The following is a 71,449-nucleotide window of genomic DNA, read 5'->3' as shown; positions in this document are numbered from 1 at the left end:
CAGGAAGCAACAGTTAGAAGTGGACATGGAACAACAGACTGGTTCCAAATAGGAAAAGGAGTACTCAAGGCTGTATATTGTCACCCTGCTTATTTAACTTATATGCAGAGTACATCATGAGAAATGCTGGGCTGGAGGAAGCACAAGCTGGAATCAAGATTGCCAGGAGAAATATCAGTAGCCTCAGATATGCACATGACACCACCCTTATGGCAGAAAGTGAAGAAGAACTAAAAGAGCCTCTTAATGAAAGTGAAAGAAGAGAGTGAAAAAGTTGGCTGGGATGGGATGGGGAGAGAGGTGGGAGGGGGGTTCAGCATGGGGAACACATGTAAACCCATGGCTGATTCATGTCAATGTATGGCAAAAACCACTACAATATTGTAAAGTAATTATCCCCCAACTAAAATAAATAAATTTATTAAAAAGAAAAAAAGAAATTGAATCGTCATCTCTAGAAAATAATGATATATTAGAATTTTAATGTATCCTTTAACAGTTGAAAGCTGTGATATGTTTATTTATCCTGCCACTTTTTTAAAAGCAAAATTGAAATGAGGCAGCATACAGAAATAAAAATCCTAAGTTGGTAATTTTTTATACAATAAAAGCCTATTTTGGTTTGAAAAAAAAATAAAAATTAGAAATTTGCTTTCAAAAATATTAAGTGATCTGCTCTGGATTCCACAGCTAGAGAAGTTACCTAGATCATGCATAAGAGGCCAAATGGCAACTGATGGTAAACTGTATTTGTGCTTTTGCTCTGCAAGCTGCACTAGATTTTTATGAGAAATAAACAAATATAAGGCAAAAAAAAAAAAAGTTGGTTTAAAGCTCAACGTTCAGAAAACTAATATCATGGCATCTGGTCCCATCACATCATGGGAAATAGATGGGGAAACAGTGGAAACAGTGTCAGACTTTATTTTTTGGGGCTCCAAAATCACTGCTGATGGTGATTGCAGCCATGAAATTAAAAGACACTTACTCCTTGGAAGGAAGGTTATGACCAACCTAGATAGCATATTTAAAAGCAGAGACATTACTTTGCCAACAAAAGTCCATCTAGTCAAGGCTATGGTTTTTCCAGTGGTCATGTATGGATGTGAGAGTTGGACGGTGAAGAAAGCTGAGTGCCGAAGAATTGATGCTTTTGAACTGTGGTGTTGGAGAAGACTCTTGAGAGTCCCTTGGACTGCAAGGAGATCCAGTCAATCCATCCTAAAGGAGATCAGTCCTGAGTGTTCATTGGAAGGACTGATATTGAAGCTGAAACTCCAATACTTTGGCCACCTCATGCGAAGAGTTGCCTCATTGGAAAAGACCCTAATGCTGGGAAGGATTGGGGGCAGGAGGAGAAGGGGACGACAGAGGATGAGATGGTTGGATGGCATCACTGACTCGATGGACATGGGTTTGGGTAAACTCCAGGAGTTGGTGATGGACAGGGATGCCTGGTGTGCTGCAGTTCATGGGGTCGCAAAGAGTCGGACATGACTGAGCGACTGAACTGAACTGAACTGAACTGACATGAGTCAGCCATGGGTTTACATGTGTCTCCCATCCTGAACCCCCTCCCCACCTCCCTCCCCATCCCATCCCTCAGGGTCATCCCAGTGCACCAGCCCTGAGCACCCTGTCTCATGCATCGAACCTGGACTGGGGATCTATTTCACATATGATAATATACATGTTTCAATGCTATTCTCTCAAATCATTCCACCCTCACCTTTTTTGGTAATTTTTGTCCTCTCCTACCTTATTTAAAATGCAGTTGCATAAGGAAGTAATTATAAAACAGTGTTGAAGGAAATTCCCTGATGGACCAGTGGTTGGAACTCCAAGCTTCCCTTGCAGGGAGCACAGGTTCAGTCCTTGATGGGGGAACTAAGACCTTGCATGTTGTGTGGGGCAGCCAACAAATAAATGGTAAAAAACATAATTCTCAATTTTAAAAAAACAGTGTTGGTGGACTAAACATGTAAAGAAGCAATTTCTATGATGATAATAGCTCAAAGGAATGGAGAAGGAATGGAAATACATTGGACAAAGTTTCTGTATAGCTTTGAAATTAGGTTAGTATTAATATGAAATAGATTGCTTTAATATCTTAATTGTAATCCTTAGATCTACCACTAAGAAAATAACTTGAAAGATGTATAGCGAAAGAAATAATGAAGTAATTTAAATGGTACACTAGAAAATATTCATTTATTACAAAAGAAGGAAGCAATGGTGCAAAAGCAGAAGTACAAAAAGATATAAGACATAGAGTAAACAAATAGCAAAATGACAGAAGTTAGCCCCTCTTTATCAGTAATTAAACATAAATGAAATAAACTTTCCAATTAAAATAGATTGACAGGACAGATAAAAACAAGCATAATTCAACTATATACTGTCTACAAGAGACACATCTTATATTTAAAGACCCAAACAGTTTAAACGTGAAAGGATGGGAATATACACACAAATAGTATATGCAAAAAGATACACAGACAGTAATCAAAAGAAGCCTGGAATAGCTATATTAATAGCAGACAAAATAGGCTTTAAGGCAAAAATTGTAATTAGAATCAAAGAGGAACATTTTATAATGATAAAAGTGTTGATTCAGCAGGAAGAGATAACATGCACTTAATAAAACATCTTCTAAACACATGACAGTAAAACTGGTATAATTTAAGGGAGAAACAGACAATGAAACAATAATAGTTGGATACTTTAATATCCCACGTTTGACAATGGGTAGAAAAACACCCTGATCTAGTAAGAAGATCAACAAAGATATAGAAGACATGACCAACACTAACAATCAAGTCAGTCTAACCAAAATGTACAGAACAGCATACTTAATAGCAGTGGAATAGATGGGGAAACAGTGGAAACAGTGTCAGACTTTATTTTTTTGGGCTCCAGAATCACTGCTGATGGTGACTGCAGCCATGAAATTAAAAGACGCTTACTCCTTGGAAGGAAGGTTATGGCCAACCTAGATAGCATATTTAAAAGCAGAGACATTACTTTGCCAACAAAAGTCCGTCTAGTCCAGGCTATGGTTTTTCCAGTGGTCATGTATGGATGTGAGAGTTGGACGGTGAAGAAAGCTGAGCGCTGAAGAATTGATGCTTTTGAACTGTGGTGTTGGAGAAGACTCTTGAGAGTCCCTTGGACTGCAAGGAGATCCAATCAGTCCATCCTAAAAGAGATCAATCCTCGGTGTTCATTGGAAGGTCTGATGTTGAAGCTGAAACTCCAATACTTTGGCCACCTCATGCGAAGGGTTGATTCATTGGAAAAGACCCTAATGCTGGGTAGGATTGGGGGCGGGAGGAGAAGGGGACGACAGAGGATGAGATGGTTGGATGGCATCACCGACTCGATGAACATGGGTTTGGGTAGACTCCAGGAGTTGGTGATGGACAGAGAGGCCTGGTGTGCTACAAATCATGGGGTCGCAAAGAGTCGGACACGACTGAGCAACTCAACTGAACTGAACTGAACATACTTTTTAAAGTGCATATGGAATATTGCCCACAATAGACTTATGCTAGGTCACAAAATAAGTATTAACAAACTTAAAAGGAGTTAAATCTTACAAAAGCTGATTCATGACCAAAATGGAGCTAAATTAGAAATCAACAAAAGAAGAAAATTAGGGAAATTGACATTACTTGGTAATTAAAGAAAACACTAAAAATCTCATGGGTCAAAGAAGAAATTCCAAGGGAAGTAGAAAGTACTCTGATCTAAATTAGAATAAAAATACAAGTATCAAAATTTAGGGGATGCAGCTAAAGTAGTGGTTAAAGGAAATTTCTACCTTTAAATGTCTATAATTTAAAAAGAAAAAAAATCTCAAATCAATAACCTAACCTTTCACCTTAAAAAGCTAGAAAATGAAGAGCAAACTAAACCCAAAGCAAGCCAAAGAAGGATATAATGAAGATTAAAATGACTGCACTACCCAAAGCAATCTAGAGATTCAGTACAATCCCTATCAAATTACCAATGGCATTTTTCACAGAACTAGAAAAAAAAATGTTTTTAATTTTTATGGAAACATAAGACTCCAAATAGCCACAGCAATCTTGAGAAAGAAAAACAGAGCTAAAAGAATCAGGCTTCCTGATCTCAGACTATACTACAAAGCTACAGTCATAAAAATAGTATAGTACAGCACAAAAACAGAACTATAGATCAACGAAACAGGGACAGAAAGCACAGAAACAAACCCATGCACCTATGGTCAATTCATTTATGAAAAAGGAGGAAAACTACACAATGGAGAAAACACAGTTTCTTCAATAAACAGTGCTGGTAAAACTAGACAGCTAAATGTAAAAGAATGAAATTAGAAACTCCCTAACATCATAGACAAAAATAAACTTAAAATGGATTAAAGAACTAAATGTAAGTCTGAATACTATACAACTTTAGAGGAAAACATAGGCAGAACACAAATTGACATAAATCAGAACAATATCTTTTTTGATCTGTCACCTAGAGTAATGGACATGAAAACAAAAATAAACAAATGGGACCTAATTAAACTCAAAAGCTTTTGCACAGCAAAGGAAACCATAAACAAAAAGATAACCCACAGAATGGGAGAAAATATTTGCAAATCAAGCGAACAACAAGGGATTAATCTCCAAAATATACAAAGAACCCATTCAGCTCAATAATAGAAATAATAATAACCCAAACAAAAAATGGGCAGAAGATCAAAACAGACATTTCCCCAAAGAAGACATACAGATGGCCAAAAGGCACTTGAAAAAATGTTCAACATCACTAATTACTAGAGAAATACAAATCAAAACTACAATGAGCTTTCACATTTCACTGGTCAAAATGGCCATCATCAAAAAGTCTACAGATGATAAATGCTAAGAAAGGGTGTGGAGAGTTGCAGGCTATATTGCACGTGTATTTCCCATAATTTAGTCTGTTACAATCTGATGTATGTATGTAAAGAATATGTATGAACTTTAATGGGCTCCTGGCTTCGGAAAACCACTAGACCATTCAGGTATGACCTAAACCAAATCCCTTACGATTATACAGTGGAAGTGAGAAATGGATTTAAGGGACGAGACCTGATAGATAGATAGAGTGGCTGATGAACTATGGACGGAGGTCCGTGACACTGTACAGGAGACAGGGATCAAGACCATCTCCAAGAAAAAGAAACACAAAAAAGAAAAATGGATCTCTGAGGAGGCCTTACAAATAGCTGTGAAAAGAAGAGAAGTGAAAAGCAAAGGAGAAAAGGAAAGATATTCCCATTTGAATGCAGAGTTCCAAAGAATAGCAAGGAGAGATAAGAAAACCTTCCTCAGTGATCAGTGCAAAGAAATAGAGGAAAATAATAGAATGGGAAAGACTAGAGATCTCTTCAAGAAAATTAGAGATACCAAGGGAACATTTCCTGCAAAGATGGGCTCAATAGAGGACAGAAATGGTATGGACCTAACAGAAGCACAAGATATTAAGGAAACGTGGCAAGAATACACAGAAGAACTGTACAAAAAAGATCTTCATGACCCAGATAACCATGATGGTGTGATCACTCACCTAGAGCCAGACATCCTGGAATGTAAAGTCAAGTGGGCCTTAGAAAGCATCACTACGAACAAAGCTAGTGGAGGTGATGGAATTCCAGTTGAGCTATTTTAAATCCTGAAAAATGATGCTGTCAAAGTGCTGCACTCAATATGCCAGCAAATCTGGAAAACTCAGCAGTGGCCACAGGACTGGAAAAGGTCAGTTTTCACTCCAATCCCTAAGAAAGGCAATGCCAGAGAATGCTCAAACTACTGCACAATTGCACTCATCTCACACGCTAGTTAAGTAATGCTCAAAATTCTCCAAGCCAAGCTTCAGCAATACGTGAACGGTGAATTTACAGATGTTCAAGCTGGTTTTAGAAAAGGCAGAGGAACCAGAGATCAAATTGCCAACATCCGCTGGATCATTGAAAAAGCAAGAGAGTTCCAGAAAAACATCTATTTCTGCTTTATTGACTATGCCAAAGCCTTTGACTGTGTGGATCACAATAAACTGTGGAAAATTCTGATAGAGATGGGAATACCAGACCACCTGACCTGCCTCTTCAGAAATCTGTATGCAAGTCAGGAAGCAACAGTTAGAACCGGACATGGAACAACAGACTGGTTCCAAATAGGAAAAGGAGTACGTCAAGCCTGTATATTGTCACCCTGCTCATTTAACATTTATGCAGAGTACATCATGAGAAATGCTGGGCTGGAGGAAGCACAAGCTGGAATCAAGATCGCCAGGAGAAATATCAATAACCTCAGATATGCAGATGACACCACCCTTATGGCAGAAAGTGAAGAAGAACTAAAGAGCCTCTTGATGAGAGTGAAAGAGGAGAGTGAAAAAGTTGGCTTAAAGCTCAACATTCAGAAAACTAAGATCATGGCATCCAGTCCCATCGCTTCATGGCAAATAGATGGGGAATCAGTGGAAACAGTAACAGAATTTATTTTCTTAGGCTCCAAAATCACTGCAGATGGTGATTGCAGCCATGATATTAAAAGACGCTTACTCCTTGGAAGGAAAGTTATGACCAACCGAGACAGCATATTAAAAAGCAGAGACATTACTTTGCCAACAAATGTCCATCTAGTCAAGGCTATGGTTTTTCCAGTAGTCATGTATGGATGGGAGTGTTGGACTATAAAGAAAGCTAAGCACAGAATTGATGCTTTTGAACTGTGTTGTTGGAGAAGACTCTTGAGAGTCCCTTGGACTGCAAGGAGATCCAGCCAGTCCATCCTAAAGGAGATCAGTCCTCAGTGTTCATTGGAAGGACTGATGCTGAAGCTGAAACTCCAATACTTTGGCCAGAGCTGACTCATTTGAAAAGACCCTGGTCCTGGGAAAGATTGAAGGCAGGAGGAGAAGGGGATGACAGAGGATGAGATGGTTGAATGGCATCACTAACTCAATGGACATGAGTTTGTGTAAGCTCCGGGAGTTGGTGATGGACACAGAAGGCCTGGCGTGCCACAGTCCATGGGGTCGCAAAGAGTCGGACACGACTGAGTGACTGAACTGAAATGAGCTGCCTAAGGTTACTTGACAACACAGCTGTGCATCATTAGCTCATGCGCTGGAGCTGGAGAAGCCCCTGAAGTTAGTTTGTATCCACTGTGTGCCTAGGGTGCATATGCAGGAGTTGGAAAAGTCTCTGTAGTTATTTTTGTAGCAACCTATGAGTTCTCCTGGGTGTGCCTGGGGTGGAGTTTAGAGATCAGCTTGCATCCTTTTCTGCTAGGACACCCTCCTGTTGTTGCTGTTCAATCACTAAGTGGTGCCTAGCCTCCCTGTGACCCCAGGGACAGCAGCATTCCAGGCTTCCCTGTCCTTCACTATCTCCTAGAATTTGCTCAAACTCATGTCCATTGAGTCAGTGATGCCATCCAATCATCTCATCCTCTGTTGCCCTCTTCTTCTCCTGCTCTCAGTCTTTCCCAGCATCAGGGTCTTTTCCAGTAAGTCAGCTCTTCACATCAGGTGACCAAAGTACTGGAACTTCAGCTTCAGCATCAGTCCTTCCAATGAATATTCAGGGTTGATTTCGTTTAGGGTTGACTAGTTTGACCTCCTTGCAGTCCAAGTGACTCTCAAGAGTCTTCTCCAGCACCACAATTTGAAAGCATCAGTTCTTCGCACTCACCCTTCTTTATGGTCCAGCTATCACATCCATACATGACTACTGGAAAAACCATAGCTTTGACTATATGGACTTTTGTCAGCAAAGTGTGGTCCCTGCTTTTTAGAATGCTGTCTAGGTTTGCCATAGTTTTTCTTCCAAGCCATCTTTTAATTTCATGGCTGCAGTCACTTTCTGCAGTGATGATTCTGGAGCCCATGAAAATAAAATCTGTCACTGTTTCCACTTTCTCTCCATCTATTTGCCATGAAATGATGGGACCAGATGCCATGATCTTAGTTTTTTCAATGTCAAGCTTTAAGCCAGCCTTTTCACTCTCCTCTTTCACCCTCATCAAGAGGCTCTTTAGTTTCTCCTTGCTTTCTGCTTTAGTGTGGTATCATCTGTATATCTGAGGTTGTTGATACTTCTCCTGATAATCTTGATTCCAACTTGTGATTCATCCAGCCCAGCATTTTGCATGATATACTCTGCATAGAAATTAAAGAAGCAAGGTGACAATATATAGCTTTGACATTCTCCTTTCCCAATTTGGAACTAGTCTGTTGTTCCATGTCCAGTTCTAAATGTTGCTTCTTGACCTGCATACAGGTTTTTCAGGAGGCAGGTAAGGTGGTCTGGTAATCCCATCTCTTTAAGAATTTTCCACAGTTTGTTGCAATCCACACAGTCAAAGGCTTTAGCATAGTCAATGAAGTAGAAGTAGATTTTTTTTTAGAATTCCCTTGCTTTTTCTATGATCCTACAGATGTTGGCAATTTGATCTCTGGTTCCTCTGCTTTTTCTAAATTCAGCTTGTACATCTGCAAGTCCTCAGTTCAGTCCTCAAGCCTAGCTTGAAGGATTTTGAGCATTACCTTGCTAGTGTGTTAAATGAGCACAATTGTACAATGTAGTTTGAACATTCTTTGGCATTGCCCTTCTTTGGGCTTGGAATGAAAACTCACCCCTCATTGTTCATGGCTAACTTGCTACTTAGCAAATTTAAGGAATCATCTCAGTTAAAAAAAAAAAAAAGACAAATACCATATGATCATCTGAATAGATTCAGAACAGGCATTTGACAAAATAAAACACCCTTTCATGATGAAAACATTCAACAAGCTAGGAACGGAAGAGAATTTTCTTAACTTGGTAAAGGATACTACATCATACTTAATTGTGAAAGCTTGAAAGCTTTCCCCTAAGATCAGGAAAGAGATAAGAATACTTGTTCTCATCACTTTTGTTCAACATTGTACTGGATGTTCTAGGAAATCAGGCAAGAAGAAAAAACAAAAGATATCCAGACTGGAAATTAGAAGTACAACTGTATCTATTTGCACATAATATAATCTTGTGTATAGAATATCCTAAGGAATACACAAAAGAAAACAAAAGGCAAGGCCATAACATCAATACAGGAAATTAACTGCATTTCTGTGCACAAGCCACAATCGAAAAATCAAATTAAGAATGTAATTTTATTTATAATAGCATCAAAATAATAAAATTCTTAGAAATAACTTTACCAAAGCACAAGACTTGTATACTAATAGTTACAAAACATTATGGAGGGAAGTTAAAAGAAGATTTAAATAAATGGACAGGCATCCCATGTTCTTGGACTGGGAGACTCAATATTGTTAAGACAGTAATTCTCCCCAAATTGATTTATATACTCATATAGTCCCTGACAAAATTACAGCACAGTTTTGCAGAAATTGATGAGAGCTCAAAGTTTATTTGGAAATGTGAGGAATCTAGAATATCTAAAACAATATTGAAAAAAATTTTAAAAAGTTGGAGAACCCTCACTTTCCAATTTCAAAAGTTACCATAAAGCTGTAGTTATCAACAAAGTTAGTGTGGAACTGGCTTAAGGATAGACACAATGATCAATGGAATAAAATTAACTGTCCAGAAACAAATCCTAATATTTAAAGTAAACTGATTTTTGACAAAGGTATCAAGGCAATTCACTGAGGGAAAGAATGTTCAACAATTGGTTCTGGGATGATTGCACATGTGCATGTAAAAAGATTATCTTGGTCCCTTATCTCAGGCCGTACACAAAAATTTGCTCTAAATTTATCAGACTTAAATGTAAGAGCTAAAAACATATGGTGCTTTTAGAAGAAAATATAAGAGGATCTATGGGACCTTAAGTTAAAGCCAAGATTTCTTAGACATAACACCAAAACTATGTTCCGTAAAAGAAAAAATATAATGAATTGGGACTCCTCAATTCAAATAATTTTGTACTTCAAAAGGCACCATTAAGAAAATGAAAAAGCAAACAAATCTGGGAGAAAATATTTATGAAATATATATCTGATAAAAGACTTGTATCCAGATACACAAAGAAGTCTTACAAGTTAATAAGAAGACAAATAATCCAGTTTTTTAAATGGACTCTTCACCTAGGAAGATTTATAAATGGCTGATAAGCACACAGAAAGATACTTAATATCATCAGTCATTAGGAAAATACAAATTAAAACCACAGTGAAATGCCATTTTGTGCTCACTAGAATGAGTGTAAGACAGACAATACCAAATGTTGGTGAAAATATGGAGAAACAGGAACAGTCATTGGATGTTGATGGAGATATAAAATGGAATAGCCACTTTGGAAACAGTTTGGCAGTTCATCAAAATGTTAGACATAAAATCACCATACAACCCAGCAATTCCACTTCTAGGTAGAATTCAAGAGAAATAGAAACATGTGTCCACACAGAGACTTCCATGGAAATGTTCCCAGCAGCATTATTCATAATTGCCAAAAAGTGGAAGCAATCTAAATGCCCAGCAACTGACAAACGGATAGATAAATATGGTATATCCATACAATGGAATGTGCGTGCATGCTCAGTTGCTTCAGTTGTGTCCGATTATTCGCGACCTTATGGACTGTAGCCCATCAGGCTCCTCAGTCTATGGGATTCTCCAGGCAAGAATACTGAAGTGGGTTGTCATGTCCTCCTCCAGGGGATCTTCCCGACCCAGGGATCGAACCCATGTCTCTTGAGTTTCCTGCATTGGCAGGCAGATTCTTTACCACTGTGCCACCTGGGAAGTGTTTAGTGCTTAGCATGTAGCAATTCATTTAATTCTCATAACAGCCCTATGCAGTAAGTAATATTATTTATCCCTTTTTTATAAATTAGGAAACTGAGGCACAGAGAGATTAAGTGACGTGCCAAAGAGCACACAGCCAGTAATTAGTAGAGTTGGGGATCCAAACCATCAGTCTGGCTCCACAATCTGTGGTCTTAACCATGGCCTCCATTTGTTGGAGAGAAATGAAAGAATATAAGATATACTTGTACACGGCGGGCAATATATGGAAGGAATCAGAAGGAACTTTTATCAGTAATTCCCTCTGGGAAGTGGAAATGAGGGTGGGCAGAAAAGGGGGACAAATTTATTACTTTATACCACTTTAAACTCTGACATTTTTATACCTTTTATAATTTATGTACAGTATTCAGTTTGTGGATAAGAAACATCTATTTTTAAATCAAAACACTGGATATCTTTGATTTGTCAGATTTTTACATTTTTCGTGTTCCCTAAGCTTTTTGATATTTTCTGAATTCTTCCGGGTACATCTCCAAGCCAAGTTCTTGAATAATTACCATGGCATGCTTTCTGATAGGTTTCCTTCTGCCAGTATCAGAGGCCAGGATGGGGTTAAGGCCAAGAAGGGTCGGGGTGGGGGCTGAAAAAGACCATGAAAGAAGGGCTTGTGTTGCTTGCTCCCCTGCTTGGGTCAGACTGTGATTGGGCTAGATTCAAGGCTGCAGAGAGCTGTGGTGTGCAGCTCTGAACTGCCTAGATGCCCTGAGGCACACCATGGGGGCTATGTCTCTTGGAAGTTGTTGCAGTCCAGCAGGGGGATAGATTATCTGTGTGCATATGCAAACCAGCCCATCAGTCCATTTAGAGAAAGCACAGTTTGAATTTCTGCCTGCAGAACGAGACTGATTCTGGCTCCAGCATGTGTGTGACGGTGTATCAGAGGTTTGGGTTTTGGACGGGGGTGGGGAGTGCAGGGGAGTTCCATTTAATGTTTAAAGATAGTTGAAAAAGAATATGTTATGAAAGCAGCTGAATATTGTGAAGTATCTTTACTAACGTAGGAAATATTAGCTTATGAACTTTAGGAAGCCTTTGCCTGAGTAACAAGAGGCTTAAAAGAAAATGTTAATGTTTAGACTGCAATTAACTCTTCATAGTCATTTCTTTGGTTCAATTACGTTGTGGAGGCAGAGAGTAACAATAGATGTATTTGTTTTTAATATGTACTTATTGTATGCTAACGCTCTACAAGAGCATGTTGTGAGAAAATAGGATACTCATTTTCATGAAATCTTTTTAAAGATTACGTATTCAGTAAAAACTGATTAAAAGATATTTAGAGGAGAGTTGTGTTTTTCTTTCTCCTGTTCTCTGGCCATGGACCAGCACCACATAAGCCCCAGAGCTTTTCTGTTATTACCATGCAGCAAAAATCACTGAAAGAAACATGGGCTTCAGGGTCTGATAGATTTAAGTTCAAATCCGAGATCTGCCACTCACAAGCTGTATGACCTTGCACAGGTTATTTAACCTAATTTTCAGCTTTTTTGTGGCTTTTATGAAAAAATGGGGATAGTTCTAACTTCCTGCACAGGGTAGTTGATTGAAGCACCTTACACATGTTGGGCAATTAGTAAGTACTCAGTAAACATTAATTTTCATAACTTTGCCAGGAAAGGAGAAAGAAGAAACTGAGTAGAAAATTTTTTTTCAAAGGGTCTAACCTTTGTTTAGTCCAACTAAATTGTGTCCGACTCTTCTGTGATCCCATCAATTGTAGCCCCCCAGGCTCCTCTGTCCATGGGATTTCCCAGGCAAGAATACTGGAGTGGGTTGCCACTTCCTTCTCCAGGGGGAATCTTCCCAACCTAGGGATAGAACCCATGTCTCCTGAATGGGCAGGTGGATTCTTTACCACTGAGCCACCAAGACTCTGATGCTGGGAAAGATTGAAGGCAAAAGAAGAAGGCAGCAAAGAATTAGATGGTTAGAGAGCATCACCAACTCCAAGGACATGAGTTTGAACAAACTCCAAGAGATAGTGAGGACAGAGGAGCCTGGTGTGCTGCAGTCCATGGGGTTGCAAAGAGTCCAACTGAACAACAACACCTTCTCTTTGATGCCATTTTCCTGCTAAGGAAGGTCATGACATGCATTTGGAGTGAAAATGTATGGATGCCATCCCTCATCTCTCAAAATCTACTGTACCCCAGGTGTGTTACCCTGTGTCCAAACCTTTCCAGTGATGATTCTGAGTAGTTGTATTACCTACTTAGACACTGTGTACACTTATTTGTGGATTGTCTATACTCAGGGAAGTATCATGCCAGTTTGATTTGCTTTGAGGATATTGCTATTGGGATTGTCTTTCCCCAGCAATGGTGGTGAAAAACTCGTTGGAAGAGAGAAATCTTTACAAGTCACTACTTTAATTTTTTAATAAAAACTTTGAGGTCATGGTAATGAGAGCACCACCAGATCAAGTATGACAGTCTTACCCAAAGAACTCATGTTCATCTGATGAATGCACGTAGCAGAGCCAATGATACCCTCTCAGAGCAACTGGACCATCTTCCTTGCTTCCCATAAACTGTTGTTCCTGGTGAAGGAACCAGCTCAGTCAACATCAAATGTGCCTACTACCCACAGACTACATGTTATAGGAGGGTTTTGTTTTTTTTTTTAATCTTTAAGTGTTCAGAATGCTACAGTTTGGGGTGCTGGGGACAGAGAGGGATGCAAGCAAGTCACAATTACCAACACACAACTGAAGTGCCATCTACATTCAGTTCCTCCAAGGTTAGCACAACCTAAGAGCAGAAAGCCAAATGCAAGCCTCAGGGGGGCAGCCACACTTGAAAAGTAGGAGGAAATTAAAACAGCAAAGTAAACTAGAAAGAGCAGTAAAAGGGAAGAAAAGCAGGATATTACAAGGTCAAAACAAAAACCAAGAATCTTCAGTGGCATCGCATGTAGCAAGGACTTCAAAAGAGAAGCAGCAAAAAGTGATTTGACAGGGAGGAAGTTAGCGGAGAGGTTTCCAAGGTTAAGCGGTTTCTGACTGGGCAGGGGGTTTCTATTAGATAAACAGTGGCCTATAAGGAATGAGATATTTAGATCAATGACTTATTTAACACAGAACATTAAGAATCTCTCATTCATTTCATTAGCATTTGCAGTGCTCTTACAAGTGCCCAAGTCTACTAAGCTCCCTAGGATAGGGATACCTAATAGAAAAGTCATAATTAAACCATAATGGTTTTTCTCTCACAAGAAATCTGAAGTTTTAGACCCATGACTTAAAAAGTCTCATTTCCCCAAAACTTTTTCAGTTGATGTATTCTTTTCTGATATATTAGCCTTTTGTTTTCCTTTTTGAATTAAAAAAGTTTGGTTGCCCACATCACAGGCAAAGGTGTCAATCTTGAAGGGCAGCAAATTTTAAAAATAATAAATATCAATGTATCTTATGTATGCTGTGAGGAATAGTAGTTACAGCTTGTATTAGACTTTTTCCTACAAATATAAACAAAAACCCATACAGAACAGTCCAAAGAAATCAAAGTTTTCTCAACTTCACACACACAAAAATGTGTACATTGCTTAGCTTCTAATAATTTAATCAGTTTGGCTGGCCAGCATCACTGTTAAAGTACCAACTTGGATTCTGATGGGAGGTTAAAAGCATAGCCTCGAAGAATCCTGTGTGAGCTGAGGAGAAACAGAAATGGCATTTATACCTTGTATTAGGGACTTATTTTCCATAAAAGTTTGATGCCTACAACATAAACCCAACCCCTCACAGGAATAGGCCAAAGCTGCCAAGCTTTCCACACTTTCAGAAAAGTGTGCTTCCCAAAGTGGAGTTCAGAGCTGCCTTGCAGTGGGCAACCTGGTGCCTGGAAGTGAGACAACCCACAGGATACCTTTGGCACACTGCAAAGGTGGAGGTGGACTTTATAGTCCATGTACACATGCACACCTCAGCTAGAAGGGACTTTTGTTAACTGGCCATCCAAAATAAACCCATCTTAAAAACAAACACATCAACCAACCTTAAGGGCAAGGCAGGGTGTTTTTTCTACTTTCCACATGTGCTGGCTTTTTTTTTTAATAATGAGGAAAAATGTCTATAAAATACTAAAGAAAACTTCAAAAGGTTCTCCTAGGCCACCCTAGTGAAAAATAGCTATTTGAAAATTGCTCTGATTATCCTTTAAATAAGTTTGATTATCCTTTAAATCCTTCTTTAGCTTCACTAATTTCAATAACTGATTCACTGCATTTGGAAAACTACTATTTTTTTTCAATTGTTTTATCCCTATACCTTATGTCGAGGCACCCATCGAATGTTTTAATGGAGAACACCCTTTCTCTGCAGTAACTCCAAGTACCTTCAAATAGGTACCACCAAATTCATTATTAACTTTAGTGGTTTTTATCCACTTTCCTTGTACTGTGATTGACTCCCCCTTACCATTAAATTTGGGCTTCCCTTGTAGCTCAGTCGGTAAAGAATCTGCCTGCAGTGCAGGAGACCCGGGTTTGATCCCTGGGTTGGGAAGATCCCCTGGAGAAGGAAATGGCAAGCCACTCCAGTATCCTTGCCTGGAAAATCTCATGGACAGAGGAGCCTGGTGGTCTGCAGTCCATGGGGTCGCAAAGAGTTGGGCACAACTGAGCAACTAACACTTAATTACTTAACATTAAATTCAAGGATTGTGAATGTGTGGCAATCAGAGATAAGCTTGCTTCTTCTAATGGATAAAGAGGGCTTTCCTGGTGGCTCAGATGGTAAAGAATCTGCTTGGCAATACAAGAGACCTGAGTTCGATCCCTGGGTGAGGAAGATCCACTGGAGAAAGCAATGGCAACCCACTCCAGTATTCTTGCCTGGAGAATTCCATGGACAGAGAGAGGAGCCTCGAGGGCTACAGTCAGGGGAATTAGAGTCAGACACGACTAAGCAACTAACATACACACAGTGGATAAAAAAACTCAAAACCAACTCCAACTTTAATGATTAATTTCCTTATTACCCTGAAGGTACAGGTTATCTCTCTCCCTATCCAACTTCTTAAACTATACAATAAAAATGTCTAATCTCTAGGAGAATGATAAGCATTATGCTCTTTCATAGCAAGGAATGTGTTTCTTTCACAGGGACTAGTTTTTGTAAACAGGGACTTTTTAAAAATGAGTGTCAAGATCTCAGGTTTACATTTCATATCCAGAACTATATTCACCAAGTAGAAATGTGGGGCTTAGCTTTCTCAGTGGAAAACCACCATCCCAGAAGATTTTCCAAAAGTTAAACACAATGATTTTAGAGGAAAACGCTATTTATTGTGTAAAAGATTTATATTTATTAATCAAAGGCACAAACTATTAAAAGTTAACCTTAATATCAACAATTAAGTCATATCAACCTGGTAAGGAAATACCAGCTAAAGCTAATGAAAATCTGTTGCTTTAAATTCCCAAAGAGAATACAATAACTCTGGCATCAATAAGTAAGAATTAGAACCTTTCAAACAATAAGGGAAACATGTTAGTATAAATACCTTAATTCAGAGGCAGAGAAATGTAAAGTGTTAAGGTGTTGCGACCTGGTGTATCACAGAGCATGTGTAGTCCTTTTATAGTCTTGAGTGCCTTAGAAGTCAGAGACCATTACCACCAATTGGCAACTCTGATGATGGGTGTTATCCAACTACTGGCTGGAATTAAATTACGCAGTGTGACTAATGATGACATTTTAATTTCTTGAAGCAAAGTATACAATCATACCAGATAACCCTGGCTGGGAAAAGGGCAAGTTTGAAAGGGTCAGTTTTCGATCTTACTACATGAACAGCAAACTCAGTGTCTTTCAAAAGCCCCATACCAAGACAAAAAAGTCAAGAGGAACAGTTTTGCTTCAGTTACAATTTATTAAGCTCTTCCAGTGTTTCAGAGTGATATGGGGATTTCAATGCTGTAACATGAATGGGACAAAAGGTGGACTTCGAACATATCAAACAACTGTCTTGATCGAATCCGACTATTGTAGTTTTTCAATCTATCTGTAAGAAATGTAGGTATTCCAGCCAGGCGATCTTATAATTCACAAGGTTGGGGATAGGGATGTTAATATCCTAAATTAAAGGAAAAACAGTTAATTTCCTTGTAACCCAAACTTCAGTATCTGTATTCATTTGCACACATTTTAATCTAGTCTGCTAATGAAGATCTTCACGTGTTCCCAGTGAGTGGCTCAAATCAAATGTGAAGGGAACCCTAGGGATTAATTCAGCCAGCTATAGTTCTCACATTTTATCATTCAAATTCTGAAGTTATTGAAACACACGTTTCTTAAAAATCTGGTTAAACTAGATGAGTTCATGGCTCTAGTAATAGTCCACCAGAAGACTGCAGTAAATGAGAATTGGGTAAAAGACCAGGGGAAAATGCTGGTATTGATCAAGAGCCAGAGTGTACTTGCCAGGGACCCTTACAAGTAAGGTCACTATTAAGATTCTTCATTTCTCTTCATTAGGTCCAAATCTGTTAGAAAGGGGACCACTGAGGATCTTTAGGCTGACATGTAGGTAAACCCAGAGAGGCCCATCTGTCCTTTTATGGCCATGATTTTTTTTGTGAGACTAGTGCTTATGCATGGCTGTGCTGTGTCAAGTCACTTCAGTCGTGTCCCACTGCTAACACAACACTGATAACATTTGAATGCACTGCTGGACATGATCTTCTTTGCAAACTCAGTCCCATCCATCACATGTATAGGCTGGAGTAAACACTGACAGTGCTGAGGATCAAAATGAACATACCTTAAAGGTGGAGAGTAATAGGCCCGTGTTATGTTGGTTACACTATCTCATACTGGTTATTTGTAATGGCCCGAGAGAGGCAGTAGGCTAGAAAGATCCCAATCAGCTGGAAATAAAATATAAGCAAAACTAAACATACACATACACACAAAGCTTAAAGACCTCAAGATACAGGTATATGCTCCTTTCACTTCCAATTCACTACTTATTTCCTTAAGTTTTTTCTGTAATAAGCTTATACGTGATGTCTTAACTACGACTGTGATCTGGAATTTCACAACCATTCCTGACATAAATCACTCAGAAAATCTTGAGGTCTGGGAAAACTTTTCTTATTCTTCCTCTCAGCTATCAGAGCAAAAAGGATATGGCTTAGAATAAGCATCTCATCAAGTAAAATCTCCATCTATGAAGCAGTACTGTGATAATGAAAATGCTGTCCAGCATGGTGGCCACTAGCCACATGTGGTTTTCAAGCACTTCAAATGGGAGCCTGAGGAGCTAAAATTTTAATTTCATAATTATAACTTTTGAAAGGTGGCTATTTTATTAGAGAGTGCAGATTCAGAAAGACCTAAGAGGGTAGGTCTCACAGAACTCTGGAGTTGTGGAAAACAGCATGGGAAAACAGGATCCAAGACAACCAAAAACTGGAATGGAAAGGGCAAAACTACTATGTGTCTACTGTGTTGATCAATTGAGTTTTGTGAAAACGTGACTTCTCTAAAAATGTCCTTGCTATACAGGGCCCAGAGGCAAAACCTCAAAGCCTTCAAAGTGGAAATCTTGTAACGTACACCTACAAGAGTGACGAGGAACATTTCCTAACTACAAGGACTTACCTGGAAGCACGCAACCCCAAAAGAAATTCCGGCAACAACTCCCATTTCTGACTCTATAATGGTCATCACCATTATAAAACAACCCTAATGGAAGAGAAATTAAAAAAAAAAAAAAACAGTAAGTACAGCCCAAGCAATACTTTGATCACACATCTCTGCAAAAGATGATCTTTGTTCTTTTATTACAATTTATTCTTTCATAACAAATCCTATCTCCTTTGAGGGACATGAGATTCACTTTTTGGATTATGCATTTAAGTGTCACTTAAATCACAAGTCACAAATTTTCTGAGCTTCAGTTTCCTGCGCTATTGCAGATTATGTGTATTGTGAGTGAAAATTAAATTCTTTTTTTACTCCTTACTTCATTGTTTACTTTATCTGCATCTCTCTGAGGAGAACAATCTTCAAATTTACAGCAGCTTTCGGGAAATCCTTTTTCTAAGTAATAATTAGTATCCTTCCAATCTCTATAGTTGGTGACACCACAACAATGCAACTGAAAAAAAAATCCAACAAAAGCATTTAGAGTTCATATTACAACTATGCAGTCAAACAATTACACCAGCATCTAAGATTATACTCAGTGATCTCTATCCTATGACACCGGCATTAAAATTCATGAGATAAACATTTTGGAACTGGTCCGACTTTCACTGCTAAAGTGCAAGTGGACAACATCTGATAGGCAGGGCCCTATCCTCTTCTCTGAGGGAATAGGGAATGTGTTCCCCTCTTGAGAAACCACCAGCTATGACCACTTACCGTGCTTTGGATCTTGTCTACTGCATCACTTCTATAATCTCCAGTAGCGTTATATTGCTTTAAAGCTTTCTCATAATTATTCTTAAAGCTGTTCTTAATCTACAGCAAAGAAACACAAGGCTGATAAACAAAGATTCTACAATGTTCTTTTGATCTCCAGTCAAATAAGAAATTGCAGCAACATATAATTAACTTCTATGGTCCACTTCTATCTTCTAAGCAATATGGTTTTGCTAAGCGGACTTGTAAGCAAAACATTCCAGTAAAAGATGATAACTATGAGAAGTTCAAAGTACAATGGGAACCTATATTTATTCAAGTGGCAGCTTTGTACTGCTGTATCTCCCACCCTCACTACCACTTTGTTAAACACTCTCCTTGATGAGGCCTCAGTACTCACTGAATGATTTCCTAACCCCAGATTTAATAGAGTGGAATTCCAATTTCTAATTTGATTTTAAGGTTTTGACGAGTGGAGAAGATATCAATTTTGTGTTACCAGTTTTGTGCTTTTGAACTAGTGAAAGCTGTCTTTTAACTCTATTACTTAAATTTATCCAGTTTTATCTCTTAAGAGGATAAATTTTCACATATTCAGGTTCCCAAAGGCAGGCTTACCTCATGTCTGAAAACAAATCCTACGATAGCAGCGACCAGTTCAACCAAAAAAATGAGAGTCAGAAACATTGCATACTGTGGGATAAAAAGAAAGTCCAAGTCAGCATAAATAAGATACATCAAAGCTGCAAAGGGAGTCAATGTTCAGCACATTGTTGCTGAAAAGGGCAGGGAAAACATAACAGAAGTGGGAATTGGCAGCTATACTGTTACTTGCTAAGTTTTCATAAGGAAGAGGAAAAATCAGAAAGGGGCCATGCCTAGTTCCAAGAAACAAAGCCTACAACATATAAGCCTTTTCAAAAACCAACAACCAATTTTAAGAAAACAAGGACTCACCAGTTTCAGCATCCATGCAGAAGCTCGGCAGGTAGCAAAACAGCCAAAGGTGCCCAAAAGAATAATGACGGTGCCAGTGCCAATGAGTACAAAGGGGACATTGGTGGCCTTCTCATTTAAAAGGGAAAAGTAATTCTCTAGGCTCACCTTGCCCCAAATGCCAACGGCAAGAAGGATAACACCAGTGATCTATGTGGGAAATCAGAGAATCGAGAGTTACACACTGTATTACAGTAGCATCTTCAAACCACAAACCACTAGATGTTTAAGAAACAATAGGTGTGAGAATTGACGTAGCACTCTGCGGCCACAAAACTGTGGCTGGGATATGGCAGACAAGGGGGGGACTGTACAGGGGGTTAGGAAGGGGAGCGGCACACAAGAACAGGTCTTGATAAACCCACACGCTGGATCGCTGTAGCCAGGACAAAACCAGGGGGCAGCTAGGCATCTTGACAAAATTCTTAAACTTGATTTGTTTTTTTGCCCTAGGATTCAAAACTTCCTTAACCCATTTACTCCCGCCTTAGGAAGAAAACCTTCCCGCAGGTTGGGGGGTGGGGGCGGGGAGTGTTTCTAAGCGTTCCAGAAACAGAGGTGCACAGCGTACAAAGGAATGGTACACAAAGCAAGCCTAAGGATAGACTGGCGGGAGTGGAGCCATTACCATACTTACCTGCGAAATACTCCCCTCTTATGAAGCAGTGAAAAGAAAGAGACTATTATGCAAGTGAGCCCTCAGCCGGGCCGGGCAAGCCTTGCTTCTCAAGGGACACTCTGCTTGCTTTGGGGGCGGGGGGGGGTCACTCCATTCCAGGCGCCCCACATCGAATTCGAACGCTAGGCACGTCTGGGTCCTGGTTCAGCCTCTCGGCTGCCGTCGCCCGAGACCCCGACCCAAGCGGGCGAGATGCCCGAACCCGAGGTGAAGTCCCAGCGCCGAGGTCCCAGCAGCGACCGCCGCCCCAACCCCACTCGCGCCTCCCTTCCCACCTCGGATCCGAGCTCCCTTGGCTCAGGGTCACACACCCCCCCCTCCCTGATTCCAGCCTGGGATCCCCTCCCGTCCCCGGACTCTCCGTCTCTCACCCAGAAGATGAATGTGTAGATCAACAGGACGCTCTTGAAACAAGTGATGACCGGTTTGGTCTGCAGCCTTCGAGACGGGGACGCCATGACTAGCTCGAGACCCTGCCCCGCTGCGCCAGGCGATCGGAACAGAGCTAGCGAGACGCTGAGCCCCCGAGTCTTCCCGGAAACTGCCGAAAAGTTACGAGCGCCCGCAACTGAGAAGAGCCGGAAACACTGTACAGTTTTCTAGAGGGTAAAGTCTGGGAGGCTGTCTGGAAAGTGACAAGAATTTCCGAGCGCCCCCTGCCGAAGGTTGCCAAAAACGCTACACAAAAGGTTCCAGTGTCAGAAATTTCTTAGATCTTCAGAGTGGAGCTTGCTTCATTTTTTCGCTTGTGGAATCTTTCCCGCTCCCCACCCCTCTTCATGCCCTTATAACTGCATCATATTGTTTCTAACACCAGCAGCGCTCTGAGATACGGCCTCGCCCGCCCCTAATGCCCTAAAAGGAAAAAAAAAAAAAAGGATGGAAAGAGGTTAAAAGTGACCTAAGAGTATTTTATTACGTAGCAAAATACTCTCAAGACAAAAGAGCATTTTATTACGTAGCAAAATACTCTCAAGACACGGACATATATTTCCAAAGAGAAACAAAAGCAGTTCGCAAAGCGATCCATCCAGTCACATGTTTTTAGACAAAAACCGAAAGGAAAAGTGCAATTTACCTGAGTGGTTGAATTACGCAGTTTTTTTTTTTTTTTGTCCCTTGTTTTTTGTTTTTCGATTTTTGAACACTGTTTTATGAGGTGGGGAAGGGGCACAAGAATAATAAATAACCACTTGTTGAAAGAATTCCAAAGGTAGATAGGAAATGTAATGAATTTTAGAATTTCTCTACAAGAATTTGCCAAAAATTCTTGCCTTTATCCCTCTCCCTCCGTATCATCTAAATTACTGGAGATTGAGGAAAAGTGCTTTAAAGTAATTAATCCTGAAATGTAAGTTCAGCTATTAGCTACAAACTTTCAAAAGGGAAGGTGCTACAGAGAATACCCGGTAAATGTGACTCTCTTTTAAATGTTAAAACTGAAAGGCACTGTATATTCCAACCCTCTGGATTTTCAGATCAAGAACAGCTGATCATAAAGAGGCTGAAATCATGGGTCACACAACTAATAGCAAAGGCAAAACTAGAGATAACTGTACTTTTCAATCCTCTATTACATAAGCTGTATGTGGTATTTGGTGCCTACTCATCCCAAAGAAATTCTACCAGTTGCTTAGATCTTCCTAGAACTTGAGACCATGTGTTCCTAAGGACTTAAACTGCTTCCAGGATGTGAATGAATCACCAGAAAGTTTCCTGTCCCTTATGTCCACAGACAGACGTGAGTCAAACTCTAGGGTAATGTGGAATTTTAAAACATGCACAACAGGCCTCTTCACAGTCTCCTAAAATACTAGAGACCTCAGGATAGGTAGGGATTTTTTTTTCATCTGTTAAGGTCTGGTTTCTTAACTAAAGTATAAGCTCTTTGAGGGAAGATACTGTCAAGAGTGTGCGTGTGTGTGTGTGTGTGTGTGTGTGTGTGGTTTCTAGGGGGATGGGATTAGAAAACAGTATCAGTTTCCTATCCAACCAATTACATCATCAGTGACACAAGCTTAACATCACAAATGGGCATTCATTGTATTGCCGTGGCAATAAGCCCTGTACTGGTGAAGAAGAGGTGACTGCCTAAACTTTTTTGCTCTAAATCTTGCTTTAAACATATACCACAGAACCAGAAAACAGGAAAGTTCCATTAACTTGGTCACACAGAGCTTCCTTGTGCTTCAAATATTGACCTAGGACCAGCTCCTATAGCATCATGCCAGATGTCCGAGGTCCAAGAGAGCAACTGTTGGAGAATTATTGCACTACCATGCTTTATACTAAAGCTGAAAAGCCTAACACATAAATACATGGAGAGAACGGGTAAATGACACATCTATACACTTTGTAAACACTAAGGTCATCAGGAAATAAGGCAGACGTCAACTTTTAAAACACCACATATGCCACAGCCACAGGAAATGAGGTTGAGGGGGCTCTCAGTATATGCAAAGCGGTCTTCTTAAACTAAAGAGCACACATCTGAGGGGTTCTCATATTAAAACAAAAAAGTATCAAGGGAAGTCTTGCTAAATTCTTGCCATCTTACATAGAAGTTTCCTCTGAAGCTTAGATTTGTACCATGTCCTGAAAGGGATTTTCATTGTGAGCCTGAGAGCAAATAAATATTTCTGTGGCCAAGGAAAAAACGAAATAGCAAAGCAAAAGCCGCATCTTATTTCCAAGAATGTGTTGATTTTCCTCCCCTCCCTTCCTCTGCTACTCACAACGCTGCTTTGTTTGAATAACAGTCAGTGCCAAATTAAACCGAAACCTGACATGGAATTTAATATTCCTATGGCCACAACACCTTGAACAGTGCCTCCCACCCTGCTAACCCCACTCCCACCATTGCCATGCCACCAAGCCCAGAAATTCAGTTTAGTTCAGATTTAGGCCTGGGTCTGGGTTGAAACCCAGACAAAGAGGCATCTAATCCTATCTAGGCAAGGTAAGAAGTAAGCCTCTAGGTTATAAGATGAATTTATTCCTTAAAGTATTAATAATAAATGCAGTACTGAGTACTGACTATGTACCAACCACTGCTGCTAAGCAACCAACAAGCGTTACCTCATCCTTACATCACAAAAGTCCTTATTGTGAGGTCACGACTACCATTGCTCATGTTTTACAGATGAGGAGACAGGTTCAAAGAGGCTAAGTAACTTGCCTAGGACTAAACCCTGGCAACTTCCATTTCTCTCATCAGAAATGGAGCTCACTCTGTGATGAGACATGGCTGCTATTGTACATTTAACCACAAACAAGGGCTCTTTGGAGCCCCTGAAGCACAAGAACCTCAATGGTTTCCCCAATTTTGCCTTGTACATGTGGATTTTGTTGAATTTTACTTTTGCCTTCACTCAATTAGCCCAACCACCTAGGAGGTAACCCTGCCCATCCCAGAGTGGTAAAGAGAGTTCAATAGCTTTTTTGGTTCAACCTCTTAATTTCTCCCTCTTTTCTGATCACAAAAACATGTTTGATGTTGAAAATGTAGGGGAAAAAAGAAAGATACTTTCCTTAAATATTGTTACTGCTTGTTTTACATTCAACATTCAGTATAGATTTGGTCCCTTCTCTATTAACTCCCTGTAACCTTTAAGATTAAAGTGTTTTTCTTTGACATTTAAACGATGCCTCCTCTAGCACATCAGCTTATTTCCTATAGCTTTTCCAAAGTGAATTTTCTGTTCCATAATAAGCCAGTAAGATTATCTCCCCAATAAATAAGATCTGTTCCCTACTTCCCAATCTCTAAACTCAAAATTCCTGCCCCACAACTTAAGGTTCAGCTCAAACCCAACCCAGTGAGGGCAACCTCCCCCAACTCTCAAGCCTGGCCAACACACATACCTCTTTCTTTAACATCAGTCCTTATACTCTGATCATTCACATAACTCATACCCTTAGTCAATTACTACAGTACCTGCTTTCAGTATCTGCTGCTTCTCTACTTACCTATCTTACGTCTAGTTGTCTACATATTCAGAAACTATTCGAAGAGCCAGTTTGGCTGGGCTCCTGCACCCACTTTTATACTCTCCAGGACCCTAGGTCACAATGCTCAATTGATGAGGTCATTTGGTGCTCGGCCAATCCCTGTTCAGCTCATTGGTCATAGCTGGCCTCTGAGGCTAACCACTTAGTAGTCACTCAAGGTTTGATTAATTAAATGAAATTAAAAACTAAATGTCTAAGCCATCCCAGTATCACACTGACATAAAATGGAAAAATTAAGTTGAGCGGTTAGATAACATCTTGTGACATTACTTCGCTCAGTTGTGTCTGACTCTTTGTGACCCCATAGACTATACAGTCCATGGAATTCTCTAGGCCAGAATACTGAGGTGGGTAGCCTTTCCCTTTGCCAGGGGATCTTCCCAACCCAGGATTGAACCCAGGTCTCCAGCACTGTGGGCGGATTCTTTACCAGCTGAGCCACAAGGGAAGCCCGCTGCTTGTCTTAGGAACCAGTAAAAAGACACTCAATATTTCACACAGAATACATCTTACTCTTATTCACATAATTATCTTATTTTCATTTTCTAATACCTTTTCTAGAATCCCTCCAATTACCTTTGGCTAAGCACATATTGTAAAATTTAAAACCAACTTCTACTTATTAAAGTCTCATATTTTACATTATAGTCATCAGATAAACATCATTTAAACAGATAATTTAGACATCATAATTTCAACAGATAATTCACAGGTATCGTTTTAAAAACTAGCTTCCTAAATAGGAATATCTTTTTTATTCCTCTTGTCTTTTGTGTATTCTTATTATTCCTTCTCTGAAATTGTCTTTTTCATTCACCTTTTTCCCATCTACTCCTTTCAACTTCTGTATGAATCCTCTCTTCCTTTTCCAGCCTTTATTTTGCCTTTTTCAAAAAGACTCATAATATACAATTTGGGACACATGGAAATGAGAAATACTCCTAAATGGTATTAAAATTTACATTTACATGTCAATTTGTCTTAGTCCCCTTTCTAAGAGAATGATTTCAAATGTAGGCTTGTTGAGCTTTGCTGAGATCTCAACTAGTCAGTTTCCATATCTAATATTTCTTAATATCTTTTTGACTCTGAGGTGCTTCTTATTAAAAGTTTTGATACTAAACTTTAAGAACTTTAAAAAAAATTATATTTGTATGTATGAATGTTGCCAGTCTGTCTTTGTCTTGTCTTCCCAACCAAATCATAGGAAAAAGTGTTTTATTTAACTTTATATCCCCACAGTGTCTAATATAGTGCTACCCACACATAGTAGTGCTGAAGAAATGTTGTTTTTTTTAATTAACCCCACCTGTTTGTTGTAAGGTATTCATGTTACCCATCCCAGTGCTTCATAGGATTGCTGCCCCTCTTGTCTCACTTATCCCCTTACTTGGATCTCCCTATGATTTCCATAATCTTCTTCTTCATTTTCTTCTTTAGTCTCTTTCTGCCACCCCTCTGCCCTGCTCCTTCCAGCCCTGAGTGGGACACAAGGCCTATGCAGCATCCTCATCTTAGCATGTTCTGGGCTCTGTATTTGGTGCTGGGGGAATGAAGAAGACTAAGCCATGGTCCCACTCACAGTCTAGTAGGGGACAGAGATGAGTCTGAGTTGAACAGACTAGTTAGAGTAGGGAACAGAGATTATCATAGATCAATAGTGGCAATAAGTGTGATAAATTCTATGATTGAGACATGAGACATGTACAAAGTGATATGGTAGAAAAGGAAGGTGAAGTAAACCAGCTCTGGCTAGGATGGGCTGAGGGAAGCGTTTCAACAGTAAAGATGGATGTGGTCTCAACAGGCCAGGAAAGAAGGTAAAGGGTTACAGAGTGGAGTAAACATATCTGTCCCAAGCCACCACGGTGTGAAAGGAAGAGCAAGTTTAGTGTGTCCAGAATGAGGAGTCACGGAGTGAATGCTTAAACCAGGCTGAGGACTTAAGGGGATTTGCTTGTGTGGGGTACCGTGTGTCCTGCTAAGAGTTGGGACTATATTCTTTGCCACAAGGGAGTCAGCGAAGGGATTTTTAGAACGAAAACAACCCTGGTAGAATTTATTCCTCTGCTCACTCACTCTCTCTCTCTCCTGTCTCCCAGTCTCTCTCTCTTGCTCTTTCTCTCACGCTCTCTGTCACACACACATTTATTTAATAGATTCACTATTTTCTAACACATAAGTTTAATGTAAATGCCTATATCTGATTTCAAGGGCCCACAGTTTGGCCCTACAGTATTTATTCAACTTTATTTCCTACCGCTCCTCTGAGCCCTCATATCAGTTAGCCCATCCCCCGCTGTGACATAACAATGAGCTCTTGTTTATGTCATTTCCATTGCCTGAGAGCAGACCATGGCCCATGGCCCATGTCTTCCCACAGAGTCCTCACAGTGTATTCCATGGCTTTTGGAAATTTATAGGGCCTTGTACAATTTTCTAATTGTGTCCTCCTTCTCTCCCCTAATAAACACAAACCCTGTGGGAGCTGCAGAGTAAGCTTCATAAGATCAAGAATCACACAATTTTTACTCACCACTGTCCCTTGGTTCTTAGCTTACAGTGGAAGCCCAATGAAGATTGGTCATCTCAACATACAAAATTGTAATTAACATTTTTGTTAAATGTCTGTTTCCTCCGATCCATAAGGGCAAAGATGTCTCTCGAGCACCTCGAACAGTGTGTGGCACATAATAGATGCTCAACAAATATTTGCTGAATTAATTATGGATTAGGATGTCAGGGATTTTGTCCTCCATCCTTAACTCAGTAAATGCTTGATAAATTTATTGAATGAATGAGGCCAAGACCAAGTCTTTGGTTACTTTATACAATGATCACGCTCTAAACGCTCAGTACGTAGTCATGATCAGTGGATGAAAAATGAAACAGGCTTGTTATTGAACTTTGTATTATTGTAAGTACAATTCTTCCCTTCATAACTGAGAAGGGGTTGCCAATTTGCTTACGTACACAAGGAATAAATTCTTTCTATAGCATCTAAAACGATTTCTTCCAGGACCACTGCATTTTTGAAGTTGGAAATGCAACTCTGAGGGGAGGGAAAGTATCAGGAGCAGATATGTCCCATGGTAGAACAGTCTCATTATCAGACACTAAAATGAAGAAAGCTTGCTTGGTGAGGAGAAACACGGCCCTCCATCAGAGATCTGTGAGAAACAGCTTAGCAATGGCTCTAACCTTGCCACGCTCAGAGAGATCATTTCAATTCGCTTCAACAACCTCCCCCTAAAGCCTCTGTAAGCATGCTTTCTCTCTGCTCTTATTACAGGAAATCAGTTTGATCCTGAAGGCTGGAAGCACATGGTATATTTTGTCAACAACATAATCTTATCAGAAACTGAAGTCCATTGGAATTAGGTCATCAGAGAGAAGTTCAAAGTGGGTCTGACCCTGTGCCTATGGATGGCAGGGCAACTCGGGGATGGTGAGTACTAAGGAATTACAGAGGAAATCTCCAGGGAATTTCAAAATCAGCTCCACTCTTCCCCTCTCCTAAGAGTTTGTGGAATTCCTTTTCATTCAATCCTGATGTCATTAAAAAAAAAAAAGTGTTCTTCACTGCGCCACATCTCTGGAGGCCCTCTAGCCAGCCTGTTAGTCATTACTATACTCATGGGCTTGAGGCCAGCGCCACTCACGCTCTCCTCTGCTCAGCAGCAGACGGGTTGAGCTCCTCTTATCCTTGCATTCCTTCTCCTCCATCTCTCTAAAATCTTTCTCTGAGGGAGGAACAGCTATAGCTTTGGGGTTAATATAGCTTTAAGGAAACTTTTGGCAGATGCCAATGTCCTAACATCTGGGCAGTGTTAACAGAATCCTGGAGGCCCGGACAGACCAGGAGCCACTCATTCTAGGAATGTTCAAAAGTAGTTTTTCCGACTGATGAGAGGAGCAGAGAGGAAGGAGAAAGAGAAGAAGAGAGAGTGCAAAAACCCCGTACATCAGGTAAGACCTGCTGCTTCACCCCTCCACTCCATACCACACTACCCCGTCTCTCAACCCGAGGGAGTAACGAGACCCAGGACTTAGGCAACATGGCTCGGGGATGGGGTTGGAGGGGAAGAAGTTCTTTTATGAAATTGGATCATATGCTGCTCTCCATTTGAGCTGTGACCTGGCTGCAGACACAGGTTCACACTCCTTTCCCTGCCCACAGCAGAGGGATGGCCGACCCCAGTGAGTGAGTCAAATTTTCAGGTTGAGATTGGTGAGAAAGGTGGGTAGGGAAGGGGTCACAGACTCGGAGCACTGGATCTGCAAAGGAAAGCCCCTGCTCCCAAACCAAGGAACTGGATAGAGGCTGCATGTGGGAGAGGGGGTTGATGACTAGTGCATCTCTCTTTAATCTCCTCTCTCTCATCCTTTCATTCCCTCTTTCTGCTTTCACCTCTTGTCCTCAGCTCTGGCAGATTATCTTTTCTTGCTGAGATTCCTTCCCACATCTTTCCACTTTCCTTGCCTCCCCTGCTTCCTCTCACTTGTTCTGTAACATCCTGCTTCCTTGCCACTCTCTAGACAGAATCTGAAGCCAGGTAGCAATGAATTGGAAAATGAATTTCTGCCATTCTTGGACTTCTCATATCCCTTAGGGATGCTGGTCAGAATCTGCCATCTTTTTGTTCCTCCATTTCTGGGACTGACCCCTCCCCTGAGCATGGTGTTTCACTGAAAGCCTCTGGATGAATGGGTGCTTGCTGAGAAGTCCAGTGGCCAGTTTACAGCAATGGGCAGCAAGTTTTAATACTGTCATTTATGAAGTATTTGCCTACTGGGAACCACAAAACTCTCATCCCATTAGAGTCCCATTAGAGAGTCCCTCACTCATTAGAGTGAGGACAGGATGGGAAGTGAGAGGACAGTGGGAGCTTGCCTACCTTCTCCTCACGTACCTCAGTATGTTCTTTCCAACCTCACTGACTTCCTGCTGGCTCAGCAGGATAAGACTAGAAGGTTAGGCTGGACTTGAAAGCCAGAAGCCACTACCAAACCACTAAGCCTCAAAATCCAAAGCTAAGAACTGAGCCAGGGTATAGTCACTGCCTGAGAGACTGGAGAAAGGAGACATCCAGTCCTGTTCAAGATGGAATTGCTAATAATAGTATCTAATATATATGGATTGCTTCCCTATGTGTCAGGCAATAATCCATTCTATAATGTAGATTCTATTATTATGCCCATTTTATAGATAAGGAAACTGAGGCTAACAGAAGGTAAGGAATTTGTCCAAAGCCCCAGAACTACTAGGGACAGAATTGGATACATATCCAGGTCTATGTAACTCCAGAGTTCAAGTTCTTAGTCTGTATATGCTAACACTTTCTCAGATTCGTGGTTAGGAAGCACTAGTTCAGTGGATGAAACCATCACCTGGGACCTTTAGATTGCGGGTTTCTCTCTTAGTTCTATACGACTTAATGTTGGCCTTTTCCTGGACCTGATATCTCAGTGTCCCTCTCTGTAACTTAGGCCATGGAACACTGGCATCAGATATCACCAGGATCAATTGAGAATTGGTTGTTTTCTGTCCTCTTCCTCCTGAGAGGAAAAGACCAGAATTCACAAATAGAGTCTTAGTATCCTAAAAGCGGGAGATCCTTACAAAGGGGACAATATAACAGGCATTTGTTAATTTAAAAATCTCTTCTTCCTTGTAGATCCTGCATTTCTGCTTCCTCTCACTTTTGGAAGTTCATTGATGTCTGATTTCTGAAAGTCATCCTCCTTTGCCCTGGTGCTTCTGGCCACATACCTCTATTCTTATCTCCCTAACCCCCCTTCCCATCCCTCCCCACTGCCTTTTCAAGGATGGCCATTCAACTAACTCGAAGAGGAGCTCTCTCTCTGCTGCTCTTCCTCACTCCAGCAGTGATGCCAACGTGGTATGCAGGTATGTCATAGGAGCTGTAGCCCATTATTTCCAGGAAGGGCAGGGCTTAGACCAAGTCTTAGGAGGAGGGAAGGGTTAGACTGAAATAGGAGGCACTTAGATACAGAGAAGAACTAGCCTCAATAAAAAAAAGATGGTTGAACATTGAGGCAGGCTACGGAGGGAGGCTTTTGAGGCAAACTAATAAGAGATTTTTGAAAACAGGCTGCACCAGCATAAAAATGAGTTTGGTCAATATATCCTTGTAGCTTATTTGCACAGCACAGGGAATATAGCAAATATTTTATAATCACTAAAAATGGAGTATAATCTTTAAAAATTGTGAACCACTATATTGTGCACTAGTAATTTACGCAATACTATATACATGAACTATACTATACATGCTGCAGTCCATGGGGTCGCAAAGAGTTGGACACAACTGAGTGAACAACAACAGCCACATACTTGAACTATACTTCGTAAATATAAACAAATATTAAAAATGTGGCTGTTAACATGGCTTTTGAGGCCATTATCTTATCTGCTTCTCCATTTCCTCTCTCTTTCTCTCTCCCCTCCCCGACATTATTTATATGATGAGGTTTTCATAGCTCCTTTCTGATAAAGATTGCTAATGACAATTCAGGCCACATTCTCTTGAACAGGAATCCCTCAGTTTCTTCTGGCTTGTTTCTTACTTTGGAAAGGATGGGGATTTCTAGATCCCTGAATGTTTCAGTCTTTGTCTCTGGGGAGACATAGGGAGCTCAAGAGAACTCACTCAGCGAGTAGGGAAAGGAAGGGGAGGAATGAAGGAAGGATAATGAGGTGCCAGACAGGAGTTTTTGATGGGGCCCAGCTGGCATTCCAAGTGCTAATAATATTCTGTGGTCAGCACTGTCTGCCTTCATGGGGGCTGGAGGGAGCAGGGGAAGGAGACAGGCCCAACGAATAGAGTTAGAAAAACATCCAGAGATGAGTAAATAACAAACTGCTTCCATCACAGCTGCAGTCACTGTAGCTAAAATTTTCCACATGCCCTTAGCTCCTGGTGGAGGCCTCTGGCAGAAGCTCTGTTTGGAACAGCTGCATCAAACTTTCAAACAAATATGCGAACTTCTTCCCCTGTTCGGCTTAACTTGGCTTTGTAGGGGGTGAAGCATAAGGGCTGACACTGAGATGAAGATGTTCAAATCAAGCCCTTGGCAGAGCACACACTGTTTGGGGTTAAAGGAGCCCAAGTCTCCAGAATATAATATGTGCCACTATCCTCCCCAAACTCTCCCTAGCTTCAGTTCAAGTACATGAGACCAAATTCCAGCCAAAGACCATGAGTGTAGGTTAGAAAAGTGAAGCCTGATTCTGAATCACTATAAGAAACCCAAGAGCACACCGAGGTCTTTACCTTCCCCAGGGTGGAAGCCTGAGCTTTTGGAGTCTTGAGGACAATGCAGTTTTTTAAGACTTGGATTCATATGAAAGTCTCAAAAGGCCATTTGCAAAGGTGGCCATTCCCCACTTCCTACAAGAGTCACCATGCTCATCACTCCTTCTCGGGAGCCCAGGCTGGTGAAGTCTCTGACAGTCCTGCCAACCCATTCATTCTGTCCTGTTCTTTTCTTAGAAGACTATGTGATCAGAGATACTTGGGGATTTCCCAATAATCTTTCCCTACATCACTAGCTCAACTGTCTGAGTTTGCTCTGTTCATGTGTTCATTTCTTCACTCAGTAGGTATTTAGTGACCACTCTATGCATTCAGGACTGTTTTGTTCATGGCTATAACCTTGTCCTCCAGTGGGAGTAGTACAAGGAAAGCAGCCATGTATGCATTCTGGGTTAATCACAAATAGGATTCAGGAATAATCAGCAGGGTGTAGTAAGGGTTAAAAATGTAAATCAAGCCAGCAGTGGGTTGAAAGTGTGTATTGGCATATCTGTGCAGTTCAGGAAGTCAAACAGCATTTCTTATCATAATCCAAGCGTTAGTGTGGATCTTAAAATAGTCATCAACTATCAGTCACATTTCCAACCACAGCTTTGTAAAGGGTAGTGCTTTAGAGGATTTGTTCTATGGATGTTGGAGGAACCCAGTAACAGACCACACGATAACCACCAATCAGCCTAAAGGGACCAAGGAATGCTGCCAAATGCTTCTCCCCACCAGGGCTGAAGAGGGACAGACAGATAGAACAAGGTGGGGAGAGGGGCCCTCTAGTTTCATATATCACATCTCAGTATCTTAATATTTTCCAAAAATTATCCAAAGACAGGCAAAGATGAGAAATGGAAAGGCTTAAAGTGGTAAGGTGGCCCTAACTTATTCCTGTCACAAAGCAGACTTGGCACTGGGCCAGCCAGCTTTGTACCCTGGTGAAGACTGTAATTATCTGACTGAGTCTTCACCTCAGCTTTTCCACATCCCTTGTAATTCTGGAATGATATGAAATGTTTGGTGGCCTTCGATCCCACACACACAGAGTTAAAAAAGCTGAATTGCAATAAAGAGTTTGGATTTTTATTTCTGTTGGATGTTGTCCAAAGCTCTCCCCTACAACCATTTTTAGTGGAGTGTCTAAGTTTGGCATCAAGGGGATCAAACCACTCTGGGCTGGAACGCCCACTCTGCTCCTTACTAGCTGGGAAACCTCGAGCTAGTTCCTGAACTCCTCTGAGCCTGTTACCTCATCTGTATTTGAAAGCAATAAGGGTGTCTACCTCACTGAGATGTCAGGGTGATCTAATGAGATGACACATATAATGGGCTAAACCCAGAGTAGGTGCTGAGTGATGTTAAGAGTCATTGTTGTTATTGTGGTGGTCGTTATCCAGCCATAGGCCTTGGACACTCTTGTCTGCTCTTCTGGTAAACAGAGGCTTGCTCCCATGCTGGGAATTTTTTCATAAGCGAGCTCTGGAACAAGAGTATGGGGACCAAATCCTTTAGAAAATCACACACATCTGGCCTCCTGTTTATAGGCATTGTAAGGCTTTGATACTAAACTGAAACAGCTGACAGGAATTCTGTCCACCCCTCCACCTCCCTCCACCACAAAGAAACTACCCAGGTGGGAAAAGAGGGAGCAAGGGAGAGGAAGCCTAAGGAGAAATAAAGGGAAGAAAGCAAGGAGAGAACCGAAAAGGGAAACCAGAAAAAAATAAAGGGAAGGAGAAAATATGAACTCTTTCCTCTGGAATGAGGGCAAACCAATGAGGACATGATTTCATAAGACAAACTTTCAATTTGATTCATTCCCTTGTTCATCAAGTTGGACTGGTTTCCCAACACCCACCCCTCACCCCCAGTCTGGGCCCGTGGGGAATGGAGGAGCCTCATCATCTACCCTCTGCTCCGCCCATTTGTGCAGGGGGCCCCGTGTCTCTGCCCAGAGAGGAGACAGGCTGAGCTTGTGGTCAGAGTGTTTACACAGGCCAAAAGGCTCCAGCGCTAAAACCCAGCCTTGTCCCAGAAGGACACCCTCTCCTGGAAATGAAGAATTGTCTCTGACTCCAGCACGGCTGGCTGTTCTATTACTGTGTGTGCTTTAGGCACACAGTGAGGCTGGAAAGAGAGCTTCCGGAAACTTCCCTACAGAAAAGACCAAGTTGTATTCCAATTAGTTCGTATGCATGACCCATTTCCTGCCGTCTGGTGGAACACACTGTTTAGTCTCCCAGACAGCCGCAGACTGGCCTCCACAGGGACTGGACCACTTAACGGGATGGGGGTGGACTCAGGATGTTCTCTAGTTCAGCACCTCCCTACTAAGGCTCCTGGTGATTACAGCGACTGAATATTTCTGCAAACCAGGGCGAACTGCTCAGGCAGTGAGACTCCTACCCCCTTGCCTCTTGAGCCCTCCCTCTTTGCCCTGGCATGCCACCCCTAGCCACGGAAACCAATTGAAATTGAAATTTTAAGATTTCCTATCACCATAAGGCTCTCTGTGTTTTTTTTAAAAAAGATTCCTGCATAGAATTATCCTTAATACACAGTTGATCAAAAAAACAAAAGTGAAAGTCGCTCAGTCATGTTCAACTCTTTGCAAACCCATGGACTGTATAGCAAAAGGCTGGTGCCCTGTGGGCTGGTGGGAGCTTGAGGAATTGTTTCCCTCTGATGACTGTAAGAAGGCCCATCACTAGTGGAAAGACTCTTGCTCAGGTTCTATTTTTTTTTTTTCCTCCTAACTGGGACAACAGTCCATTCTCAGAACTCAGTCATCAGTGTCTCACCAAGAGTCCTGTGTTGCATCAAGGAAATGGGTCATTTCTAGTCCAAATGGTCAGGATGGGTGGATGGTCAAGAAGTGTGATTTTTTTTTGAATGGAGTCTTCTAGTGCTACCAGTAGCCACCTGACCCCCTGGACTATAGCCCACCAGGCTCCTCCATCCATGAGATTCTCCACACAAGAATACTGGAGTGGGTTGCCATTCCCTTCTCCAGTGGATCTTCCCAATCCAGGGATCAAACCAGGGTCTTCTGCACTGCAAGCAGATTTTTTACTGCTTGAGCCACCAGGGAAGCCCAGTAAGCTGCCCACCGCTCCCCCATCATGAGCTCACCCTCTATGTACCTGAGGTGTGGAGGTTTGCCCACAGTAGTTGTGCTGCTTCACAGCATAGGATTTTTCCCACTAAATAGCCACCTCACTCTCCACCCATGGAGTGCCATGTCCTCAGAAAGGGACCAAGCTGGAAAGGGGAAAAGTTTGGAAAGGACTTGCATCAGAGACCAATATGTCATCTTGATATTTTCTTCATTCTAGGCTCAGGCTACTACCCAGATGAAAGCTACAATGAAGTCTATACTGAAGAGGTCCCACAGACTCCAGTCCTAGACTACCAAGGTAATCCTCACTATTTCTCAGGCTTAGGAAAGGCCTTTTCTGTCCTAATGCCTAGGCCCTATCTGATGCATCCTCACCCAGCTTAGCTCATTTGTGTCAAAGGTGCAGTTCAGGGAATCAAGGGCTGTGGTTTCCAGCCATGAATCTTGTTACTGACTTGCTGTGTGATCCAACCTCTCTAGCATTAAGTTTGCCCATCTATCACTAAGTATGGACTGAGTACCTGCTGCTGCTGCTGCTGCTAAGTCGCTTCAGTTGTGTCCGATTCTGTGCGACCCCATAGATGGCAGCCCACCAGGCTCCTCCGTCTCTGGGATTCTCCAGGCAAGAGTACTGGAGTGGGGTGCCATTGCGTTCTCCAGGACTGAGTACTTACTGTATGCCTAATTCTGTGTAAGGAAAGCCTTGGGTGCTACAAAGGTAAGGTTTTGTCCCCCTCGAGAAGCTTACATTCTCCTAGGGGATATGAGTGAGGGGGCAATAAAATTAGCAGGTAGGGCTAGGAAGCATGAAACTCTGTGCTAACAGTAAACACAATAGGAGTTAAGAAAAAGAAGTCAGGGGAGGGGTCGTGAAAGATGATGTTTAGACTAGGCCTTGAATGATGGGTAGATTGCAAGAAGTAGAACTGGGACAGGAGGGCATTCAGCAAAGCAGAGGGCCACAGGTAGAGAGAGAAGAACAAACGTGTAAGAGGAAGGCGCTGGGAAGAATCCAGCCTAACTGGAGGAGATGGGATATGGAGGGAGTTGTAGGAAGTAAAGTTGAATATAAACAGTGAGACCAAATTAGGAAAGGCACCACGATCTAGGTGGTGGTGGTTTAGTCACTAAGTCATGTCAGACTCTTTTGTGACCCCCATGGACTGTAGCCCTCCAGGCTCCTCTTTCCATGTAATTCTTCAGGCAAGAATACTGAAGTGTGTTGCCATTTCCTTCTCAGGGGATCTTCCTGATCCAGGGATCGAACCCATGTCTCCTGCATTGTCAGGCAGATTCTTTACCACTAAGCCACCTGGGAAACCCACCATGATCTAGGGACCCTTCTAAAGAGAGGCTGAATAGTGATTCCTGCTTTAGAAGGAAAGTTAGACCACATGATTTCTATTATCCTTTCCATTTCTAAGATTCTTAGTTTCTGTGCTTTGCAAGCCACGTTGAAGAGTTTAGCTGTTGTGATAAGAGTTATACGGAGTCGTCATATGTTTTTGCATAGGGGAGCAGCACGGTAAATAGTAATTTCAGAATATCAATCTCATTATTGTGGGCAGAAAGTAGGAGTTCAGAAGGGGTAGAGCCTGGGTCAGGGAGATTCTCCAAGAATCAGTAACAGTGATGTTGGTTAGAGATGATTGATGCTAGTGGAAAAGAAATGAAGAGCAAGGATGAACCCCAGAGATGTTTTAAAGAAAGAGATGACAAGACCTAGTACAGATTTGATGTACCAAGAGGTTAAGAAACAAAGGGCTCTCTGAAAGCATCCAGTCTGCACCTGGGAGAACTGTAAGACCCCTCTCAGAGAGACAAAGTTGGAAAAGAAAAAAGTCGTTTGTACCCTATAGGCAGTGGGGAGAAGAAAGATGGAACTTCGTGGGTCAGAGTCATTAACTTAGATGGATGAGCTATCTGAGGGAGCAGGGGGCCAACATCAGAGCCTTAGAAGTCATCTGCAGATGTGAGCAGGAGAAGAGGAACCAACAAGGGAAAAAGAGATCATTAGTGGTCATCCATGTAGGAGGACATCAGGGTAGCATCTAGTATATTACAAAAGCCACAGGAGAAGAGAATTTTAAGAGAGGGGAAGGAATGAGAGATCTGTGTCAAATATTGGAAAGAAACAAATTGAGGGTATTAAAACAATATATTTGGCAAGAAGAAGGTAAATGATAACGTTTGAGAAAACAGTTTCAATAAAGAAATGATGAGAGGTTGGAGTTCCTTTCCACTCCTTTCTAGCTACCTTCTTTCTACCTATCTTCTCACTCTGCCAAATGGTCTAGACCCACTGCCTCTCTGTCTCAGCACCTGCCAACCCCCAAACTCCCTACAGTCTCTTGCCTTCTCACCCACAGATCTCCCTGCTGAGACAACAGGCCTTAAAGGTCAATCACAATCCTCTCCCAAAGCTCAAATCATATGGCCCCTTTTTGAGCTCAGCCTTCCCATCTCTCAGCAACAGTGAACACATCTATCTCTTCTCACCCCACCTCCATCCTTGGGCACCATGACATTTCACTATTATGATCATGGCTGAGGCCAAGAAAGGAGATGGGCTCTCTAGTGGTGACAGGAGGGAGAGTGAGGCATTGATCTGAACTTCAAGTGATCATGATCTGTCTCCTGAGCTCCCAGACTACACCTCTAATTGCTGCTAAACACTTCCATTTGGAGATATCTAAAACTAAATTCTTTCATCTTCCCTGAAAAAAGGCTTGACATCTGGCCTTCACACTTTTGATAATGGTACCATCATTCTCTTCAAAATACCTTAACGTGACCTTTAACAGCCACCATCACCTTTAATAGCCTCCCTTTCTTCATCACCTCTCACCAATCATTCACCAAGAATTGTCATTTCTTTATTAATTCAAGTGATTAAAACTTTTATCACCTCACACATGGATAATGACAACTGCCTCCTAATTAGATTCTGTGATGCATGTTTCTCCCTTCCCCAAACCTACTGACCCACTGTGATCATTTTTAATAGAATTTGGTCTCAGTCTAGATAGTCTGACAACACATTATCCCTTCTCCACACGTGAAATCTATGAGTAGCCAGATTAATAGAGCTCTACTCTGTTTCCTGACTGTTTTGGTCCACACTGAGCTTTCCCTCATTTATTCATTCTTTCATTCATTTATTCAGCGACTATTTATTGAGTACCTACCATATACCTCTTCTGATATAAATTTTTATTATCTGGATCACTCATTTGGCATTTGTTATATACTGCCTCTTTGGTTTATTTTTTATTACCCTCAACCAAATAGTTCTCTATTTGACAGAAGGTGCCACGTATGACACTCCCATAGAGCTATGTTAAAAGTAGATGCTCAAGAAATGTGTACTGGCTGGTTGGAATTCTGGGAGCAAAAGCCAGATTGTAGTAGACTGTAAATGGGAGACGTAGATAGGAAAAAACAACAGATGCAGAAGGTACTTTCAAGGGGTCCAACAGCCCTGTGATTAATATTAATCTGCTTCATTGGTTATTTTTAAATGTGTATAAAGCCATTTAGAAAAAGATAAGCCACATGGTGGCCTTTGGTCTTGGGGGTCAAGTGTCTCATGGCTATCTTTGGGACTTAGTCTCAGGACATAAAATTAATTTAGTAAGGTTATCTATGTTGAGGGGGGAAGGGCTGCCAGGAAGGTACAACCTGAAGTCCCAGCGTTCCTTTTAAGGTCTTGTGATCTCATAATCAACAGCTCTGCCACTGCGGTGCTTAAAAGACTTTCTGTAGCTTGGGGCAGGCATCTCTACATGGCAGCTCTGTGTTGTTCCTTGAAATGGGATGAACCAGTGGTTCAAGGCCAGACACCGACACAGGGAATATCATTCCCATTCCCAGGGCTAGATATGTTTTACACATGCATCTTCATTTGATTCTCAAAACAGTCCTTATGAAACTGGTTTATTAGTCCCACTTTACAGATCAGGAAACAGCTCAGGGAAGTTCAATTTAGAGCATCACAGAGCTCAGGAGTGGCGGGGCAGGAATTCAAGTGCAGGAATGTCTGACTTCAAAGCCATGCTCATCCTATCTCTTTCATCGGAAATGTAGCCCATTGTGGGTTTTTTGTTTAGTTTTTTAAAAGGATGTTAAAAAAAATAAAAGTTAACCAATAAAAAGCACATCATTATTTTAGAGCAAACTGCCCACATACTTTGGTACCATTTTCACTAATCTTGAACTTACTCTCATTCTCTTAAACTGACTCCTAGCTTGGAGTCAGAAACGCTCCTCTGAGATATGTCCCAATCCTCTGGGCTACCACTTGCTCCCAGATTGCTACATCACTGGGCAAACTGGTAACTGCCTGTGTTATCTGATGATAATCATGAAGAAGGTGCTTTCAATCGTGTTGTCAGCACACTATTTTCTTTATAATCTCTAGAAAGAGATAGGTGAATTGCAGAGGCCACAGGCCTGAATTCAGACCCCAGCTCCTCTACCTTCCAGTAATTTTGACCCCGGACAGACACATATTATGTGCCAGTCACTGTGCTATGTATTTTATAAATATTATTTAATTTAAATACTTTTCATGCTTGCTCTCCAGTTGTTGACACGACCTCTAAAACACATTATTAAGTTTATTTTAAAAAGCGCTGGTGGGAACAGTGGACATACTCTATGTGATAAAGAGGAAGAGAAAATCAGACTTACTTTATATGTGTAAAGAAACTATTAACAGTAGTTCCCGATGGGGGACTAAGCAGGGATAGGTGGGGGAGCAGGGGTGGAAGGGATAATTTAACTGTATAACTTTTTATACTTTTGGGATTTTGAACCACGTGGTTATATTACCTATTCAAAAATGTAAATGTATACTTCAAAAGAGCAGAGCTTCACATGCTGCAATGACAGATACTGTGGTTAGAAAAAAATGGGTTTTACAGCCAGACAAATCTTGGGTTCACACCCCAGCTCTGCCCCGTACTTGCTTCGGGTTTTGGGCAAGTTACTTCCTCATCTGTAAAATAGCAATAAACACCCATGCACCTTTTCAGGGCTGTTGGGAGAACTATGTGAGATGATGGATGGGAAAATGAAAATATAAAGCATTGTGCCTAGCACACTGTAGCTACTCCATAATGACTAACACTTTTCCTACCACTTTCTTAGTTTCAGTTTTCCATCAGCATTCTTTGGGTACATTTGTTCAGCCAGTTTGAATCTCCATGACTGTACTGTCACGTCTCCTGTGTTCATCTCATCCACATTAATGGCATGAAGGGCATTGTTACATGCCTCACTTACTTCCACATAATGTACCCACCATTTCCCCTGTTCTACCAGTCTGGTGACCACACCCAAAAAGGAAATGAGGTTAGCCTTGAATTACTTGTTCTCAAGGTCACTTGGAGATCACGTTTCTCTTCCTTACCGCTCATAAGCCTGTGTTTAATTCTAAAACATTTTGCTATCAGTGCTATCAGTCTCACCAAGCAGCATACTTGAAATTTACCAACAGAGTACATCTTAAGTGTTCTCACTACCAAAAAAAATGGTAACTATGTGAGGTGATGGATGTGTTTATGAACTTGACTGAAGTAATCATTTAACAATGTATACATACATTAAAACATCACATTCTTCACCTTCGTGCATGCATGCTCAGTTGTGTCCAACTCTTTGCAACCCCACTGACTGTAACCCGCCAGGACCCTCTGTTCATGGGATTCTGCAGGCAAGAATACTGGAGTGGGTTGCCATTTCCTACTCCAGGAGATCTTCCTGACCCAGGAATCAAACCTGGGTCTCCTGTATTTGCAGGCAGATTCTTTACCACTGAGCCACCTGGGAAGCCCATTGCTCACCTTAACTATTTACAATTTATGTGTCAATTATACCTCAATAAATCTGGGGAAAATGAGAATCGGGATAGTGAATTTGCTCTTTCCAGCCTTCCAACATGTTCATTTTTTTTTTCTTTTGGTAAACTGTCATGCTTTATAGTTCTTTATTTTTGTCTTCCAGTCTTATTAAAATATAATTGACATACAACACTGTAAAAGTTTAAGGCATACAGCACAAGTTTAGTGAGCATCCATCATCTCATATAAATATATCATTAAAGAAATAGGAAAAAATGTTTTCCTTGTAATGAAAACTCTTAGAATTTACTCTTTTAACAACTTTCATATATGACACACAGCAGTGTCGATTATATTCATCATGTTGTACATTACATCCCTAGTACGTAATTATCTTATAACTAAGAGTTTGTACTTTTGACCACCTTCATCCAACCCCCTTCCCCACTTCCCCTGTCTCTGGTAAACCATAAATCTAACATGTTCTCTTTATGCCAGTATTCCTTCAGGACAGCAAATCTGAGCTTATTTATAAAAGCTAGACCCTCTATTACTGTCTCAGCATTTACCCTGAGGTTTATATTTCCCTTTACTATGCTTTCTTATTCTACCCATTCCAATTTTATGTGCATTTTTCTTGACAGAATATGGGTGAACAATAGAACAGGAGTGATTGTTGAGGTCCCAGCCTCAAATGTAAAGTCTTAATCATATGTGTTGTGACTGTATAAACAACAGCCCTGCAACTGTAGTGCTTAAGAAACTTTCTGTCATTTGGAGATGGTTTCTCCAGATGGCAGGTGTGTGTCACAGCCACAGGCTCAAAAATAGCACTGGAAGCTACAAGCCTGTTGTGGCTTAAAGGCTAGTTTTCTCACTGTCATCTCTTTTCATTCTCCAGCTGCCCTCAAACAGAGGCTCTAACTTTCTTTGTTCCTTTGGCTCCTCGTGACCTTTTTTCAAAGCCCCCTCTTTTTGTCTCTTAGGATTTCGGGACCAAATGAGCTCATATGGGGCTTTAGCTTTCCCAACCCCAGGCTAAGAAAGCTCTGTCATCCCATGTACCCATCCTTGGGCAGGTGGCCGTCTGCTTGTTTATATGTTCCCCTTTCAAATCTGAACCCACTGAAGAGTCATTATTTGTGTAGCCAATGAGGCGTTTTTATGATGCTTTTATGATCTAATGACCCTATTACCTTTTGTGCTCAGTATTGAACTGGGATCAGACTTTCCTTCCTAAACAGCCTACTTTGATATGCATTCCCTCCCTCCCTCTCTCTGGCTTACATCTTTGTGTTATTTTTAAACAATTATTATAAGTGTGCATCCTGTAAAATTCACTTTTTTGCTGTACAGTTCTATGAATTTTGACAAATGCATGGAGTCAGGTCACCAATACCACAGTACCAAAAATTTGCCAAGGGCTGCCCCTTTGAGGGTATCCCCACCTCTACCCCTGATCTCTGGCAACCCCTGATCTTTTCCAGTATTTCTGCCTTATCCAGAATGTCACATGCATGGAATCATACAGTCTGCTGTCTTTTGATTCTGACTTCTTTCATTTCACAAACTGCACTGGAGATTTGTCCAACGTGTTGGATGTATCAGTACTGCTAAACCACACCTAGTTTAAACATTCACCTTTGGAAGGATATTTGAGCTGTTTCCAAGATTTGACAATTATGAATAGAGATATTTTAAACATTTGTGTACAGGATTCTGTATGAACACGTATTTTTATTTCACTTTCAGTTCAGTCAGTTCAGTCACTCAATCGTGTCTGACTCTTGGCGACCCTATGGACTGCAGCACGCCAGGCCTCCCTGTCCATCACCAACTCCCAAAGTTTACCCAAACTCATGTTCATTAAGTCAGTGATGCCATTCAACCATCTCATCCTCTGTCGTCCCCTTATCCTCCCACCTTCAATCTTTCCCAGCATCAGGGTCTTTTCAAATGAGTCAGTTCTTCACATCAGGTGGCCAAAGTATTAGAGTTTCAGCTTCAACATTAGTCCTTCCAATGAATATTCAGGGCTGATTTCCTTGAGGATGTACTGGTTGGATCTCCTTGCAGTCCAAGGGACTCTGAAGAGTCTTCTCCAACACCACAGTTCAAAAGCATCAATTCTTCTGCGTTCAGCTTTCTTTATAGTCCAACTCTCACATCCATACATGACTACTGGAAAAACCATAGCTTTGACTAGACAGACCTTTGTTGGCAAAGTAATGTCTCTGCTTTTTAATAGCTGTCTAGGTTGGTCATAACTTTCCTTCCAAGGAGTAAGCATCTTTTAATTTCATGGCTGCAGTCACCATCTGCAGCGGTTTTGGAGCCCCCCAAAATAAAGTCTGTCACTGTTTCCACTCTTTCCCCATCTATTTGCCATGAAGTGATGGCACCAGATGCCATGATCTTACTTTTCTGAATGTTGAGCTTTAAGCCAACCTTTTCACTCTCCTCTTTCACTTTCATCAAGAGGCTCTTTAGTTCTTCTTCACTTTCTGCCATGAGGGTGGTGTCATCTGCATATCTGAGGTTATTGATATTTCTCCCAGCAATCTTGATTCCAGCTTGGGCTTCATCTATCCCAGCGTTTCTCATGATGTACTCTGCATATAAGTTAAATAAGCAGGGTGACAATATACAGGCTTGACGTACTCCTTTTCCTATTTGGAACCAGTCTGCTGTTCCATGTCCAGTTCTAACTGTTGCTTCCTGACCTACGTACAGGCTTCTCAAGAGGCAGATCAGGTGGTCTGGTATTCTCATCTGTTGAAGAATTTTCCACAGTTTTTTGTGATCCGCACAGTCAAAGGCTTTGGCATGGTCCATAAAGCAGAAATAGATGTTTTTCTGGACCTCTCTTGCTTTTTCACTGGGGTATATACTAAAGTGGGTTTGTGGAGTCACCTGGCAACTGTATACTTAATCTTTTTAAGAAACTACCAAATAATTTCCTGAAGTTGCTTCATCTCAGCAATGTATGAAAGTTCTACTTTTCCCCCATCTTCAGCAACACTTAGTATTACCAGAATTTTTTAGGTTTAGTCACCCTAATAGGTATATAATGATATTGTTTTGTAGTCTTAATTTGCATTTCTCTAATGACTAGTGATGCTAAACATATTTTCATGTACTTATTTTTCCATCACTATATCCTCTTCAGTGACATGTCCTCTCATATCTTTTGCTCATGCTTAGACTGGATTGTTTTCTATTTTTATTGTTGAGTTTTCCAAGTTCTTTAAATATTCTAGATACTAATCCTTTGTCTGATACATGGTTTGCAAATTTTTAGCCCCAGTTTGTGGTTTGTCTTTCGTTTATCACCAGTGCTTCCCACAGAACAAAAGTTTTTAATTTTGACAAGGTTCAATTTCTTGTTTTTTTAAAAAATTTTATGAATTGTGTTTTTGATATCATGTCTAAGACCCTTTTGTGTGTGCATGCTAAGTCGCTTCAGTCATGTCTGACTCTTTGTGGCCCTATGGATTGTAGCCTGTCAGTGTCCTCTGTCCGTGGGATTCTCCAGTCAAGAATATTGGAATGAGTTGTTATGCCCTTCTCCAGGGGGACCCAGTGATCAAACCCGTGTCTCTTATGTCTCCTGCATTGTGAAAGATTTTTGCTGAGCTGTGAAAGACATCTGCTGGGATTCTTGGCCTCCGGAGAAGAGGAATTCAATCTGGGGCCAGTGATGAGGCTTGATCGCTCAGAGCTTTGTGTGACAAAGTTTTATTCAAGTATAAAAGAGATAGACAAAACTTCTGACATAGACATCAGAAGGGGGCAGAAAGAGTGCCCCCTTGCTAGTCTTTAGCCAGATGTTTTATGCCTGTTAGAAAGCTATTAATCTGATAAGAGAGACATCTCAAGGCTGAGGGAGTTTCACCAGGACCCTCTCCCACAATATGCATTTTTGAGATAGGATGGCACAAGGTGTATCATCCCCCAGCCATAAAACAATTGATATGAATACTGGTTTGTTGAGCTATTATCAGCCCAAGGTTTGAGAAAAGAAAAAAGTTAGTTTTCAGTGGAACCATTTTGAAGAAAGGCAAATTCCAAAGCAAATACATAGTTTCATTAACATAGCTTAAGAAAAACATCTCCATAAGAAAAATGCATTGGTTAGCTCAAGGTTTGAGAAAAGTTAAGTTCAGGTGGAACCAGGTGCCATCATGGCAACACAGAATTTTAAGAGAAATCTCGTTTTAAGTTTGTATGGAGAAGGAAAAAATCTGACACTCATAGTTTGTTTCCTCCTGCTGCTTAAGGGAGAGAGAAAAAATGTCTGACACTTGCAGCCTATTTCCTCCGTTTGGAGACCCCTGGGCTTCCTACCTGTTACCCTCTCAATTGGCAGGTGGGTTCTTTACTAGTAGCACCACCTGCCCTTTGCCTAGTCCTAAATCCTAAAGACTTTTCTATTTTTTTCTAAAAGTTCTGTAATTTTACTGTTTTCATTAAAGTTCATGATCCACTTTGAGTTAACTTTTGTTAGGTGGCTCAGTGGTAAAGAATGCAACTGCCAATGCAGGAGACACAGGAGATGCAGGTTCAATCACTGGGTTGGGAAGATCCCCTGCAGGAGGAAATGGCAACCCACTCCAGTATTCTTGCCTGGAGAATCCCATGGACAGAGGAACCTGGTGGGCTACAGTCACACAGAATAGGACACGACTTAGAGACTGAGCACCCATACATGCACATGAGACATTTAAGTCGAGGTTCTTTGCTTTGCTTTTTCTCTCTCTCTCTTTTTTTTTTTTTTTTGCCTATGGAAGTTCAGTAGCTCCAGCATCATTTGTTCAAAAGACTATTTTTCCTCCATTAAATTATTTTTGTACCTTTGTCAAAAATAATTTTGCCATATTTGTGTGAATGGGCTCTCTGTTCTGTTCCATCAATATATGTGTCTGTCCTTTCACCAATACCACACTGTCTTGATTACTGTACTTCTAGCTTACTGTACTTCTAGCTTACTTTTCTTCTATTGCTACAGTCCCCCGATGGTGTTATACATTAAATATCCAGGATGGAGAAGCCACATGCTACTCACCGAGAGGAGGAAATTATCACAGCAGCCTGGGCACTCGTTGTGAGCTTTCCTGTGACCGGGGCTTTCGACTGATCGGACGGAGATCGGTGCAATGCCTGCCAAGCCGCCGTTGGTCTGGAACTGCCTACTGCAGGCGTAAGTGGTGTGCATGTATAGGCTGACATCTGCATGTGAGAGAGGCCAGCCAGCCAGCCACCCAGGGTATATGCTTGGAGGTATTACTATGCCCCCTGTCAAGTATAAATTGAAAATTTCCACAGGATCCCAACAGGGCCTTTCCCCATCCTAACATTCTAGCTCATGTTCTCTCTCTGTGACTATGTATCAAACAATAGGGACATTTTAATTTGCAACCAGGCTTCCCCAGTGGCTCAGTAATAAAGAACCTGCCTGCCAATGCCAGATACAAGGGTTCAATCCCTCAGTTTGGAAGAACCCCTGGAGAAAGAATGGCAACCCACTCCAGTACTCTTGCCTGGAGAATCCCATGGACAGAGGAGCCTAGTGGGCTACAGTCCATGGAGTTGCAAAGAAACTGGCGTGACTTAGCGACTGAGCACACACGCATGCAAGTAGCTACCAGCCCTCAGTCTCAAAGGGCCCAGGAGTGCATGGAAAGCTTACACCTGGGGACTGATGTGGGCTTAGGCCTTCCTCTGGAACTCTCAAGCATGTGCAGTCTCAGACTTTTTCCCACTTGTGGTAAACTACTGTACTTTTGGCCTAAGGTCATAGGCCTTGGCAGTGAAGCTAAAAGACATCTGCTAGTCTTCATTTTCTTCTGAAAGTCAAGAAGAATCTCTAAGGCTGGAATGTGGGGGTGCTAATACATACATTTCACATCATGTTCCCCTCAGCTCCCAAATCCTTACCTCTTATTGAAACCCTACAGCCAACCCTATTTTGGCAGCTAAGCTTTGCCTGTCCCTACATCCATTGCTGAATGCCATTTATAGAACACCCATGTGTGTGGGGCCACTTCAAGAGCCAATTCCTTAATTACCAGGCTGATTCTAGACTAACCAATGTGTGCGTGTGAATGGAGTGTAACGGGATGTAGAATGCTGAGCATTCAGCAAGAAATGGGGTTGTTTGGAGAAGATGCTGTGGAATAGGGGAGAGGTTTGGTAGCCAGAAAAAAGGAAGCCACCATACCCCTCCAGGTGACTATAAGCCATTTGTTATAGGACTCGACCCCATCATTTCCAAAATGAATTTGAATTGACCTTACAAAATTAAAATACGTTGAAAAATTAACATGAAACCAGTTAAAAGTTTGTGTTGTATGCGTGCTCAGTTGCTCAGTTGTGGCCAGCTCTGCGACCCCATGAACTATAGTCCGCCAGGCTCCTCTGTCCATGCAGTTTCCCAGGCAAGAATACTGGAGTGGGACTCCATTTCCTTCTCTGGGGGATCTTGCCAAACCAGGGATCAAACCTATGCCTCTTGAGTCTCTTGCATTGCCAGGCAGATACTTGACCACTGTGCCTGTTTAAACACTGAGTCTGACTTTGTACTTCCTCATAAGAGACACAGGGCAAACACTTTGGATCTACCATTTTTCACTGTCATATAATACTAAGAAAACAAAATCAACAGAAAGACAAACCTTTTTTCTTGGCCCTGATTTCAAGAGATCATTTTTGCTTAGGTCTTTATATAAAGGAAGCTGGAAAACATAAAAGGCAATCACCTTCAAGTCTGGTTTGAACAGGAAGCAAAAACAAACATAGTTTATAGAATCTTTATTCAAAGCTTCAATAATTGAAGTTAAGGAGGGTTAGAACTTAGACAACCTAAAGGAACATATGGCTGGCCTACTCCCTTCAGGTGTTGGGTATTTCATACTGGACTTCGGCAAGCACAAGCTTACAATCAATTCATGTGAGCTATCGCCACTTCTGGCACACGTAATGTCTAAAGCACATGCTGCTGCTGCTAAGTCGCTTCAGTCGTGTCTGACTCTGTGTGACCCCGTAGACGGCAGCCCACCAGGCTCCACCGTCCCTGGGGTTCTCCAGGCAAGAACACTGGAGGGGGTTGCCATTTCCTTCTCCAATGCATGAAAGAGAAAGTGAAAGTGAAGTCACTCAGTCGCGTCTGACTCGTAGCAACCCCATGGACTGCAGCCTACCAGGCTCCTCCGTCCATGGGATTTTCCAGGCAAGAGTACTGGAGTGGGTTGCCATTGCCTTCTCCAGTCTAAAGCACATGGACTCACCTTTAAGCAAATGCCTCCAAAGCTGTCCACCCCTCCCCACTGGGATTGGCCTGACTTGTACCCTCACCAGCACAGAGGACCAGTGGGCATGTAAGCAAGCCTCAGCTGAGGAGTGCTTGTGGTAGTACCAACATTATATTCAAAAAGGAGCCTTGAATTTGTTCAAAGGCATCTAGCATTTGTGGAACAAGAGAGGAAAACTATGAGCTGCTGAGGCCCTAAATAAGCCCAGAGATTTATATGCATTGTCTCTATATTTGGCGCAACAATCCTACTTCATGGTATACACGTTTTAGTGATGAAGACACTGAGGCTTGGAGAGATGATGTAACTTGCTCAAGTCACAGAGCTAGTTAAGCAGTGGAGCTGGGATCCAAACTGAAGTGCGTTTCTCAAATCCATGAACTTGAATGAGTAACTTCTTTGAGACCATCTCCCCACCTCTGCCCCCCAAGAGTACTATTATACTTCATAACATCAAAATAAGAAAGCAATTAGGAAAAAAAGGCAATCAGGCACAAAAATGTCTCAGCAGTTGGGCATAGGTTTCCCTGTATTTTCTGCTGTCTCTGACATGGTCTTCCATAGGCTAGATGCCTAGGCATTACTTCCACGTAGTCCCACAGGCCACTGAGCTTGCCTCCTGATTCTCTCTTAGAGATGAGATGCCATGCATTGCCATTCATCACGAGTGGCACCTACAGGTGCACAAATGGGGTGCTTCTTGACTCTCGCTGTGACTACAGCTGTTCCAGTGGCTACCACTTGGAAGGTGACCGCAGCCGAATCTGCATGGAAGATGGGCGATGGAGCGGAGGAGAGCCTGTATGTGTAGGTAAATGCTGGTCGCTCCCAGTTGTCCTGCTGCAAAGAGCCACCTGGCATTATGTCCACTGCAGAAGGCATCCCCACTAGCTGCAAAAGGTGGCACCCTGGGCACAGGCTTAACAAAGCAATTTCTTCCCTTGGAGTCGGGCCTCACAAGTTTCATTGAGCATCTTGAACTGCATCTTTTACCTACCCAGTGGTGTGGTATTGCTTCATGGGTTCCCTTCAGGGAAGGCAGGGGACCCATGAGTCAGCACTTGATTTCTGACCTTGGCAGACATAGATCCCCCCAAGATCCGTTGTCCCCACTCCCGTGAGAAGATGGCAGAGCCGGAGAAACTGACTGCTCGAGTATACTGGGACCCACCCCTGGTGAAAGATTCTGCTGATGGTACCATCACCAGGTGAGTCACAGATGCCGCCTATGCCTCCCCCCAGCTTCTCCCAGGCACTCAGGTAGCCCACACTGAACCACACAGACTGCTGGTACAGTGATGATGTACCCCAAACCCCAGTTCTAAGAGTTACTTTCCTCAGTGGCTCTCTCACCCTGTCCCATGTAGGTTGATACTTCGGGGCCCTGAGCCTGGCTCTCACTTTCCAGAAGGAGAACACGTGATTCGTTACACTGCTTATGACCGAGCCTACAACCGGGCCAGCTGCAAGTTCATTGTAAAAGTACAAGGTCAGAAAGAAGTTTTCAATTTCTGCATTGCTTATTATTGCTGCTCTTCCCTTACCCTCTAGATGCCCATCACAACCTTCTCCTCACTATGCCTGAAACAGACACCTCATGCAGATTGGGAGCAGGGAAACTCAAATTCACGAAATAGGTCATTCAGAAAGCCTGTATACATGTGCACACATGTTTCAGAAACTCTGCTCCCCAACAAGACTTTCTCATTCTCCTAAATCTACATGAAACCCACCAAGATACTCTGTATCCATTTCTTTTCTTGGTCTTCAAATTAATGATTAAAGTCAATCAGCCTTCATTCTCAATCTTCCTCCCCTGCTGAAATTGGTGGTACTGGCTGCTGAGTCTTGCTTTTTGTTTTGTTTTCATCATAAAATTAATTCATGCTCATTGTTGAACATATGGGAAATAAAGTAATACACAAACGGGAAAAAAAACTATTACTCTGTCACCCAGAGGCAATTGTTAATCTTTCGGTATTTTTCTTCCAGTCTTTTATTCACACATACTTTAAAAATACGTTAATTGAGATCACACTGCATATCCAATCTTAAGTCACCCCTTTTCACTTTTCATTAGAACACAAGTAAATTTCTCATGTTCTTTAAAGATTTTTCAGAAGTCTTTTAATGACAGTATAGTAATCTACTTCTAAGAATATATCACACTTTGCTCAACACTTCTCCTCCCACTGATGGATATTTTAAAAACTGTTAGTTGCTCAGTCATGTCCAACTCTTTGCTACCCCATGGACTGTAGCCCACCAGGCTCCTCTGCATGGAATTCTCCAGGCAAAAATAATGAAGTAGGTTGCCATTTCCTTCTGCAGAGAATCTTTCCGACCCAGGGATTGAACCTGGGTCTCCTGCATTGCAGGTGGATTCTTTATCTTCTGAGCCACCAGGGGAGCCCAGTGATATTTCATATTAAATGTAATTTATAAGGTGGTCATCTGTATGCAGAGTGTCCCCAAAGTCTGAAAACAAAAATGGCAATTTTTTTTTTACAGATTGCTAGTCTTTTGATGACTATATATATACTTATCCATGCTTCCACATTTTATGAACACTTTTGTCTACATTTCAGATTGAATTCAGAATGAATGACTTCTCTGTGTTGCCAATGGCCAGGACTAGAGGCAAATTTTTTTTTTTTTTAACTCCATAAGAAAGCAAAAATTTTGCCTCTAGTCCTGGCCATTGGCAACACAGAGAAGTCATTCATTCTGATTATCCTGGGTCTGCTGATCTAGAAAACCCAGCATGGGCTCCCTCTTAGCCCATTGTTTTCTACAAGAATTACCATAGCCCCTAACTTGAACTTCTCCCTGACAGTGAGACGCTGCCCAACTCTGAAACCACCACAGCATGGCTACCTCACCTGCACCTCAGTGGGGGACAACTATGGTGCCACCTGTGAATACCACTGTGATGGAGGGTATGAGCGCCAAGGGACCCCCTCCCGGGTCTGCCAGTCCAGCCGCCAGTGGTCAGGATCACCACCCATCTGTGCTCGTGAGTAAAACTAGGGAATGGGGAGAGTGGACATAATGATCAGGGTTTCTTTGAGGGGTCTCCCAATGCTTATGGCTCAGGGACCAAAAGCAATGCGTCTGATGTGGGAATGGAGGATTCTGTGATGTTTCAGAGCCAATGTTCCCCTCTAGCATACTCCACCTCCAAGAAAAAGGATTTAAAATCTCCAAGTGTTCTTTTAGGATTTCCCCCCAAGGAAAGGGTGAAACAACCAAAAAAGTTCAACCTGAAAGCCTCAGGATGTTGTTATCCATTCTGGGATGAAGGGACAGGCCATACTCTGACTGGCCATGTGCTTCTGCCCTAGCTATGAAGATTAATGTCAATGTCAACTCGGCTGCTGGCCTTCTGGATCAGTTCTATGAGAAACGGCGACTCCTCATCATCTCAGCTCCTGATCCCTCCAACCGATATTATAAAATGCAAATCTCTATGCTACAGGTAAGGGCCACTCGCCTAATCAGGGCTTAGCTCCTTTGCATTCCCCTACCCCACTCCACTGGGTTTCCCTGGTGGCACAGTGGTAAAGAATCCAGCTGCCAATGCAGGAACTGTGGGTTCAGTCCCTGGGTTGGTGAGATCCCCTGGAGGAGGAAACGGCAACCAAGTTCAGTATTCCTGCCTGGAGAATCCCATGGGCAGAGGAGCCTGGTGGGCTACAGTCCATGAGTTCACAAAGAGTCAGACACAATTTAGCAACCAATCAACAACAACAACCCCACTCTGTTACTCTCTTACTATGTCTCACTCAAAGACTTGCTCTTTCTACAGCACAAACGCTACTTTCTTAGATTGTAGACAACATTTGTTTAGTTTTACTGTAGACAAATTTAGCACAGTTTTCAAACAACTGTGTTTTTACTGAAAAGGCAGTGAAGTCACTGGCATGATGGGTTGCAGGAGGCTTGATGAAGGATGAAAAGGCAGTGTGGCAAAGCACTCCTGAAAGACTTGTAAGGCCTATAATCAAATGTAAATGTGGGGGATTAGTTATGTTTAAGTTTTCCAGGAATAATAACACTAACAAACATTTAGACAGTGAGGGCTGTATAAGGACCAGATATACAAGTTTGTGCTTTATACATATTCATTTAATTCTCCTAACAACGCTTATAAAATAGGTACCCTTACTATCCCCATATTTCAGGTAAAGAAACTGAGGCACAGAGAGGTTAATGATTTGCCCAAAATCACTAGCTAATAAATGGCTGAGCTGCGATTAAACCCAAGCAATCTGACTCAAGGATCTGTGCTCTTAACCACTACTAATAGCAGACAAGAAGGAAAAGTGTCATGATATTGCAAAGTAAAATGAGGGAATTGCATAAGGATTTTTAACATTCTACCAGATATCTAGTTAAAGCCAGTGTTAGGGAAGGAAAAGCAGAAAGGTCAGAGTAGATCTGACTATTGGGACTTTCAAAAAGAATAGGCTAGGTTCTATCACTATTCTATCACTATGTTGTACACCTGGAACTTATATAATATTGTAAATCAACTGTTTTTGTTGTTTTCATTGGCTAAGTTGAATCCAACTCTTTGCAACCCCATGGACTGCAGCACACCAGGCTTACCTGTCCTTCACTATCTCCCTGAGTTTTCTCAAACTCATGTCCATTGAGTCAGTGATGCCATCCAACCATCTCATCCTCTGTCACCTCCTTCTCCTCAATCAAAAAGGAGAAAAATAATATAATAATAAAAATAAAGAATAGACTAGGTTCTTGAAGAGAATTCAAAGTATGCCGACAAGACTCTGAGAAGCTGAAAGGGTCTGGATACCCAGGTAAAAGAAGAAGCTATTTAGGGGGTTTCTAAAGGTTGAGTTCTTATGAGTTGCCAAGTCAATATTCAGAAGGCCATGATGAAAGCAGCCATATCAAAAGAATGACCCTGAGTCTAAACCAAAAAGGACCCCATTCCTCCAGGGATCCAAAAAAGGCAGACAAAAGCAACCCCTCAGCTTGAAAAGAAAGCAGGAACAAGAAGAGGAAACAGCCAGGGAGGACTGTGACTTTGAGGCCAAGTCTGGAGGAGTAGCCCAAAGATTCAACAAGGGGCGGAGCACCAGGTAGTGCTCACTGCTGCTTTCAACCTTGCCCCAGGTAACTGGCTAAGAGGCATCCCTGCTGGGCAAAGCAGGACAAAAAACCGTGGTAAGGTTACAGGCTGCACTGCCTAGTGCGAGGAAGGCAAGAACGAGTCACGGAAAGAGCATTGACCCTATTTTGGGGAAATTCTGGAGACCAAGAGAAGGCTGTAGCCATGTAGCCTAATGGCAAGGAGCACAGAGGCTTCCCAGGTGGTGCAATGGTAAAGAATCTGCCCGCCAATGCAGGAGATGCAAGAAACACAAGTTTGATCTCTGGGTCCAGAAGATCCCCTGGAGAAGGAAATGGCAACCCACTCCAGTCTTCTTTCCTGGGAAATCCCATGGACAGAGGAGCCTGGTGGGCTACAGTCCATGGGGTCACAAAGAGTCAGACATGACTGAGCGACTAACACACAAAGAACTTATGTAGCTTCCAGTTATAAAATAAGTAAGTCCTGGGGCTGTGATGTACAGCATGGTGACTATAGTTATATATTTGAAAATCGCTAAGAAAATAGATCTTAAAAGTTCTCATTGCAAGAAAAACAGTTGTGACTGTGTGGTGGTGAATGTTAACTAGACTTATTGCAATGATCATTTAGACAAATATCAAATCATTATATTGTACACCTGAAACTAATATGTCAACTAGTATCTCAGTTTTAAAAAGAACACGAAAAGATGCTCAACATCACTCATTATCAGAGAAATGCAAATCAAAACCACAATGAGGTACCATCTCACACTGGTCAGAATGGCTACCATCAAAAAGTCTACAAACAATAAATGCTGGAGAGGGTGCGGAGAAAAGGGAACCCTCTTACCCTGTTGGTGGGAGTGCAAACTAGTACAACCACTGGGTAGAACAATGTGGAGATTTCTTAAAACTGGAAATAGAACTGTCATACAACCCAGCAATCCCACTGCTGGGCATACACACTGAGGAAAGCAGGATTGAAAGAGACACATGTACCCCAATGTTCATTGCAGCACTGTTTATAATAGCCAGGACATGGAAGCAATTAGATGTCCATCAGCAGATGAATGGATCAGGAAGTTTTGGTACATATACACAATGGAATATTACTCAGCTATAAAAAGAATGCATTTGAATCAGTTCTAATCAGGTGGATGAAACTGGAGCCTACTATACAGAGTGAAGTAAGTCAGAAAGAGTAACACCAATATGGTATATCAACGTATATATACATGGAATTTACAAAGACAGTAATGATGACCCTATATGCAAGACAGCAAAAGAGACACAGATGTAAAGAACAGACTTTTAGACGATATGGGAGAAAGTAAGGGTGGGACAATATGAGAATAGCACTGAAACATGTTTATTACCATATGTAAAACAGATGACCAGCACAAGTTCGATGCATGAAGCAAGGCACTCAAAGCCAGTGCTCTGGGACAACCCAGAGGGATAGGGTGGGGAGGGAGGTGGGAGGAGGGCTCAGGATATGGGGACATATGTGAACCTGTGGCTAATCCATGTCAATGTATGGCAAAACCCACCACAATATTGTAATTAGCCTCCAATTAAAATAAATAAATTAAATTTAAAAAATGAACAGGGGCTGTAGGCTGAAGGAAGAGGCAGCACTAGAGCAAAAGCAAGACAAGGATTTAAAACATATCAGTAAATAAACAATTGGTAACCCTCCCCCCAAAATAACTTATGTATTTAAAAATCTATGCGAAACTAAGCAAGGAGAGATGATGTTACTGTAATTTGTCAATTACATTTCTCTTTTCTATCCTACATGATATAACTAATCTCTACACTTCATTAGAATAAAGGAAACACTGTGAGGGTAAGTGGGCTTCCCAGGAGGCACTAATGGTAAAGAACTCACTTGCCAGTGCAGGAGACATAAGAGACACGGGTTTGATCCCTGGGTCGGGAAGACCCCCTGGAGGAGGGCATGGCAATCCACTCCAGTATTCTTGCCTGGAGAATCCAATGGACAGAGGAGCCTGGCAAGTTATGGTCCATAGGATGACAAAGAGTCGGACAAGTCTGAATCGACTTAGCATGTGCACACACACATTGGGGCAAGTGCTTCAGGAATGACAGAGGAAGGAGGTGGTCGAGCCCCTCATGTGATGGTTCGTGAAGAAGCCCCTCCTTTCCCACACTGCCTCGACAAGATCCCAAGAGGAATCAGTTAAGTAGCCTTAGGTTTGGGTTTGACACCCTATTCAGGAAAACCTTCTTCTCTCCCCTCCCAGCAATCCACTTGTGGACTGGACCTGAGGCACGTGACCATCATTGAGCTGGTGGGGCAGCCACCTCAGGAAGTGGGGCGCATCCGGGAGCAACAGCTGTCAGCCAATATCATTGAGGAACTCAGGTCCAGACTGGAGGGCAACAGGAAGGGAGTGGGTAGAAACCTTAGGCAGGACATTGGCCACAAGAGAGTTGTGGGGAAATCAGCAAACATTATTCTCTTGGGGAATTGCTTGTGTTTGAACTCTTTGGATGCATTAGGTAAGATCAGATAGTGGCAGGGCATCAGAATCAAGTGACGGGGTGTTTTTGAAAATACAGATGACCAACACAAACCACCTCAGGACTGTGCTTTTATGAGGAACCTCAGGTGACCCTGAAGCACAGCCAGGGCTGAGACATAGACTCAAACATGACTCAGATAAGCCTTTGATCCTGTCACCTGGTGGTCATATCCTTTTGCCTTCAGTCTGCAAATGAGCAAAAAGTATCTTTAGTCACTGAAATCTGAATCATACCCATCTGCCCCTTGGGGAGGAGAAGACCATAGGGAACAGGTGGTAGAAGTTGACTTTTCTCATTATCTATCTGTTATCACCCTCCCAATCCCTCCACATATACTCAGAACCAATAAAGCCATCACTCCTCTCTGTCCCATAAACAATATCTGCCCTTAGGGATTAATCTCAGGGGAAGAAAGATTCAGTCCCAGGTAAAGACTGGGGCTTCCCTGGCGGCTCAGTAGCAAAGTCAGTGGTAAAGAATCTGCCTGCTTATGCAGGAGATGCAAGAGGCTGTGGATTCAATCCCTGGGTTGGGAAGATCCCCTGGAGAAGGAAATGGCTACCCACTCCAGTATTCTTGCCTGGAGATCCTGGTGGGCTACAGTTCATGGGGTCACAGAATAGTCAGACACAACTTAGTGACTAAACAACAGCAACAAGAGGAAAGACTGGAAAACACCCAGAGGAAGGAGACTGCAGACTTGGTGATATTGATCAACCTGAACGTTGACCAGGTGATATTGATCAACCTCAGGGCTGCCATGTTTGGTTGTGCAGGCTATGCTTGTCCAGCTCTGGGAAGCACTGGTCACGGCATAGTGCCCGTGACTGGTGCTCCCTGGAGCTATTATGTGCAGCCTGCATCGCTGTATGTGATAGCCCTGCGTAAGGGGGCCTGTGAGGCAAGCACAGCTTGGTAGTAACAAAGCTGTTCCATCTGGGGTGAGTAAGGGACAGCTTAACAGAGCTAGACATGTCGGGGCAGCAAGACTAAGGTGTGAGCAGAGAAAAATAAAGGGGCTTGAGATAGGTACTGGAGGGGATGGGGCCAAGGGATTCGGTGGGGAAAGAATTAGTCCATCAGTGGAGCTGTGAAAGATCAGAGAGGACTAGAGTCTGGCAGGATGATGTCCAGACAAGGTCTCACACGTCTCTGGGCTCATTTCTCTAGGCAATTTCAGCACCTCACTCGCTCCTACTTCAACATGGTGTTGATTGACAAGCAGGGGATTGACCGGGAACGCTACATGGAACCTGTCACCCCCGAGGAAATCTTCACGTTCATTGATGACTATCTACTGAGCGATGAGGAGCTGATCCAGCGCCGGGAACAAAGAGATGTATGCGACTGAACTTGAGTTGGAGCACGGTTGAGGTCAAGGGAAAAGGTTCCCTGGTCAGCCAAAACTGGGGCCTAATCAAAGGAGAAAATGCTTTCCCACAGCTCTGAGGAAAGGACTCTCAGGTGGGTGAGGTTCCCTGATCCTGGGACATTTCCAGACACCTTTCTAGGACAGCGTAATAGTTTCCTCAAGCAAGTCTCTGCTTTAGGTAGCACTGGAAGAGCATAAGAAGCTAGGGAGGGACTGAGAACAGGCCCTGGGCAGCAGCTTGTGGATAGAAAGTCTTGCTTCTGCCCAACTCTCCAAAATCTTTCAGAGAAGTAAATTCTAAATTCACTCACTAACCGGCTGTGTTGTAAACGGTCCTTCTACCCTGAGGTGACAGCAGAGGGCAGCACCATCACAACAGACAACCAGGACACCATCAAGAGCGGCTGGATCTTCCTCACAGGTTAACTGTGGGGTTGGAAGTGAGCCAGAGCTCCATAACATTCTTGTTTGCCCTTCTCCCTTGTAGGATGTTGGGCTACAAATGTTAACCATCTGTTAACCATTCTGTTAACCATCATCTCACCTAAGAGTTAGCAGACCACTGCAGTTGGGAGGGAGCTTGGGGTGAAAAGTCAGACTAGAGCAGAATGCTTTCTCCTGCCCCTCCAACTAGCTCATAGGCCACAGTCTCCTTACTGAGCCTTCAGTGCTGCCCCTTCCTCAAAGAAACCCCCAGCTTGTGATCCAGGAAACCTCAGAACCACCAAGTGGAAACTACATCATGGAGAAGGAAAAAAAAAAGACACCATCAGCCGCATGCATAACTTATTAACACTTTGAAGAGATGAGTACAGAGCAGGCAAGAGTTACAACAGCACAAACACAAGCACTAAGGGGGCCATGAGTACATTTCCATTAGGAAATGTGAGTTATCTGGGATCTTGTGAAGCAGAGCAATGCTCATGCACACTAACCCTGCTCTGGCTTGGGCCACACTCAAGCGTGCATAGTGTTTGAAGAAAGGCAGTCTTCCCTAGGCTGCTGGGAACCTTCTTTTCAACACACGTGGAAACAGTGTCAGGTTAAGACTCAGAAGCCGTTCACCTTCCACCTTACCCAGGGGGTAATTACTAGGAAATTAGAGGGGAAGAGGAAGCAGGCTAGATTGAGAAACAGGACTAAAAGGCTCGAGCACTGACTATGTGCCAGGTGCTGTCCTGAACACGCGCATCTGACTGAAATCCTCATAAGAACATTTTAAGCTAGGTCCTGTTGTAGGCCCATTTACACATGCAGAGATGGAAGCACAGAGAGGTCACGCAACTTGCCTAAGATCAAACAGCTCAGAAGTTGAGGCACAGAGAGGTCAGGAAAGTTGCCTAAGATCACACAGCTCAGAAGCAGAAGTACAGAGAGGTTACCCAACTTGCCAAAGATCACAAAGCACATAAGTGGAACCACAGGGAGGTTAGGCAAATTACCTAGGATCACACGGGGAGAAATGGAAGCACAGAGAGTTTCACAAATAGCCTAAGATCATGCAGCTCAGAAGTAGAGAAGTGAAAGGACAGAGAAATCAGGCCACTTGCCTAAGATCACACATTACAGAATTAAAAGCACAGAGAGGTCAGTCAACTTGCCAAAGATTACAAAGCTCAAAAGTGGAAGCATAGAGAGGTTACACAACATCTCTAAGAACACACAATGCCCAGTGGAGGCAAAGAGAAGTCAGGTAACTTGCCTATGATCAAACAAATCAGAAGCAGAAGCAAAGAGAGTTCAGGCAATTTGCCTAAGATCAAACAATTCTCAAGTGGAAGCACAGAGAGGTCACGAAAATTATCTAGTATCACACAGCTCAGATGTAGAAGCACAGAGATGTCAGGCAATCTGATTAATTTCACACAGCTGTTATATGGAGGCACAGAGAGGTTAGACAACTTGCCTAAGATCACACAGTTCATAAGTGGGAGCTCAGAGATGTCAGGCAACTTCCCTAAGTTCACAACCACAGAAGTGGAAGTGCAGAACGGTCAGGAAACTGGCCTATGATCAAATAGCTCAGAAGTGGAAGCACAGAGACTTCAGGCAACTTGCCTAAGATCACACAAGAGAGAAGCCGAAGCACAGATATGTCTGGAAACTCCAATCATCACACTGCTCAGAAGCAGAAGCACTGATAGGTCAGGCAAATTGCGTAAGATCACACAACACATATAAGGAAGGACAGAGAAGTTATATCACTTGCCTAAAATGACACAGCTCATCAGTGGAAGCACAGAGAGGGCAGGCAACTTGCCTGAGATAAAACAGTTCAGAAGTGGAAGAACAGACAGATCGCGATACTTGCTAAAGATGACACAGTTCACAGATAGAAGCACAGATAGAAAGTCAAACAACATTACTATGATCACACGCCTTTAAGTGGAAGACGAGGAAAGCTAGGCAACTTGCCTAAGTTCAAACAGTTCATACATAGAAGCACAGAGAGGTCACACAGTTTGCCTATGATCACACAGTTCAGAAGTGGAGGCAAAGAGAGATCAGGCAACTTGCCTAACAACACACAGCTCACATGTGGAAGTACAGAGAGGTCAGCCAAGATACCTAGTATCACACAGCTCAGATGTGGACTGCAGAGATGTCAGGACACCTACCTAATTTCACACAGCTAAAATATCAAGGCACAGAGAGGTTAGGCAACTTGCCTAATATCACCCAGGTCAGAAGTGGAAGCACAGAAAGATCAGGCAACTTACCAAATAAAACAACCACAGCAGTGGAAGCACAGACAACCAGGAAACTGGCCTAAGAAAAAACAGCTCAGCAATGGAAGCACAGAGAGGTCAGGCAACATACCTAAGATAACACAGCTCAAGTGAAAGCACAGATATGTCAGGCAACCTGCATAGATCACAGAGCTAAGAATTTGAAGCACAGAGAGGTTAGGTAACTTGCCTCAGGTCACACAGCTCATGAGGAAGCACAGAAACGTCTAGCAACTTACCTAATTTCATATAGCCTAGACGTGAAAGCATGGAGAGGAAAGTCAACTAGACTAAGATCACAGAACTCAGCAGTGGAAGCTAGAGAGGGCAGGCAACTTGCCTAAGATCACAGAGCTTCAGTGGAAACCCAGTGAGGTTAGGCCACTTGCCTAAGATCACACAGCCCACAGGGAAGCACACAGAGGTCAGGCACCTTGCCGAAGATCACACAGCACAGACGTGGGAGCACAGAGAGGTTAAACGACTTCCCTAAGAAAATCACACACTACAGACGTGGAAGCACAGAGAGGTCAGGCCACTTGCATAAGATAACACAGCTCCTAAAAGGAAGCAAAGCGTGGTCAGGCAACTTTCCAAAAATCAAACAGGTCATTAGTGGAAGAACAGAGATGTCAGGAAACTTGCCTGAGATCACGTGGCTCAGATGTGGAAGCACAGAATTGTCAGTGAGCGAGTGAAGTCGCTCAGTCGTGTGAGACTCTTTGCGACCCCATGGACTGTCGCCTACCAGGCTCCTCCATCCATGGGATTTTCTGAGCAAGAATACTGGAGTGCATTGCCATTTCCTTCTCCAGGAGATCTTCCCGACCCAGGGATTGAACCCGGGTCTCCTGCATCATAGGCAGACGCTTTACCGTCTGAGCCACCAGGGAAGTTTTCTCAGAATTGTCAGACAACCGGCCACATTTCCCACAGCTCAGATATGGAAGCCCAAAGATGCTAGGCAACTTCCTTAATTAACAAAGGTCAGAAGTGGGAGCACAGAGCGGTCAGTCCACTTGCCTCAGACCACACAGACATCAAGTGCGACCACAGAAAGATCAGGCAACTTGTCTACGATCACAAACACAAACGTGGAAGCACAGAACGGTCAGAAAACTGGCCTAGGATCAAAGAGCTCAGACGTGGACCCACAGAGAATGCAGGCAACTTGCCTAAAGTCATACAGTTCAGAAGTGAAGGAACAGAGAGGTCAAGAAAATTGCCTAAGATGACACAGCATGAAATTCAAACCACAGAAATATCAGGCAACTTACCTATGACCGCACTGCTCCTGAGTGGAAGCCTACAAGGATTGGCGATGGGCCTAAAATCAGATGGCTCAGGTGGAGGCACGGATCTGTCATGATTCTTGCCGCAGATCACACATCTCATACTTGGAAGCACAGAGATGTTCAGAAACTTGCCCAAGATCACCCAGGTCAGGTGTAAGCGAGTATAGGTCTCGAAACGGGCACAACTTCATACAACTTAGAAGAAGAAGCACAGAGATAAGAAGTGTGTGCGTGACTTAACAAAGATCACAAAGATAAAAAGTTGAAACAGAGAGTGGTCAGACAACTTGCCTAGTTAACACAGCTCTGAAGAGGAAGCAGGGAGAGGTCAGGCAGTCTCGCTAAAATCACCCAGTTCAGATGTGGATGCACAGAGAGGTCAGACCACTTATGGAATGACACAGACATCAGAAGTGGAAGCACAGAGAGGTCAGGCAACTTGCCGAAGATCCCACAGCTCTTAGTTGGAAGCACAGAGAGGTCAGGAAACTCGGCGACGATCACACATCTCAGAAGTGGAGGCACAGAACATTCGTCACCGTGCCTACCAGCACACAGCTCCTAAGTCGAAGCACAGAGAGGTGAGGAAATGGTCCTAAGATCATGTAGCTCAAGCTAGAAGCATCGAAGTCAGGTAGTGCGGCCTAAGATCAGAGAGGTCTTAAGGGGAAGCACAGAGAGGTTAGAAACTTTACTGAAGAGCACACAGCTCAGACCTAGAAGTGATGTCAGCGACATTGCCTGACCTCTCCCTGCTTCCTCTTCAGAGCTGAGTTAACTAGGCAAGTCGTCTGACCACTCTGCTTCCATAAGGGAGCTCTGTGATCTTAGGAAAGGTGCCTAACATCACTGCTCTTCCAATATTTGAACCGTGTCATGTTTTACATTTTGCCTGGCCTCTCTCTTCTTCCAGGTATGCGCTGTCATATCTGAGGGAAGTAGGGCTAACCTCTCTCTGCTTCCACTTTTGAGCTGTGTGATAGACAGGATAGGCAACTTGTCTAAGATCACACAGCTCCAAAATGTAAGGGCAAAGAGGACAGGCAACTTGATAAGCATCACAAAGCTCAGAAGAGGAGGCACAGCCAAGTTAGAAAACTTCCCTAAGATATGACAGCTCCAAAGTGGAAACACTCAGAGCTAGAGAAATTCTTTACGGTCACCCAGGTCAAATATCGAAGCCTAGAGAGGTTAGGTCACTTTCCTAAGATCACAGAGCTCAGTTGTAGAAGCAGAGTGGTCCGGCAACGTACCTCAGAAAACACAGATCAAAAGAGGAAGCAGAGAGAGGTCATGCAACATACCTAAGATCACACATCTCAGATGTGGAAGCACAGAGACGTCAGACCACTCAGGTAAGTTCACACAGCCCATCACTGGAAGCATGGAGAGGTCTGGGGACCTTGTGGCCTCACAGAGCTCAGAAGTGGAAACCGAGAGGTTGAGAAACTTACCTGTGCTCACACAAATCAGAAGTGGAAGCACAGAGAGCTCAGACCACTTCATTCAGCTCACAGAGCTCTATGTTGGAAGCACAGAGAGGTTAAGCAACTTACCTCAGATCACACAGCTCGGAAGGAGAAGCAGAGACAGGTCAGGGAAATTGCCTAAAGTCACACAACTTACAATTGGAAGCACAGACAGTTCAGGCAACTTTCCTAAAATCACAGAGCTCAGATATGGAAGACCACACTGGTCTGGCAACTTACAAAGTTAACAGACCTCTGAAGAGAAAGCAGGGGGAGGCCATCCAACCTCCTTCAGGTCACCCAACTCAGATGGGGAAACACAGAGAGGACAGACCACTTAATTCAGGTCACAGAGCTCACAAGTGGAAGCACAGAGAGGTCAGGCAACTTACCTAAGATCACACAAATCAGAAGTGGAAGCACACAGAGCTCAGACCACTTCATTCAGGTCACAGAGCTCGAAGTTGGAAGCACAGTAAGGTTAAGGAACTTACCTAAGGTCACACAGCTCATAAGCAGAAGCACAAAGAGGTCAGGAAACGTGTTTAAGGTCGCAAATCTAAGACGAGGAAGCACAGAGAGGTCAGGAAACTCGGCGAAGATCACACATCTCAGAAGTGGAGGCACAGAACATTCGTCACCGTGCCTACCAGCACACAGCTCCTAAGTCGAAGCAGAGAGTTGAGGAAATAGTCCTAAGATCATGTAGCTCAAGCTAGAAGCATCGAAGTCAGGTAGTGCGGCCTAAGATCAGAGAGGTCTTAAGGGGAAGCACAGAGAGGTTAGCAACTTTACTGAAGAGCACACAGCTCAGACCTAGAAGTGATGTCAGCGAGATTGCCTGACCTCTCCCTGCTTCCTCTTCAGAGCTGTAACTAGGCAAGTTGTCTGACCACTCTGCTTCCATAAGGGAGCTCTGTGATCTTAGGAAAGTTGCCTAACACCACTGCTCTTCCAATATTTGAACCGTGTTGTGTTTTACATTTTGCCTGGCCTCTCTCTTCTTCCAGGTATGAGCTGTCATATCTTAGGGAAGTAGGGCTAACCTCTCTCTGCCTCCACTTTTGAGCTGTGTGATAGACAGGATAGGCAACTTGTCTAAGATCACACAGCTCCAGAATGTAATGACACAGAGGTCAGGCAACTTGTTCAGTTCATTTCAGTCGCTCAGTCGTGTCAGACTCTTTGCAACCACATAAACTGCAGCATGCCAGGCCTCTCTGTCCATCACCATCTCCCAGAGTCTACCCAAACCCATGTTCATCGAGTCGGTGATGCCATCCAACCATCTCATCCTCTGTCGTCCCCTTCTCCTCCCGCCCCCAATCCTACCCAGCATTAGGGTCTTTTCCAATGAGTCAACCCTTCGCATGAGGTGGCCAAAGTATTGGAGTTTCAGCTTCAACATCAGACCTTCCAATGAACACCGAGGACTGATCTCTTTTAGGATGGACTGATTGGATCTCCTTGCAGTCCAAGGGACTCTCAAGAGTCTTCTCTAACACCACAGTTCAAAAGCATCAATTCTGCGGCGCTCAGCTTTCTTCGCCGTCCAACTCTCACATCCATACATGACCACTGGAAAAACCATAGCCTTGACTAGACGGACTTTTGTTGGCAAAGTAATGTCTCTGCTTTTAAATATGCTATCTAGGTTGGCCATAACCTTCCTTCCATGGAGTAAGTGTCTTTTCATTTCATGGCTGCAGTCACCATCAGCAGTGATTCTGGAGCCCCAAAAATAAAGTCTGACACTGTTTCCACTGTTTCCCCATCTATTTCCCATGGAGTGATGGGACCAGATGCCATGATCTTAGTTTTCTGAATGTTGAGCTTTAAGCCAACTTTTTCACTCTCCTCCTTCACCTTCATCAAGAGGCTCTTTAGTTCTTCTTCACTCTCTGCCATAAGGGTGGTGTCATCCGCATATCTGAGGTTATTGATATTTCTTCCAGCGATCTTTATTCCAGCTTGTGTTTCTTCCATCCCAGCGTTTCTCATGATGTACTCTGCATATAAGTTAAATAAGCAGGGTGACAATATACAGCCTTGACGGACTCCTTTTCCTATTTGGAACCAGTCTGTTGTTCCATGTCCAGTTCTAACTGTTGCTTCCTGAGCTGCATACAGGTTTGTCAAGAGACAGGTCAGATGGTCTGGTATTGCCATCTCTTTCAGAATTTTCCACAGTTTATTGTGATCCACACAGTCAAAGGCTTTGGCATAGTCAATGAAGCAGAAATAGATGTTTTTCTGGAACTCTCTTGCTTTTTCGATGATCCAGCGGATATTGGCAATTTGATCTCTGGTTCCTCTGCCTTTTCTAAAACCAGCTTGAACGTCTGGAAGTTCACGGTTCACGTATTGCTGAAGCCTGGCTTGGAGAATTTTGAGCATTACTTTACTAGCATGTGAGATGAGTGCAATTGTGCGGTAGTTTGAGCATTCTTTGGCATTGCCTTTCTTTGAGATTGGAACGAACACTGACCTTTTCCAGTCCTGTGGCCACTGCTGCGTTTTCCAAATTTGCTGGCATATCGAGTGTAGCACTTTCACAGCATCACCTTTGAGGATTTGAAATAGCTCAACTGGAATTCCATCACCTCCACTAGCTTTGTTCGTAGTGATGCTTTCTAAGGCCCACTTGAGTTCACATTCCAGGATGTCTGGCTCTAGGTGAGTGATCACACCATCGTGATTATCTGGGTCATGAAGATCTTTTTTGTACAGTTCTTCTGTGTATTCTTGCCACCTCTTCTTAATATCTTCTGCTTCTGTTAGGTCCATACCATGTCTGTCCTTTATCGAGCCCATCTTTGCATGAAATGTTCCTTTGGTATCTCTAATTTTCTTGAAGAGATCTCTAGTCTTTCCCAATCTGTTGTTTTCCTCTATTTCTTTGCACTGATCGCTGAGGAAGGCTTTCTTATCTCTCCTTGCTATTCTTTGGAACTCTGCATTCAGATGGGAATATCTTTCCTTTTCTCCTTTGCTTTTCGCTTCTCTTCTCTTCCCAGCTATCTGTAAGGCCTCCTCAGACAGCCATTTTGCTTTTTTGCATTTCTTTTCCATGGGGATTTTCTTGATCCCTGTCTCTTGTACAATGTCACGAACCTCTGTCCATAGTTCATCAGGCACTCTGTCTATCAGATCTAGTCCCTTAAATCTATTTCTCACTTCCACTGTATACTCATAAGGGATTTGATCTAGGTCATACCTGAACGGTCTAGTGGTTTTCCCTACTTTCTTCAATTTAAGTCTGAATTTGGCAATAAGCAGTTCATGATCTGAATCAGGAACCAGTCTGTTCCTGGTCTTGTTTTTGCTGACTGTATAGATCTTCTCCATCTTTGGCTGCAAAGGATATAATCAATCTGATTTTGGTGTTGACCATCTGGTGACGTCCACGTGTAGAGTCTTCTCTTGTGTTGTTGGAATAGGGTGTTTGCTATTACCAGTGCGTTCTCGTGGCAAAACTCTATTAGCCTTTGCCCTGCTTCATTCTGTACTCCAAGGCCAAACTTGCTGTTACGCCAGGTGTTTCTTGACTTCCTACTTTTGCATTCCAGTCCCCTATAATGAAAAGGACATCTTTTTTGGGTGTTAGTTCTAGAAGGTCTTGTAGGTCTTCATAGAACCGTTCAACTTCAGCTTCTTTGGCATTACTGGTCGGGGCATAGACTTGGATTACCGTGATATTGAATGGTTTGCCTTGGAAACGAACAGAGATCATTCTGTCGTTTTTGAGATTGCATCCAAGTACTGCATTTTGGACTCTTTTGTTGACCATGATGGCTATTCCATTTCTTCTAAGGGATTCTTGCCCACAGTAGTAGATATAATGGTCATCTGAGTTAAATTCACCCATTCCAGTCCATCTTAGTTCGCTGATTCTTAGCATGTCGACGGTCACTCTCGACGTTCACTCTTGCCATCGCCTGTTTGACCACTTACAGTTTGCCTTGATTCATGGACCTAACATTCCAGGTTCCTATGCAATATTGCTCTTTACAGCATCGGACTTTGCGTCTATCACCAGTCATATCCACAGTTGGGTATCGTTTTTGCTTTGGCTCCATCCCATCATTCTTTCTGGAGTTATTTCTCCACTGATCTCCATTAGCATATTGGGCACCTACTGACCTGGGGAGTTCATCTTTCAGTGTCCTATCCTTTTGTCTTTTCATACTGTTCATGGGGTTCTCAAGGCAAGAATACTGAAGTGGTTTGCCATGCCCTTCTCCAGTGGACCACAATCTGTCAAACCTCTCCACCATGACCCATCCGTCTTGGGTGGCCCCACACGGCATGGCTTAGTTTCATTGAGAGAGACAAGGCTGTGGTCCGTGTGATCAGATTAGCTAGTTTTCTGTAATTTTAGTTTTAGTGTGTCTGCCCTTTGATGCCCTCTCGCATCAGAAGCGAGGAGGCTGCGACGGCTGTGCGCAGAAGCGAGGAGACTGCGACGGCTCTGCGCAGAAGCGAGGGGGCTGCGACGGCTCGGCGCAGAGTTGTGGCCGAGAGGAGCTAGGCCGGGACGGGGACTAGGGGCCGGGGGCGGCGGCCGAGAGGGGCTAGGCCGGGCCGGGGACCGGGGGCCGGGGGCGGCAGACGAGAGGGGCTCGGCGGGCTGGGGACCCGGGACGATAGCGGTGACAGCGAGAAGAATTGCCCAAGGCCCAAGGTAAGAGAAACCCAAGAAAGACAGTAAGGCAACTTGATAAGGGTCACAAAGCTCAGAAGAGGAGGCACAGCCAAGTTAGACAACTTCCCTAAGATATGTCAGCTCCAACGTGGAAACACTCAGAGCTTGAGAAATTCTTTAGAGTCCCCCAGGTCACATATGGAAGCCCATAGAGAGGTTAGATCACTTTCCTAAGATCACAGAGCTCAGATGTAGAAGCAGAGTGGTCCGCCAACGTACCTCAGAAAACACAGATCACAAGAGGAAGCAGAGAGAGGTCATGCAACATACCTAAGATCACACATCTCAGATGTGGAAGCACAGAGACGTCAGACCACTCAGGTAAGGTCACACAGCCCATCACTGGAAGCATGGAGAGGTCTGGCGACCTGCGTGGCCTCACACAGCTCAGAAGTGGAAACCGAGAGGTTGAGAAACTTACCTATGCTCACACAAATCAGAAGTGGAAGCACAGGGAGCTCAGACCACTTCATTCAGCTCACAGAGCTCTATGTTGGAAGCACAGAGAGGTTAAGCAACTTACCTCAGATCACACAGCTCGGAAGGAGAAGCAGAGACAGGTCAGGGACATTTCCTAAAGTCATACAACTTACACATGGAAGCACAGACAGTTCAGGCAACTTTCCTAAAATCACAGAGCTCAGATATGGAAGGCCAGACTGGTCTGGCAACTTGCCAAGTTAACAGACCTCTGAAGAGAAAGCAGGGGGAGGCCATCCAACGTCCTTCAGGTCACCCAACTCAGATGGGGAAACACAGAGAGGACAGAGCACTTAATTCAGGTCACAGAGCTCACAAGTGGAAGCACAGAGAGGTCAGGCAACTTTCCTCATATCACATAGCTCTTGGATGGAAGCACAGAGAGGTCAGGAAACTTGCCTAAAATCACATATCTCAGACGCGAAACACAAGTGGTTGGTCACCTTGCCTACCAGCGTACACAGCTCTTCAGTGGAAGCCCAGACAGGTCAGGAAATGTTCCTACGATCATGTAGAACCGAGTCGGAAGCAGAGAGAGGTCAAGCAACATACCTAAGATCACACATCTCAGATGTGGAGGCACCGAGACGTCAGAGCACTCAGATCAGGTCACACAGCCCATCCCTGGAAGCAGGGAGAGGTCTGGCAACCTGCCTGGCCTCACACGGCTCAGAAGTGGAAACAGAGAGGTGGAGACACTTACCTAAGCTCACACAAATCAGAAGTGGAAGCACACAGAGCTCAGAGCCCTTCATTCAGTTCACAGAGCTCGACGTTGGAAGCACAGAGAGGTTAAGCAACTTACCTAAGGTCACACAGCTCATAAGCAGAAGCACAAAGAGGTCAGGAAACTTGCTTAAGGTCGCAAACCTCAGACGGGGAAGCACAGAGAAGTTAGGGAACTTGGGTAACATCACACAGCTCGACAGTGGAAGCACAGAGAGGTTAGGCAATTTGCCTAATATCACACAGCTCTTGGATGGAAGCACAGAGAGGTCAGGAAACTTGCCTAAGATCACAGATCTCAGAGGTGGAAACACAAGTGGTTCATCACCTCGCCTAGCAGCCGACACAACTCTGAAGTGGAAGCACGGGGAGGTCAGGAAATGTTCCTAAGATCATGGAGAACCGGGTTGGAAGCACAGAGAGGTCAAGCAAATAGCCTAAGAACACACAGCACATAAGTGGAAGCACAGAGTGGTTAGGCACTTAGCCTAATAGCACATGGCTCAGAAGTGGAACCACGGAGAGGTTAGGCAATTTGACTAAGATGACACAGCTCAACAATGGGAGCACAAAGAGGCCAGGATACTTGCTTATGGTCACCCAGCTCAGAAGTGGAAGCACATACAAGTTAGGCAACATGACTAAGATCATACAGCTCATAAGTAGAAGCGCAGAGAGTTTGGGCAACCTGCCTGGGATCACACAGCTCAAAAGTGGAAGCAAAGAGAGGTTAGACCACTTCCCTAAGCTATGACAGCTCATACGTGGAAGAACAGAGAGGCCAGGCAAAAGGTATAACATAACTCGGTTCAAATATTGGAAGAGCAGTGATGTTAGGCAACTTTCCTAACATCACAGAGCCCCCTTTTGGAAGCAGAGTGGTCAGACGACTTGCCTACTTAACACAGCTCTGAAGAGGAAGCAGGGAGAGGTCAGGCAGTCTGGCTAAAATCACCCAGTTGAGATGTGGATGCACAGAGAGGTCAGACCACTTACGGAATGACACAGACATCAGAAGTGGAAGCACAGAGAGGTCAGGCAACTCGCCTAAGATCCCACCGCTCTTAGTTGGTAGCACAGAGAGGTCAGGAAACTCGGCGACGATCACACATCTCAGAAGTGGAGGCACAGAACATTCGTCACCGTGCCTACCAGCACACAGCTCCGAAGTCCAAGCACAGAGAGGTGAGGAAATGGTCCTAAGATCATGTAGCTCAAGCTAGAAGCATCGAAGTCAGGTAGTGCGGCCTAAGATCAGAGAGGTCTTAAGGGGAAGCACAGAGAGGTTAGAAACTTTACTGAAGAGCACACAGCTCAGACGTAGAAGTGATGTCAGCGAGATTGCCTGACCTCTCCCTGCTTCCTCTTCAGAGCTGAGTTAACTAGGCAAGTTGTCTGACCACTCTGCTTCCATAAGGGAGCTCTGTGATCTTAGGAAAGGTGTCTAACATCACTGCTCTTCCAATATTTGAACCGTGTTATGTTTTACATTTTGCCTGGCCTCTCTCTTCTTCCAGGTATGTGCTGTCATATCTTAGGGAAGTAGGGCTAACCTCTCTCTGCTTCCACTTTTGAGCTGTGTGATAGACAGGATAGGCAACTTGTCTAAGATCACACAGCTCCAAAATGTAAGGGCAAAGAGGACAGGCAACTTGATAAGGATCACAAAGCTCAGAAGAGGAGGCACAGCCAAGTTAGACAACTTCCCTAAGATATGTCAGCTCCAACGTGGAAACACTCAGAGCTTGAGAAATTCTTTAGAGTCCCCCAGGTCACATATGGAAGCCCATAGAGAGGTTAGGTCACTTTCCTAAGATCACAGAGCTCAGATGTAGAAGCAGAGTGGTCCGCCAACGTACCTCAGAAAACACAGATCACAAGAGGAAGCAGAGAGAGGTCATGCAACATACCTAAGATCACACACCTCAGATGTGGAAGCACAGAGACGTCAGACCACTCAGGTAAGGTCACACAGCCCATCACTGGAAGCATGGAGAGGTCTGGCGACCTGCGTGGCCTCACACAGCTCAGAAGTGGAAACCGAGAGGTTGAGAAACTTACCTATGCTCACACAAATCAGAAGTGGAAGCACAGGGAGCTCAGACCACTTCATTCAGCTCACAGAGCTCTATGTTGGAAGCACAGAGAGGTTAAGCAACTTACCTCAGATCACATAGCTCGGAAGGAGAAGCAGAGACAGGTCGGGGAAATTGCCTAAAGTCACACAACTTACACACGGAAGCACAGACAGTTCAAGCAACTTTCCTAACATCACAGAGCTCAGATATGGAAGGCCAGACTGGTCTGGCAACTTGCCAAGTTAACAGACCTCTGAAGAGAAAGCAGGGGGAGGCCATACAACGTCCTTCAGGTCACCCAACTCAGATGGGGAAACACAGAGAGGACAGAGCACTTAACTCGGGTCACAGAGCTCACTGGTGGAAGCACAGAGAGGTCAGGCAACTTGCCTCATATCCCACAGCTCTTGGATGCAAGCACAGAGAGGTCAGGAAACTTGCCTAAAATCACA

At 43.0% G+C, this 71,449-nt stretch overlaps 2 protein-coding genes and 1 non-coding gene across 7 annotated transcripts; 1 reads left to right on the top strand and 2 right to left on the bottom strand.

The window, feature by feature from the left end:
• Positions 1 to 16,687: 16,687 nt before the first annotated feature.
• Positions 16,688 to 24,897, bottom strand: TSPAN6 (tetraspanin 6). Of its 4 annotated transcripts, none has more exons than XM_081567053.1 (9): positions 24,818 to 24,897; positions 21,252 to 21,735; positions 20,163 to 20,351; positions 19,824 to 19,898; positions 19,206 to 19,304; positions 18,805 to 18,939; positions 18,441 to 18,524; positions 17,599 to 17,704; positions 16,688 to 16,911 (listed from the first exon to the last, which is right to left on the bottom strand). In XM_081567053.1, exons 2-8 carry the CDS (start codon positions 21,336 to 21,338, stop codon positions 17,636 to 17,638), a joined length of 738 nt encoding a protein of 245 aa, XP_081423179.1. In that variant the 5' UTR covers positions 21,339 to 21,735; positions 24,818 to 24,897; the 3' UTR covers positions 16,688 to 16,911; positions 17,599 to 17,635. The 4 variants fall into 4 exon arrangements, with proteins under 4 accessions (XP_081423179.1, XP_081423177.1, XP_081423178.1 ...); XM_081567051.1 differs by having other exon boundaries at positions 21,192 to 21,735; positions 24,850 to 24,897; XM_081567052.1 differs by having other exon boundaries at positions 24,850 to 24,897.
• A 3,644-nt stretch (positions 24,898 to 28,541) lies between these two features.
• SRPX2 (sushi repeat containing protein X-linked 2) lies at positions 28,542 to 57,829 on the top strand. Of its 2 annotated transcripts, none has more exons than XM_081567049.1 (11): positions 28,542 to 28,860; positions 30,570 to 30,802; positions 35,555 to 35,635; positions 46,189 to 46,380; positions 49,125 to 49,301; positions 49,572 to 49,698; positions 49,858 to 49,979; positions 51,327 to 51,506; positions 51,835 to 51,968; positions 55,861 to 55,982; positions 57,314 to 57,829. In XM_081567049.1, the coding sequence occupies exons 2-11, from the start codon at positions 30,721 to 30,723 to the stop codon at positions 57,492 to 57,494; spliced, it is 1,398 nt and encodes a 465-aa protein (XP_081423175.1). In that variant the 5' UTR covers positions 28,542 to 28,860; positions 30,570 to 30,720; the 3' UTR covers positions 57,495 to 57,829. The 2 variants fall into 2 exon arrangements, with proteins under 2 accessions (XP_081423175.1, XP_081423176.1); XM_081567050.1 differs by having other exon boundaries at positions 28,752 to 28,860; positions 30,720 to 30,802.
• A 3,236-nt stretch (positions 57,830 to 61,065) lies between these two features.
• TRNAH-AUG (transfer RNA histidin (anticodon AUG)) lies at positions 61,066 to 61,137 on the bottom strand. The gene has a single exon. It is a non-coding gene; the product is annotated as a tRNA-His (tRNA).
• Between the last annotated feature and the right edge of the window lie 10,312 nt (positions 61,138 to 71,449).

The sequence above is a fragment of the Giraffa tippelskirchi genome, chromosome X, assembly GCF_054371585.1.
Source record: "Giraffa tippelskirchi isolate mGirTip1 chromosome X, T2T-mGirTip1v1.2.pri, whole genome shotgun sequence".
NCBI lineage: Eukaryota > Metazoa > Chordata > Mammalia > Artiodactyla > Giraffidae > Giraffa > Giraffa tippelskirchi.
This window is presented reverse-complemented; position numbering and strand designations above follow the sequence as displayed.

What these genes read in the sequence shown, in the direction of transcription:
- TSPAN6 (XM_081567051.1), bottom strand. Translation starts at nt 21,338, where the DNA reads ATGGCGTCCCCGTCTCGAAGGCTGCAGACCAAACCGGTCATCACTTGT. An exon ending in TAGACAAGATCCAAAGCACG is followed by an intron (nt 18,940 to 19,205) that starts GTAAGTGGTCAT and finishes TTTTTTTTTCAG; the next exon opens with TTGCATTGTTGTGGTGTCAC. An exon ending in CAGATAAAGTAAACAATGAA is followed by an intron (nt 18,525 to 18,804) that starts GTAAGGAGTAAA and finishes CTCTTCCATTAG; the next exon opens with GGTTGTTTTATAATGGTGAT.
- SRPX2 (XM_081567049.1), top strand. Translation starts at nt 30,721, where the DNA reads ATGGCCATTCAACTAACTCGAAGAGGAGCTCTCTCTCTGCTGCTCTTC. An exon ending in GTTCATTGTAAAAGTACAAG is followed by an intron (nt 49,980 to 51,326) that starts GTCAGAAAGAAG and finishes TCTCCCTGACAG; the next exon opens with TGAGACGCTGCCCAACTCTG. An exon ending in TGCAAATCTCTATGCTACAG is followed by an intron (nt 51,969 to 55,860) that starts GTAAGGGCCACT and finishes CTCCCCTCCCAG; the next exon opens with CAATCCACTTGTGGACTGGA.